General features: G+C 34.7%; 1 protein-coding gene across 1 annotated transcript; it reads left to right on the top strand.

Annotated features, from left to right (window-relative positions):
• The first annotated feature begins 29,243 nt into the window (after window positions 1-29,243).
• Window positions 29,244-49,974, top strand: LOC149546890 (glutamate receptor 3.2-like). The gene is made up of 6 exons (XM_089791406.1): window positions 29,244-29,728; window positions 29,830-31,097; window positions 31,644-31,921; window positions 48,328-48,359; window positions 48,475-48,872; window positions 48,955-49,974. Exons 1-6 carry the CDS (start codon window positions 29,452-29,454, stop codon window positions 49,504-49,506), a joined length of 2,805 nt encoding a protein of 934 aa, XP_089647532.1. The 5' UTR covers window positions 29,244-29,451; the 3' UTR covers window positions 49,507-49,974.
• The last annotated feature ends 22,115 nt before the right edge of the window (window positions 49,975-72,089 follow it).

The raw sequence follows: 72,089 nt of genomic DNA on the forward strand, positions 1-72,089 counted from the left end.
CTAAAATTAGTACTGGGATTATATGACACGTGTTTAATATAACTATCCTCACGTATTCATATATTAATTTCTCTAACTTAAAAAAATACTAATTAAAATTACTTTGTGGTGTGTCTCGCCCCTCTCTCTCCTCCTTTGAAACAGTGAGCATTACTTTGTTTTAGTTTATTTTTATGGGACCAAAATCCATTTGGGGTCCCTGGCCACCACACCATTATTTTATAAAAAGTGGGCAACGGGAGGTAAGTTAGTTTTATTTTTGTATGTAAGTTTTTGTATTGTATTTGCCGATATACTATTGCAATATTAAAATGGATTGTAAGTATTTCTATTTTTAATTATAAGCTTCAAGTTTCCTAATGTTTGTATGTTAGATTTTTCATTTGTAAATTTGTGAAATTTAGTGTATCTCACTTAGGTAATACTGTTGCTTTCATCTCTACTCAATTAATCAATAGTTTTGCACTTATCAACCAATCATAAATAAGCATTTGATCCTCATTTGATTATTTTATAAAGTTTTCATAAATATTTATTAATTAGAAATATTATATAAATGACTTATTGTACTTGTCATAGGCTAATACTATTGCATTCAGTTTCCACAATTATTCAATTAGTTTGAAATCTATCCACCAATCACATGTAATAATTTTTGAATAATTAAAATATTTCTATAGTTTTTTTAATCATTTATAAATTTTATATTTCATGCAAATTATATGATTGGCTGAACTCACTTTGTATTATAGGAGCCCTTTTTTCAAAGATTCTCCATAACACAATATTTTCAACTAGAATCAAGGTACAAGATAGTTGCATAAATTTTAGTTTCTCTTTCCATATGTTTTGACTAATGCAAATTTATACAAAATCAAATCCCACTATAATGAAATCTTAATAAATGTAATAGCACAACCAATTTTAAGGATAGGTTAAATTGTAGTTACACAAGGTATTTTTAATATATGAGAATGTTCTCACAAGATGTATCAAAGTAAAATGTGTTTACAACTACCAATGAGATAATGAGAGTATAATAATTTTCACACTATTTTATTTATTCATTTATATTTATACTTTGAGAACTTATTAATTATAATTCTTTTTTCAGTTTATTAATATAAAAAAATTTAGTTTTCTAATATTTGAATTAGATTAGATTCAATTTGTTAAAAATTTATTTAAAAAACTAAAATTTATATTAGATACTTACAATTACAATTAATAAAAATAAGGCAAGTACGTGCCACTATGTGGCACTTGTTTCAATTATGATTGGCTCAATCAATTTAGTCTTATAGGACTCCTTTTCTTAGAGCCATACTCCATATTCATTTTTCCAATAAGATTTTAAGATTTAAAATTATAATGTTAAAAGAAATATTGACTTGAATGCTTGCCTAGTATTTTATGAACTATTCATATAATTTTTTTAGTGATTTATTTCAATTAATATATACTTTGTTTTAATTTGAGATATTTAATTATCTTGAGACAAATTATCTTATTAATGCCGATAGACATTCTGCAATAAAATGGGCAGAGTGGGATGGTGTGAGCATGTTAATGTTAACTTTTATTCTTATAGGTTAAATTTGACAACCATCTACATGTCAAAAGTTTAAATATTATTATAAATAAAATATACTTTTAAAAATAATTTAATAAACACCACATAAAATATTCGTTTAAATTATAATATTTGGAGATATAAATCATCCTTTTTTTAATAAATAAAAATAAAAAGCATAAGTTAGTTAAAAACTAAATAAATGGAGATAAAAGAAATATAAATAATTTTAGATGTAGTAAATTAAATTATAATTATTTTGTAGTGGATATCTATCAACATGTCTTTAGATAGATTTATTTAAGATATCTATACTAGTACCAATAAAAATTGAAGTGCAAAGTATAAGAGTGTTTAAACCCTCCATTATTGGGGATGAGGGAAAAATAGTATTGATTTTTAAAAATTACTAGGATGTTTTTACATAAGATTAAACTTTATTATTAATTGTTAATTTTCTTTAACAATATAAAACCAGATTCTAAGTACTTAACTTTATTTTATAATATGAATTAAATTTTGTGGTGATAAAATTTGTAATCTTTTTAATTTCAAATTCCAAACTCAACCGGAGCTCTGTTAGGGTTTGTACAGTTTGCGTTTGAGCTCTTTCTATATTACTATCTATCATTCTCCATTTAGTGCGGGAATTTATTTTAACATATAATAGCCTCAGCCCTCTCTGGCCCAGCAGTTACTGTTGGTGCTAGAGTTGCTACTACATGCGAAAATGGCCTCGCCGAGCAAACGCCCACGCAAATTTGTGCCCAAGGTATTTCACGAGGTAATTCCTTTCCCGACTTGGTTTTTAATATTTCTACTTTTGAATTTGTTTGCCAATAGCTAAAAACCCAAACCCTTATTGGGTATTTTGTGGGTCGCACTCCATCTGAAAGCACGCTACGTAAATGGGTATCCAAGGCCTGGTCCCTCCAGGGGATTCACCTTAAAGGGATTCAAAACCTCACCAAGGGTTTCTTTTTGTTTTGTTTTAGTAACCCCTCCCAGGCTGAGAGTATTTTTAGCCATGGGCCATGGACAGTTTGCTTGTCTCTGCTTGTTTTCCAGAGATGGTCTTGAGACTTTTGCATCTCAGATGACCGCAAACCTAGGGTTCCAGTTTGGGTAGAGTTCCCTGGGTTGCCCATCACTTGCTGGTCTTTTCTCACTAAAATTGCCCAAACTGTAGGCAAAGTCATTTGTGTGGAACTAGACAAATTTTTTAATGCCCATCCTTAGCAGAGGGTCTGTGTTGAGGTCGACCTTTCTAGGGACCTTAAAGATGTTGGAAATATAGATAGAGTAACTGAGAGCGGGTGAATCAATTACCACAAAAATATTTCAGATCCCTTTGATGTTAACAATAAAATTGATTTCTATTGTAATTCGAGAAACACACAGAAAATGTTGTAACTCGGTAAAAGTAGTGTGATTTACTTATTACTGATCTTAAACATTCACATTGATTAACTTGCAAGCATAAAAGAAATAACATGAACACATGAGACACTAGGATTTAACATGGAAATCCAATATGGGAAAAACCACCAATGTAACTAGCTACTGATTTTCACTCTTTTGAAGTGAGCTCTGTTAGGAGCCAACCTGGTTAGAGGTTACAAAAACACACTATTAGGTGTGACCTTGTTAGAGGATTTAATCACCCTGTAAGGAGTGGTCTTGCAAGAAGTCTTAAAATAATTCAATAGAACTATCACCTTGTTAGAGGATTTACAACTTAAGCCAACTCTATTAAGAGATTTTGGAATCATTGCTACAATGGTAAGAAAGTAACAATGAAATGACCTGAATGAGATGCAACTGAATTACTAATTACAGATCTCTATTCTACTTCATGCTAGATCCTTCCTGATCAAATATTACTTTGTTGTTCCACAATGATATCTGACCATCTTTCAAGTTCGCTCACACTTGCCTTCTCAATCAATCAAAACACTTGCATATTCTCACATACATGAGAATCTCAATTGACCTTATATTTATATCATTCAAATTATCAAGTCAGCTCAATTACAAATTACAATGACCAATAATCATTACCACAATTGGCTAGAATCAATACTTGAAATAACTAAACTTCGTATCCCAAATCAACAAAATCCTTCACTGGCTAACCCTACTTAGTAAAATGATCCTAAAATGATTTCCTATGTTGACCAATAGAAGATTGGTTAACACTACGAACTCGCAAAATCCTTTGGCAACCGAGTGAACTTGGTTAACACTAACTCTGACCAAATTTCCTTTGTTAACCATGAGAACTCGGTTAACACTACTTTCTGTCATAATATCCTTTGATACCTAAGTGAGATTGGTAGACACTATCTTCGCAAAGTAATCTCTAGGAATGCTCGGTAGATAAGGAGAATTGCTTTGCTAACCAAGTGAGCTCAGTAAGCACTAACTAACAACTGATATGACATTTGTGTAACATCAAAGACAACACACAATTAGACAATTGTATCCAACAATCTCCCTCTTTGGCATTGATGGCAACACAACATCTCATAGCACAATGAAATTTGAAAACAAGACTTTCTTTGACAGAAAGTTTTCTCCCTCTTAGATTTTATACCACAAACTTCTATAATGCATTAATCTCCCTCTATGAAGGAATTACATAGCTTCTTCTCCAAAAATTTTTTTAAAAGATATGATAGTAAACTCTCCCTCTTTGACAACACGTGCCAAAGACAACACATACCAAATGAGTATCAATGTACCTTGAGTACTGATTCATATGCAATGTTCTCTTGACTATGCTAAATCAACTGATAGATCTTCAACTTGGTTTATGTTGATGCATTACTAAAACTTTATTTTAGTGAGCTTTAGATAGGGGAATGACCCCTAACTTACCTCTTAGATACAAGAATGCATCCTTAGGTAATGGCTTGGTAAATATGGCTACAATTTGTTCTTTTGTATGGGCATATTCCAATCTGATTTCTTTGTCCTACACCAATTCTCTAACAAAGTGGTATTTTATAGCAATATGCTTGGTTTTGGAATGCATCACTAGATTCTTTGATATGTTAATTGCACTTGTATTATCACAAAACATGACAACTAGTTCTTTAATCTCAACCTTCATGCCTTCTAACAATTGTTTAAACCAAACAATATTAGAACAATTTATTGTTGCTACAACATATTATACTTTTTCTGTAGATTGGGATGTGCAATTTTTCTTTTTACTTATCCAAGATACCAACCTTTTACCAAGAAAGAATGCTCCACCACTTGTACTTTTTATGTCATCAATATTTCCTGCCCAATCAACATCAGTAAATACTTCTAAGTCCAAATTTCCTTAAAGTTTATACCACAATCCATAATCTTCAGTACCTTTCAAGTATCTCAAGATTCTTTTGATTGCCATCATATGATTTTCTCTGAGTTTTGTCGAGAATCTTACCACTATACCAACTGCAAGAGCAATATCAGGCCTTGTGTGAACTACATATTGTAATTTTTCAATCATTGATTTGTATAAGGTCCGATCTACTTCTTTTGAATCATCATCTTTGGTAAGCTTTAATCTAGTACACATGGGGTTTCTAACTGGTTTTGAATCTTCCATACCAAATTTCTTGAGTATCTCCTTGATATATTTAGACTGAGTGATGTAGATACCATTCATGCTTTGTTGCATTTGAAGACTAACAAAGAACTTGATCTCACCTAACATAGACATTTCAAACTCTTTGTTCATTTTTTCTAAAAATTCTTTGCATAGATCATCATTCCTTGTAAATAAAGTATCATCCACAAATATTTCTGCCAATACAATCTTGTTGTCTGATCCTTCCTTGATGTACAAACTATTGTTATCATTAGTTCTCTAGAAACTAATCTGTATAAGGTAGTTATGCAATCTTTCATACCATGCTCTAGGGGCTTGTTTCAAAAGCATTTTGTTTGGATCAACAAAACCTTCTGGTTGTTCAATGTAGACTTCTTCATCAAGAATACCATTGAGAAATGCATATTTGACATCTATTTGATATACTTTAAATCCTTTATGTGCTACATATGCAAGTAAGGTCTTGACACCTTCCAATCTTGCAAGAGGAGTAAAAGTCTCACCATAATCAATGCTTTCTTCTTAAGAATATCCTTTACACACCAACCTAGCTTTGTTTCTTGATATTTTACCATCTTCATTCAACTTATTCTTGAATACCCATTTTGTTCCAATCACTTTTTTGTCTTTAGGCCTAGGTACAAGAGTCTAAGTTTTGTTCTTCTATATTTTCTCTATCTCTTCATTCATAGCCTTAATCCAACTTTCATTTTTCAATGCATCTTTGACATTTCTAGTTTCAAAATCAGCAAGTAAACATGTACCTTTTAGCTCACTTCTTGTCATAGTACCTTCTAATTTAACTCCAATAATATGATCTGGTGTATGATGCCTTCTGACATACTTGGCCAATACAGGTTCCTTGCCTTTTGAATGAATTGCATTGTCATCCTCTTGAACTTCAACTTCCAGTTCCAGTTGCTCAGACTTAGTAGCTTCAGACTGTAACTTGGTTTGAACTTCTTGCAACTTAGTGACTGATGAAGACTTGAGAGTAGAAGTCTCCTTATTGACAGATGTGTTTGGCAATGTATCAAGTTCCTCTAGTTTCTTTTTGCTTTCTTCTTTATTCTTTTTTGTAAACTCATCAATTCTCACATGTGTACTTTCTATGATTTTATGAGGAGATAAATTCAAACATTTATATGCCTTACTCTTGCAAGAATATCCTAAAAATATACCTTCATCACCTTTCACATCAAATTTTTCTTTTCTAGATTCTTTTACGATATAACATTTTCTTCCAAATACTTTCAAGTAACTTACATTGGGTTTATAGCCATACCATAACTCATAGGGAGTTTTATATGAGTCCTTCTTCATCTGTACTCAATTTAAGGTATGAACTGCAGTGCTGATAGCTTCCTTTCAGTATTTGATAGCAATGTTATTTTCAATTATTAGAGTCCTTGCACAATCCATGATAGATCTATTCCTCCTTTCAGCTATTCCATTCTACTCAAGAGTTCCAGGGATTGATACCTATCTTTTGATTCCTCTTTCAATGCAAAAGTTATTGAATTCATTGGAGATGAATTCACCACCTTTGTCTGGCCTTAAGCATTTCAATATTTTCCCTGTTTCCTTCTCTACTCTTTCCAAATACCATTTGAATTTCTTAAATTTTTCTAACTTCTCTCTTAAATACATAACAATCATCATTCTAGAGTAGTCATCAACAAAAATAATAAAGAATTTTTCTCCACTATAGCTTTCTATTCCAATAGATCCACACAAATCAGTATGCACAATTTCCAAGATATCTTCAGACTAATAGTTTTTGCTTTTAAAACTAGTCTTTCCCATTTTGCCAATCTGTAAATTCTTGCATAGGCCAACATCAGGTTTCTTCAAACTAGGAATGCCTCTTACTTTCTTGAATTTGTTTATTTTCACCATGTTATCATAATTTACATGGCATAACCTTCTGTGCTATAACCAACTTTCTTCAACTTGAGCAATAAAACATAAGCACTCATCAAGATCAAGATAAAACAAGTTACCTTTTGTTTGTTTGCCCGATCCAATCAGTTTTCCTTTGTCATCCAGTAGTCTTGCCTTGCTATGCATGAATTCCACCTTGAATCCAATGTTGATTAACTATTGCACACTCAACAGATTATGTTTTAGTCCTTCAACCCAATAGGCATTGTCACATACAAGTAATTTGGTTAATGAGATTCAACCTCTCCCTTTTATGCAACAAGGTTCATTGTTTCCAAACCTTACACTACCACCATCATAGTCTTCAAAGTGTTAAAACTTTGTTTTATCACTAGTCATATGATGTGAACATCCACTATCTCTGATCCATGTATCATTTTTGCTCACATAAGAGATAAGTGCCATCTTGTCTTCTTCATCATCAGATTCATCTTTTACAGTAATGTAAACTATTTGATCTTCACTGTTATCAGAATCTTTAGCCATAAAACATGCCTTCTTACCTTTTTCCTTGAATGATTTGAATTCTTCTTGTCATTGCACTTGTGACTTTTCTTCTCATCATTTCTTTCTTTGTTTGGGCACCTGGCAGCAATATGACCAATTTCTTCACATGAAAAAAAATTTAGAAAAACTTTACCTTTGTATTTTCCTCTACCTCTAGAATATTTTCTTGCAAGTAGAGCTTCAACAACTTCAAGATCATTGTCAAAACTTTTCTATGATTCTTCTTCACTTTCTAACTAAGTGTCCTTTATCTTCTTACCTTTTTCTTTAAGTGAAAGCTTAGCCTCAAATGCAGATTCAATATTCTTGGAAGCTGGAACATAATTGTCAAAGTTACCTAGCTCAAAGGCTGTCAATCTTCCTACTAAGGTATCCAAAGTTATCTTATGATTTGTCTCATATCTTCTTTATTGAATAGCAGATACTCTAATTGCATAAATAGGAGCAATGTTCTAAGAACTTTACTTACAATAGTTTCTTCTTTGATGTCTCCTCCAAAAGCTTTGATTTCACTGGCACTTACTTTGATCCTTTCAACATATTTGGCAATGTTTTCATCTTCTCTCATTCTCATTTGATCAAATTTTCCTCTAAGGCTTTCTGCTTTGGCTCTCCTGATATTGTCATCACCACCATAGATGTCTTTTAGCTTATTCCACATAGCAAAGGCAGATTTGCAATCTTTGATATCATCAAATTCTTCATAGCTTAGAGCAGATGCAATATCTATCATCATAGTGTTATGGCTTTTTTTCTCAGCAATGTCTCCAACAGATAATGTACCAGCGGGAGTTGTGTATTCTTCATCAAGGTATTTCAATCCTGAATCACCAATGGAAGCCAGATGAAGTCTCATGAGTCCTTGCCATGCTAAAAAGTTATCTCTGTTAAGCCTTGAAATTTCTCTTTAGTAAGACATCCTTATCTTTAGCTTAGGTCCTTGAAACCTTTCCTGCAAGCACCAAAAGCTCTGATACCAATTTTTGGAAATATAGATGGAGTAACTGAGAGGGGGGTGAATCAGTTACCACAAAAATATTTTAGATCCCTTGGATGTTAACAATAAAACTAATTTTTGTTGTAATTCAATAAAGACACAAAAATTGTTGTAACTCGATAAAAATAGTGTGATTTACTTATTATTGATCTTAAACATTCACAACGATTAACTTGCAAGCATAAAATAAATAACATGAACACATGAGACACATGAGACACCAGGATTTAACGTGGAAACCCAATATGGGAAAAACCACCAATGTAACTAGCTACTAATTTTCACTCTTCTGAAGTGAGCCTTGTTAGGAGCCAACCTAGTTAAAGGTTACAAAAACACACTGTTAGGTGTGACATTGTTAGAGGATTTAATTACCTTGTAAGGAGTGGCCTTGCAAGAGGTCTTAAAATAATTCAATAAAACTATCACCTTGTTAGAGGATTTACAAATGGTTGTTAAGCCAACTCTGTTAAGAGATTTTGGAATCACTACTACAATGGTAAGAAAGTAACAATGAAATGACCTAAATGAGATGCAACTGAATTATTGATTATAGATCTTTGTTCTGCTTCATGCTAGATCCTTCTTGATCGAATATTACTTTGCTGCTCCACAATGATATCTGACCATCTTTCAAGTTTGCTCACACTTGCCTTCTCAATCAATCAAAACACTTGCATATTCTCACATACATTAGAATCTCAACTCGACCTTATATTTATATCATTCAGATTATCAAGTTGGCTCAATTACAAATTACAATGACCAATAATCATTACCAGAGTCAGCTAGAATCAAATCTTGAAATAATTAAACTTCATATCCCAAATCAACAAAATCCTTCATTGGTAAACACTAATCTTGAAATGATTTCCTGTGTTGACCACCAGAAGCTTGGTTAACACTGTGAACTTGTAGAATCATTTGGCAACCGAGTGAACTTGGTTAACACTAACTCTAACCAACTTTCTTTTGTTAACCATGAGAACTCAATTAACACTGCTTTCTGCCATAATTTCCTTTGATGCTCGAGTGATCTCGGTAGACACTGTCTTTGCAGAGTAATCTCCAAGAATGCTCAGTAGACAAGGAGAATTGCCTTGCTGACCAAGGAGCTCAGTAAGCACATATTGACAACTGATATGACATTTTTGTAACATCAAAGACAACACACAATTAGACAATTGTATCCAAAAAAAGTGACCATAGAAATTCAGATTGGTGCTACCACCTTTTCTCAAAAGGTGCTTTACTTGATTCTCCCGAATACTTGTTTTCACTATCAATCTACTAGTCACAAGATCAAGGATTGTCCTCTTCTTAAGCACAATCACTCTTAGGTATAGGAACCCAAGCTAGCTCTAGTGGTTAAAAAAGATGAGTGGACAACGGTTGTCAAGAAAGGCAAGGGCACTACTAAGACAAACCCTATTTCTCAAGAACCTAGCCGCCCTAGCTCCAGTGTGGATCCTCTTGTGCCCTCGGCACCAAAGGCTCCTATGGTTGTATTATCACCCATTTCAAACCTTGCATTGCAAGGGACAACTAAGCTAGAGGTACGAGATGCCTAGGTTCGGGCACCTCAAGCAGCTTCTATGATTTCTTCTCCATCTCCCCATCACTCTCGCAACCCTAAAGGCAATAAGAAAAGAGCCATCACTTTGGGTGACTCTTCATTTGAATCCTCCACTTTCTTGCATAATAGTTTTTCCTCACTTGACAATGAGGAGAATATACAAGTTGGTTTATGATGAATTTTCTCTCATAGAATGTGCGGGGGCTAACAAACCTCCCTAGAGAGTATTTTTTTTGTGATACCAATTGTAGGCTTGGCAATATTGATGTTCTATGCTTGCAAGAAGTCAAAGTCTATGGGTTCCTTCTCAACTTAGCTTATCATGTGATATGGCTAGATGGTGTTAGTTTTTCTTCTTAGCATGAAGTTGGTTGAGGTGGTGTAGTCACTCTCCTCTCCCCTCGGCTTTTCCCTTTTGTTATTTTCCATGGTTCTGACCCCATGCAAAGAGTAGTTTGGATTTTGTTGTCTTTTCAAAATCATTCTTTTGGCATTTTCAATATCTATGCCCCTAATGATGCGATTGAGCACTCACATTTATGGAGGTGGCTAGCTGATTCTTTGCCACCAACCACCTAGTTATTCTGTAGGGATTTTAATATGGTTGAGCTGGCTATTGACAAAGTGGGCCTTCTACCTTTCCAATAGTTAGTTGGTGAGTGAAAAGCTTGGTTCTACATGCAGAACAAGTTGCTCTTTTTAATCCCAATGTTCATCGCCATTGGACTGATGGCGTTCGGTACACATGGTCCAACTTATGAGAGGGAGCTGATAAGGTCCTTAAAAGGTTGGACCATGCTATACTTTCTTCTCAGTCCTTTTTTTCTTTTTCTCACACGAGTTTTCTACTTGTCACTCTGCTCCCTAATGTGACACTTTCGGATCATTTTCCCATCCACTTCTCCATTTCCTAGCATTCTACCCCTCCTCATAATTCTAAAACTTAGTTTTACCTTAATACTTCTATGTTATCCCATCCCCCCACCGTCGCTTATATTTTACAAATTTGAAGCCTTGAACCATGCCCCACTCATCCTCTGGGTGGATTTAGTGGTGGAATAACACCATCACCCGTATTGTGAGGTTTCTTCGCATTTATGGGAGGCAATTGGCCACATACTGCAAGAGATCCTGTGAGGTCACTATTAAAGATCTTACCATGAATCCATTTGATACGGATCTCTAGGTTTGGCTTGCCAACCTTCGCCATCATAAATAAATTGTAGACAATTATACTGCCTAATGAGATCAACTCAAAGCCTTCCTTTACTGGCTGGAGGTTGGTGATCAAGCTTCCAAGGAATTGATTAGTAGGAGATAATTTCCATAGCAAGTCAAATTGTGATATTGCTATCAGGATTTAACTGTATAATTTTGAGTCAAACTCATTGACCCATATTTCATGAGTAGTGATTCAACATGAATCCATCTCTCATGAGAATAAATGGAACACTTAGCACTCATTGGATCTAGGTGATTCTCATAGGGGTGAAGCATCGGGACTTCTCGAGAGGTCACTCATCCCAGTACTACTCCAGCCTAAGCGCACTTAACTACAAAGTTTCCTCCATGGTTAAACCCAAAGTTTGCAACCCCATTTGCAAAACCTTCACCAAGTGTTGTGCCTTATGAACCATTCATTAGAAAGCCCCTTAAGCTCATCAATTGATAAGTAGGAGATAATTTCCATAGAAAGTCAAATTGTGATATTGCTATCAGGATTTAAATCTTGATAGCAATATCACAATTCCAAGGAATTCTTTAATGCATTGAGGGCATGCCACTTTGTGGTGGGGATCAAACACATTCAGGAGGGTTAGCATACCCTCTGTGAGCTTCCTAATATTGTTCAAGCCTTTGTTCGCCACTATGAAAAAAAATTCACAACACAAGGTCCCTTGGTGGCCAGGGACCAAGCGTTGCAGGCTTGTTTGGCTCTCACACCTAAAAGACTTGCTCCAGAACAATATGTGTTCTGTGAGTAGAAACTCACTCTAGAGGACCTCAAAATAGTTGTCTTCTCCATGGCGAATGATAAGGCCCCTGGTTGTGATGGCTTCCCTTATGAATTTTACAAAGCATTTTGGGATGAGATTGGTCCAAACCTGCATAAGGTTTATATTGAGGCATACAATTCCCATTCTCTGGGTAATCTTATTAACAAAGGAAATATTAAGTTCATACCTAAGGCAAGCAACCCTAAAGACATCTGCAATTGGAGGCCTATCGCATTGTTGAATGCCTCCTATAAGATCATTGTCAAGGCTCTCTCACTAAAAATCTGTCATCTTCTTCCTCAGATCATTCACCTTGAACAAATGGGTTTTATCAAGTCACGTTATATCTTGGACAATATAATTGTTGTGTGGGAAGGGATGGAATGGGCTCATCATTCCAAGCAATAGGCCATCTTTCTCAAAATTGATTTTTCCAAAGCTTATGACAAGATTGAGTGGCCTTTCATTCTAGCAATGCTTTAGGCTCTTGGGTTTGGCCCTACCTTTTTTCAGTCAATCCAAATACTCTTTGGAGATGCCTTTGCTTGCATCTCCATTAATGGTCGTCAGTCTCAAGTGTTTGTGCTTTATCGATCAATTCACCAAGTCTGTCTGCTGGCGCCCTCTTTATATGTATTGGCAACAGAAGGTTTTGGGCATTTGCTTGCAAATGCCATCTCCCAAAGAAGGGTATCAGGTATTCTCCTAGATTCCCCTGATCAGCTTGTGAATGGTCATTTTGCAGATGACTCTTTCCTCACTCTCATTGAGAATGAAGAGAATATTGCCTCTGCTTTGCAATGTCTCGACACATTCTGTCTTGCTTCAGGGTCTACCATTTAGTGGCACAAACCCTTTGTTATAGGTAGTCTTACCTTCCTCATCTTGCTTGGCTTGAGCAATATCAATGGAAATGGGTTCAACATGGGGAAGTTTTTCATTTTTTGGCTATCCCCTTTGTCTTCCAAGCCTCAGTTGTTGAGCTCTAGAATGTGGTTCTTGCCAGAATAGAGAAGAAGCTGGAGTATTGGATCACCAAACCTCTTTCCTTAGCAAGCAAATTCCAAATTTGTTCCAAAGTTTTGGTTGCCACCCATGTTTATTATTCTTCCTATTGGGTGTACCTCAAACTTGAGCATGTTTTATGTGACTTCCTCTAGGCATCAGATGCTTCTCACCAGGGCTTTCATAGAGTTTCTTGGGATTTCTATTGTCTTCTCGAGGAGTCTATTGGCCTAGGCTTGTTGTCCACCCAGAAGTAAGGTACTTTATGTGCCAAATGGGTGATTCAAGCTCAATCTGACAATGAAGCCTAGAAGATTTTTTTAACACATTGCATTTCCTCAAGTTTTTCAATTCACCAGCTAGCCTAGAATGGGATTGGGTTTCAAACCCTTATGGTTACCCCTAAACCTATCCAAATTTAGGGTACTTTTGTTGCCAAGAGTATTTGGAAAGCCTAGGAAGTAGTTGAGCCCTGGCTTCGCTGGGTTGGCAATGGATTCAGAGATGGGCTCTCCTTGAACCAGCATAATCTCTGGTGGTCACCTTTATTTTCTATTCAAGATGTTCCCTTGGCTAATGTGCACAGGGATAGTGCTCTGCATTTTTTTTAACATGGCATAAGAACCCCTAAAGATATTTTTCTCTAGAGTTACTATGAGCTTGCAGTCATGGGAAGACATGAGAGTGCAATTTCAGCTCACTCGTCCAGATCAACATACTTTTCATCTTCTAATTTCTACGGTGCCTTCACATTTGCTACATAAACTGGGCATTCAGTCTTCTCACCCTTGGTGGAAATATTGGAAGTGGTATCTAGACACTCTAGTAACTAACTATAAACCTAGGCTAGGTTACCGATGGCTAGTTCCTCACTTGCCCATGGTTGATGTGCTCAACCAACGTTGGCATTTGTAATCCTTGCATTGCACTTGGAGTCATAGGTTCTCCACTATGTGGCACGTCATTACTAAACCCAAAATTGCACATTTCACCTAGTGTATTCTTTTCTAGGGCTTACCTTTGGGTTCTCAACTACGGCATCTAGGAGTTCCTGACCCCTGTTGCCCTTTCTATGGTCAACCAAAGTCCTTTTTGCACATTTTTTGGTATGTAGATGGGCTCGGTGTTACTAGCGATGGATTCATGATCTCTTTCGCCCATTCTGTCGAGAACCTTTTTCTTGGCATATGGTTCTTCTAGGTGATAATACTTTGATACCCTTCAAATACGCCTAGATATGGCATGCTTTTAGATTGGAGATCTTATTTACCATTTGGAAAGATTGCAATGCAGTCATTTATGCTCACAACACACTTGACATTAATGTGGCTATGTGTGCTAAAGCATGTATTTATAACAATGTCATGTTGAAGATTCAAGTACAGACGGATAAAGTGGCTTTAGAGGTGGCTCACTTACAGAAGCTTTTGGCTCATTCGAGAAATGCCCCCTGTATGATTGCTCGTGTTCCGCCAAATTTAGCCTCTGATGACCGTACCCCTCCTCATGGTTGTCTTCAAGGATGTAGCAATTCTGCTCACCACTCGTGCACGCCTCGCTCTCAGCAACACCACTCTCCCAGCGGTGGTGCTTTTGGTCGGTGTCGCACTTTTGGAGGTTCTAGTGGTTGACACCGCTCGGCCTTGCCTCCTTAGAGGTCTAGTTCGAGGTGGTCCCAAATGGCTCCTCCTATTGCTCCTACTATCGGTTGGCCCTTTGCTCACTCAGACCCCAAGTGGGTGTTTCCTTGGCTGGACTTAGCCATTTCTCTTCCCAGGCCTGAGGGGGAGAAAGATGAAAATAATGTTGCTACTGTTGATGACGGTTGGGCTCCCCCTGAGCCATCTACTCACCCCACTTTTGGGTGGGGCTCTGATGATAAGGATCCTCCTTCCTTGGTTGGCATTGCGTTGGAAACATGAGGATTTCTTTGTATTCAGATGTTTTCTAAAAGTTTTTTGATGAATAGCTAATTTTTGACAAGTGGCTATATGAACTCATGGGGTGATTCTATTTCCCCCTGCCCTTTTTTTGTGAATATGTAACTTTATTGTATTTTTTTTAATATAAGGAAGGGACTATTCATCAAAAAAAAAAATCAAACTCAATCAATGTTACTTCTCAAACTAATAAGTTATAAAAGTTAGGTTCACTCTTTTATAGGAATTAATAATTCCCATTTGTATATAATAAATGCTCTATTTTCAAACTAGCATTCAATGTTTTAATTATTAAAAATACAAAATAAATATTTAAATTAATTTTAGGTTTAATGTATTACACTAAATTTATTATATATTAGTATAATTTATTTATTTGATTTTTATGATTAAATTTTATATAATTTGTCAAACAATATAATAATTTTAAATATAACAAATATGAATAAATTAATAAAATGAAATGGATTGAGCTTAAAAATAAAACTAATATTTATAGACAATTATATATATATATATATATATATAACACTATTTTTTTTACTTAAAGTATTAACAAAAGTATTTTTTACATTATTTATTCACATAAATTTTAATTTAAACGTATTAATTGTTAAATACAACAATGAAATTATATTATATCCAAACTTATTATTTACTATGAGTATTAATTTTAACTTAAATGTATTAATTTTGTTAAATGCAATAATAAAATTATATTATATCAAAACTTTTTATAATTTACTATGGCAATATGACTATAAGGGCAAGTCCATGCCACTATGTGGCACTTGTTTAACTTGAGTTTGATTGGCTCAAATATTTTTGGTCTTATAAGAATGGATTTTCACGAACCATTACCTTATTGTATGACAATATTTGAGGACAAAATATTTATTAAAATATGAAACTAATAAAACATATTGAATAAAGTTATAATAGTAACATAAGATAAATAAAAAGTTATTATTAATTATAAAGATATTCATATTAGAAAATATTATTTCTCAAATATTTAAATATGTAAGTAATTTGAATGATAAATTTTAAAATTTTATAAAATTACAAATTTATTTTTATTTTATGTAAACTTTCCTCAAAATCAATCTGTCTAATTACCAGTTTTAGTAATCAACTTTATAAGCATAATTATGTAATGACAATAATCACTAATTCTCTCCTAATTTTAAATGAAATATTAAAATATATTAACAACCTATAAATCTAAAACTAGTAAACCTCAAGTAACTAGTTATTATCATTTTTACGAGAATATTTATAAGATGAATTGAATTTTACCAATCCAATTATAATAAATCTTGTATTGATATAATTCTTACCACTTCTAAGCATGATAATTTGAAAAATAATTCTACATAGTTTCTATCCCTTCTTGTACAATAAAATCAAACTATGTGGCACTTGTTAAGTTATGTTTATCTATATGTTTTTAATAGATAATGTAACAAATAAATAATATTAAATAGATTAATTGATAAGTATTATCTAAATGATAATCAAAACAAGTGTTCATGGTTCAATAAAGTGAATTTGAATATTGTTTTATTTACAATTAATTGTATTTAGATGTGTGTGTGTTAACTAATAAGTTTTACAAATGATGAATTAGTAATAATATAGATATTATATAATATGAATATTATATAATATAAATATTATTTAAATTATTAATGCATTTGGATATAAAAAGAAAAACAAGATGATACAATAGAATTATGATGGAATATCTACCATGAGAATGTATTGTGAATAAATAGAAACTAGACCAACATTAGGAAACTATTATTGAATTTTACCAGTACATCAAATTAAAGTTTCTCTTGAATAATGATATTTGAAACATAGAGTAAATGATTCTTTAATTCCCATAAGTGACCTTAGTGAAAGAATGAGATTTTGGAATGATATTAAACTTTGAACTTGAACACTCATCTCGTACAATGCAAACCTACTGTTTGTTTTAACAATGTAGTTACAATTTAACCTTAAAATGTGGATAGTTAACCTAGTAAGTAACTTCTTAACCTAGCTTAACCTAGCTTTAGTTTTGATGTGTTTTGTGTGTATTGAACCTTAAACCAATTGTGTTTCAACTTATGAAAAACATTAAGCTTTATATAGGATGCCAGTTGTTACTCAAGCTAGTTGAGGTGGTTAACAAGGTAAGGCTCATAGAGCTTCTTGTTTGACCAATGTTGAGATAGAGCATGAGTTTGATGTTTCTAGAAGGGATCATGTACCCCCACCTAATCCACCTCCAAACCCAAATAAAGATATTTTGGATGCACTTCATAGCTTGGTTGGAGTTATGCAACATTATTTACCATCTATACTTCCATAGTCAGAGAGAAGGATTTCAAGTAGCCATAGGACAACTATTAGGGAAAGGACTAGGAGTCCTCCACCTAGTTGAGGGGCATGATGATCATGAGGTTGAGTTGGTTCAACATGTATTTCTACATCTTGACCCGGTGGCATGCATAGTTGAGAGAGCTCCTAGAGACATAGGAGATGAGATTAGGGATTTGATTCAACTCCAACCTCCCATATTCAAGGGAGATACCAATGGTGTGGATGTATAGGATTGGTTATAGAGTTTACAATGATGCTTTGGATTGCATCCTTATGGAAGCAATCTGAAGGTGTGACTTATAATACATCTCCTTTGTGAGTCAACTTCTTCCTAGTGACAACAAGAGGAGGTTTTAAGTGAGGTCTATGATGACAATCTCACATGGGAGTCCTTTTAGAGTAGGTTCAAGAATAGGTATGTTTCTAAGCAATTTAGACAGAGACGGTCAGAGGTATTTCATGACTTGCAGTAGAGAGGACTTACTATGGCATAGTATGAGTGTAGGTTTCTTGAGATCCTTCCCTATGTTGAGTATATGAGGGATGACAAGCTGCATACTCATAATTTTATTAAGGAACCTAATGTACCCCTTTAGGATTCAATTCGGTTATCTTTTCCATCTACCTTCAGAGAGGCAATTGAGACAACCCTAGTAGTAGAGGATATTCATAAAAGGAGAAAGAATCAATTTCAGAACTGAAATAACTTAGGTCAATTTTCAAGTCAATAGAGGCCCCCTTAGAAAGGGAATAGGAATCAGTTAGAAGGGTCCTTTAAGCTTCCTCAACCACAACAAGATTATAGACATAGATCACCATAGGGAGATAGGGACTCTAACCCCAATTAGTTGTAGTCCTAGGGTCCTAGATGGGATTAGAAGACACGGACCCCTTATTCATAGCCAGGAAGGACTCAATAGTCCAATAGGGGTGGTTTCAATAGATCTAGTAGGATTGGTGGTACTCAGTAGACTAGGTCACATAGTGTTCAGATTCAGGCTAGAGGACCATGCTACACTTGTGGTGGTACGGGTCACATTGCTAGAGATTTCCCACAAGGTCCAACATCAAGTTTTTAGAGAGGGGTTGCTTCTGAGCCCATAATAGGTGATATGGGTAGATCTCACAGGGTTTTTACAATGATAGATAACCGCAAGGTAGAACACTAGGCCAAGGTCTTTGAGGCCGCTAGTGGAGTTGGACGAGCATATAGCACTGGAGGCCATTCACTTTTTCGGGCAACAAACCCTTTATTTTCAAGACACAAAGATGGACTAGGTTAAAGTCTAGTGGGATTGTTATGATAAGGTAATAGTTTCGTGGGAGGATGCAACATAGATGGGATCATAGTACCCATACCTCTTTGATGAACTCCAAGAGGATGTTCATGCCTAGGGGGGAGGATGTTAGACCTCGCCTTAGCCCATCATAGAATAACATAGTAGTTTATTTACCTTTCAGATACTTTATAATTTGAGACCTTGTTATATGTTGGACTTATTTTGGACTTTTTCAAACTATTTGATACTATGGGACGCTTTATTTTTATGGTGATTATTTATGATGTCAGAACTTATTGATGATGCCTGATGATTATTTATATTCATGTACTTGGTTGGTTATTTTATTTAGGAGTATGAAATTGTGTTTGAATGAAAATGTTAGATGGATTATATATTTGAAAATCATGAAATGTTGCAAATGGTCATATCATGCTTAGTTTGATTATGCTAGCATTATATATGCATGATGGCTTAAAAATGGGAAAATGCTATTTGAAAACACCTGCATGCAAACACCTATCACAGAATGAGAGAAGTGAAAGCTATGGGGGTTGGAATTCCTAGATCCATAGTTGAGACATTCTTGCTGAGAAAAAGGAGAAATTGATATTATCAAAAGTGAATGAAAATATTACAAAGAGAGATCATCCATATAAAGGAGATAAAAACCTAAAAGGTACAACCTTGTTTGCATGATAATAATTAATAAAAGAATTAATTATTAGATGTCTAAAGTTGAGCTTAAGTAAACAAGAGATAATAAGTGACTTAATAATTAAATCAATATGATTTAATTAATAACATAAAACTTTATTACTCTAACAATATCAATATTCAAAAGAGGCAAATCGTCCTTCAAAGAAGCTTTGTTCAAATCACAAAAATCAATACACATCCTAATCTTAGTCTCACCCTTCTAAGATACAATCATAATGTTTGAAATCCAAGGAGAATAATCTAAGTTCAAATAAATTGGCACCAAGAAAATATTCTATCTCAATCTTAACTAAGAGAGCAATACTGGGATTCATTTTTTGTGTCTTTTTTAATAGGTCTAATTAACATTAGGAGCCAAACTATATTGTGAGTGACAATCTTAGGATTAATACCTCACATATTAGAATAAGTCCAAGAAAAGATATCAGTGATTTAAAAGAAAACAAGCGAGTTGAGCATTTTCTTCCTCATTTAAGCATTTACCAATCTTGATGACTTTTTTAGGGTCAACGTTAGGATCCCTTTTGTTGTGATGTGGAGCCTAATTAGACTCAAAGGTTTATTCGACACAGTCTCCCCCCAGATTATTTCTACAGGGGTTTGAAGGTAGCACCTCCAAGACAAGGTCAAGGGGCAAAGCCCCAAGTGTGCACCCTGTCACAGTATAGGTTGGGGTCAAGGGGAAACACCCCCAAAGAAAAAATTGACTCTACTATTGTAAGAGGTGTCGACTGCTATTTTCTTATTGGATTACTTATTCTAGCCCTAATTTTGTAAGTAGCAAAAAGCTTGTATAAAATGGCTTCGTATTAGGGATTTCATAATGTATGATGAGATTGTATCTTCTTGTAGTGGTGTTGAGTTGTAAGGGACTATAGATTGTAATCACTAGTTAATAATATTAGTGGACTTGTTGTTGGTGGACATAGCCCAAGGATTGGGTGAACCATGTTAAATCTTTATGTCTTGTGTTCTCTTCTGTGTGATTTATTATTTTCTAATATTGGTTGTATTTGCATGCAATTGTTATTTCTATCCATGGTTAATCCTAACAAGTGGTATCAGAGCAAGCTATCATCATTTTTTTATAGTTATCTCTACAATAAGGTCTTAGAGTTGAATGGGAGTCTCACAGTTGAGTGGAAGCAATGACAATTGAGGGTAAGTTGAAGGTTGAGAAGTTTAATGGGCAGAACTTTTAGTTATGGAAGATGCAAATGGAGGACTATTTTGATTAGAAGAATATATGGTGGCCATTGCAAGGAAAAGCTAAGGAAAAAGACTGTTATGACATATGAGGACTATGAGATTCTAGACAAAAAGGCACTTGGAAGTATTTCTTTATGCCTAGCACAATTGATGGCATTTAATATTATAAAAGAAAAGATGACCAAAGTGTTGATAAAAACCCTAGCAAAACTATATGGAAAGCCCTCCACTTCAAACAAGGTATTTCTCATGAAGCATTTATTTAATATGAAGATGGCAGAAGGTGGATTTGTTGCAAATCATTTAAATGAGTTTAATATGGTTACTAGTCAGTTATCTTCTGTGAATGTTAATTTTGATGAAAAGATTAGGGCTCTCTTGATTTTTTTGTTCTTTGCTTGAAAGTTGGAATGACTTGGTCATGGTTGTGAGTATAATTTTGTTTCTAAGTCTAATACCCTAAAATTTGATGATATGATTGGTGTTATTCTGAGTGAGAAAACTCGTAGAAATAGATTAGGTGGATCTACATCAAGAAGTGTTTTGAATTCACAAAGTAGAGGCAGAATGATTGAGAGAGGAAACAATTCTCAAAATTATGAGAAATCAAGAGGAAAATCAAACTGGAAGAGGTCTTAATCAAGAGGACCAAAAATTGCTAGAACTGTGGAAAACTAGGGCACGAGAAGAAAGATTGTTGGACTCAAAAGAACAATGAAGGATATAAACAAAAAGGGAACAAGGAGGTAAATGTGGTAAGTAATAAATTCGAAGAGGATGCTTTTCTTCTTTCTTTAGAAGTGTTGATGATTCATGGGTTTTAGATTCAGGGGCTTCATTTCATGCTACTCCTCATAGAGATTATTTCCTAGATTATGTCCAAGGGGATTTTGGGCTTTTTTATTTGGGGGATAATGAAACCTATTAGATTGTTGGAAAGGGGAAAACTAAGATTAAGTTGTAGAATGGGAATCACTTGCTATAGAAAGATGTAAGACATGTTCTAAGGCTGAGCAGGAATTTAATTCTAGTAGGGAAACAAGGTAATGAGGATTGTGTAGTTACTCTTAATGACAAAAAATGGAAGGTTTCAAAAGGTTCCCTTGTAGTAGAAAAAGGTGTGAAAGTAGGCATCTTATATCTTTGTACAGGTCATACTGTTCTTTCTACTTTAATTGTTTTAGAGAAAAATGAATGTTTAGAAATAGTAGTTGCAATTGAGCATGGAGAATAAATAGTTAATGTAGATTTGGATACAACGCTATGGCACAATAGACTTGGGCATAGGAGTGAGAAAGGTATGAAATTACTTCATTCAAAGAAAGTTTTACTAGGTCCGAAATGCGTTGATATGAATTTTGGTGAAAATTGTGTATATGGAAAATAAAAGGGAGTGAGTTTTGTGAAGAGTAGGAAGAAAAAGAAAATTGAGAGATTAGAGCTTGTACATATAGATGTATGGAGACGAACTCAGTATTCTTCTCGTAGTGGCTCTCATTATTATGTTACATTCATTGATGATGCAATTAGAAAAGTATGGGTTTATTTCCTTAGACAAAAATCTTATGTATTTCAATTTTTTTAAGAAATGGAAATGCTTGGTTGAAAATGAGACTGGTAAAAGATTAAAATGTCTTAGAGCTCATAATGGTGGTGAATATTGCAGTTATGAATTTGAATATTATTGCTCCACTAATAATATTCGTACACAGAAAATTGTTCCAAGGAATCCACAAAAAAATAGATTGGTTAAACGCATAAACAAGACAATGTGCAAGGATTATGAGGTTGCATGCTGGGTTGCCCTTAAACATGGGAGTAGAGGCTATCGATGCTATTATATATTTGATTAATAGAGGTCCCTCTACTCCTTTGGGTTGAGGTATTTTAGAGGAAGCATAAACTAGTAAGAAGGTGAGTTAATTCTTTTCTCAAAACCTTTGGTTGTGAAGCATTTACACATTTATATTCTGAAAATAGAACCAAGCTGGGAGCTAAGTCAAAGAAATGTATATTTTTTAGATATGGCATTGATGAATTTGGTTATAGGCTTTGGGATTTTGAAAATCATAAAATTGTAAGAAGTGGGTATGTCATATTCAATGAAAAAGTGTTGTACAAAGATCTATTGTAGCAACATGAGAAGAAGAAAAATGATTATGTAGTGTTGGATGATACTCAAAAGGATGATGTGCTAGTAGTTCTCCATGCCCCACAACAATTGCAACAACAAACACCACACACCCAAGTGAATGTTGGACAGTCAACAAGGCTAAGTAGACCTCCAGATAGATTTTCTCTCTCTTTGTATTCTATTTTATTAACAAATACTAGTGAACCTAAATGTCATGATGAAGTTGTGTAGATGAATACAAAGATTTAGTGGGAGTCAGCAATGATAAAAGAAATGGACTCCTTGCTAAAAAATAAGACTTGGGATTTATGCAAGTTTTTTGCAGGTAAAAGGGCTTTACATAATAAACAAGTTGAAAGAAGAGGATGGAAGTAAGAAAGGATTTAAGGCCGTGTTAGTGGTAAAATAATTTGCATAGAAAAAGGGCATTGATTTTGATGAGATATTTTCTCCTATTGTTAAAATGACTTCTATCCATACTATTTTAAATATTGTGCCTACTAAAGATTTGCATTTGGAGTAGCTTGATGTTAAAACAATATTTCTTCATCGTAATTTAGATGAAGAGATATATGGCACATCCATAGGGATTTGAGGTCAAAGGTAAGGAGAACTTAGTGTGCAAATTGAAGAAAAGTTTATATGGCTTGAAGAAAACACCTCATCAATGGTATCTTAAATTTGTAGTTTCATGCATGAGCATAGTTACACTCGGTGTCATTCCAATCATTGTGTTTTTTTTAACAAGTTAAATGATGACAACTAAATTATTTTATGTTTATATGTTGATGATATGCTTGTAACTAGGTCTAACATAAATCACATTAAGGGGTTAAAAGAACAATTAGCACATTCATTTGTTATGAAGGATTTGGGGGCATCAAAACAAATTCTTGGTATTAAAATTTGCAGAGATAGGAAGCACAAACAATTGACATTATCTCAGGCTGATTATATTAAGAAGGTGTTCCAAAGTTCTCTATGGAGAATGCTAAAGCTATCAGCACACCTTTACCTAGTCATTTAAAATTGACTAAGGAGATGTGTCCAAAGACACTAGAAGAGAAGGCTAAGATGTCCAAGGTACCTTATGCTTTAGCTATAGGAAGTTTAAAGTATGTTATGGTATGTACTAGGCTAGATATTGCATATGCAGTGGGAGTTGTTAGTAGGTATATAAGTCATCTAGGGATTTAGCATTGGAATGCAGTTAAATGGGTTCTTAGATATTTAAGAGGAACATCTAGTAAGTGTTTACATTTTGGGGGCTCTACTACTGATTTACAAGGCTATGTTGACTTAGATTTAGCAAAAGATATTGATACCATGCATAGTACTATATGTTGTGCATTTACTGTTTTAGGACAACAATGAGTTGGATTTCTCGGTTATATAAGGTTAATGCTTTATCCACTACATAGGCAGAGTATGTTGCTACTACAAAGGTAGCCAAGGAGATGATATGGCTTCATTTCTTTATGGACAAATTGGGACACTCACAGAGGGATAAAGATAGAGTGTCATTCATCTTGGAAAGAATTATGTTCTACATTCAAATACAAAACACATATAGTTGTGACGCCATTTCATTCGGTTAGTTTTGGAGAAGATACATACAAATGATAATCCAGTAAATATATTTACAAAGGTAGTCACAAGGGAGAAGTTGAACTCCTCTTCAATTTTTTTTGGTCTTCTAGACTGAACAAAATATTAAAAAGTAGAGTCCAAGTGGTTTGATATTCCAGTGGGAGCTACAAGTTTAGTAGTGCTATGATTAGTCTCCAAGTGGGAGGTTATTGTTCTGGAGTTTGATCAATCTCCAAGGGTGACATTGTTGTGATGTGGAGCCTAATCAAATTCAAAGGTTTATTTGATGTAGTTTCCCCCCAGATTATTTCTATGAGGGTTTGAGGGCAACACCCCCAAGATAAGGTCACGGGTCAATGCCCTGAGTAGGGTGGGGTCGAGGGGCAATACCCTCATGAGAGTTTTCAAGGGCAATGCCTGTGAAACCAAAAATGACTCTACTATTGTAAAAGGCATTGACTTCTATTTTCTTATTGGACAACTTATTCTAGCCCTAACTTTGTAAGTGGAAAAAAACTTGTATAGAAAGGCTTAGAGTTAGGGAGTTCATAATGTATGATGAGATTGTAGCTTATTGCAACAGTATTAAGTTGTAAGGATTGTGGATAGTAATCACTGGATAATAATAATAATAGTGGACTTTCTATTGGTGGACGTAGCCGAGGGATTGAGTGAACCACATTAAATCTTTGTGTCTTGTGTTATCTTTTGTGTGATTTATTATTTTTTGATATTGGTTATATTTGCATGTAATTGTTATTTATGTCTGTGGTTAATCTTAACACCTTTTCCTATCAGTGGTGCCTATAATCAAGAGATCGGATTTTGGAGAGACATCCATAGGAAAAGGGGTTTTAGAATATTTTTAAATATCAACCATATTTGCAAAGTATGTTTCAATGTTCAAGAAATAAGAATTTCTTTTATTATGGTGAAATGGACGAAGGTTGTCATATGTCCCCAAGAAATTAGCTTAAGCATCATCAGTAGTAAAGGTATCAAGGGAAGACTTCTGATTAAAATAAATGAGAATAGTGTTCATAAGTTGTAAGAATCCAATACAAATGTGATTAAAATTCAAAGTAAATTGTTTATATTGATTATAAGGATTAAATCCAATCCATAAGTATGTTCACGATCATTGTTTCTAATGGAACTTGAATCCCTTGTTCAAATTTACCCCATCAATTGTCATTAAAGCTACATTTTGTGAGCATGTGATAACTAGGACCATAATGAGAATCAATATTTGAAAGAGTTAATGGGGCTTCATAGGTCACTATGTCATAACAACTAGGCTTAATAGTTTATACAGTCTTTGTAGATGAAGGGACAACATAGTTATTACTTAATTCACTAGATAGAGGAGTATGAATGATTGGTTCATCTATATTTTCATTTTGAGGCTTCATGAATGAAAGATATGACACTTTATATTCTCTAGTGAATGTTGGTGTAAAGTCCAAATATCCCTAGTAATGATCCTGTATGGAGGAAGAAGAAGATGAAGGATCTTTTGTGGATTTCTCTGTTGATTTAGATTCAATTTCTTTATTTTCCTTAATAGATTCATAATCCTTATTTGACTCAATGTTTAAGAAACTTTTAAGTCTATCATCCTCCTGAAGACTATACAACACATTTTTATAGATGAAGTTGACTTTGCAATGGAGAGTTCAGGGCATACTGTGCGTTTTATGCAACCATGGTCTACCCAAAAGAAGTTTGTAATCAAGAGGTCCATGTGTCATGAATAGGAGCATCTATAATAATAAAACAAACCTTAATGGGAAACGTTATGATTTCCCAATGTCTTTTTAGTGATGTTACCAAAGCCACAAATAGAAATGTTATTAGGTTGAAGAGTTGTCATATCAACTTTGTTTTCTTTTAACATGTCAAGGATGAAACCATTTAAGTCATATAAATTATAAATTAAGGTTCCACAAATATGATTTTCACTAATAAGAATGACACCCATAAGAGAAGCAAATTGATTTTGAAATTCTTTAGAAGGGAAGCCACCTTGAGTAAAGAAAATCTCAGGAGTAGGAGGCATAGTATGCATGCATTCCAAAAAAGAATTGACATTATCTTGATTAGGCAAGAGAGTTAAAAGAGTAGTTAAATATTTTTGCAAGGCTTCATAATATGTGGGAGAAGTTTTGAAGAAGTTCCCATAAGGAAATCTTATCAAGAGTAAAATGTAGTTGTTCAAACAAATCATAACCTTTTCCAAGATTGGAAGGCAAACGAGGTGTTGAATGAAGCATTGGCTGAGAAGGTGATAAAGAGTAGAAGGACCCATATTAGAAGGTTGAGGATTATTATAGGTACGGTAGGTATGATCCATTATACTAGTGTAATTGAAAAACACCAAAGGAGTCATAGGCCCTCCTTTGATGAATACTTGAGGACAATCCTTAATGGGGATGCGAGGTGTATTAGGTTATTGAGAAGGGCATCATTTTATAATGATTAATGGTTTAACATCATCAACCACTTTAGGTGTTTCAATATTACATATATAATCATTTAAATGAATCCAAGAAAGAAACTTGTGATGAAAGTTTGGTTGAAGATATGTAGAGGAGAATGAAGTAGAGATGGGATCATGAGGGATCTCATTCGAAAGAACAACATCTTCACTACTAGACATCTCATTAAGGTTCTTATTATCATGCACAAGAAAAGAGCTATCAAACTACTCATAAAAGGAATCATACATATCAAAAACAAACTAAGTAACCAATGGAATGCAATTTTTTTTTTTTGAAATGTAAAAGAAAAATAATAATTTTTTTAGTGTTTTCCTTTTTGAAACAAAAATAAGTAAATAAAAGCATGCAAAGAAAACTAAAACTAAATAAGAAATATAGATCTAACTAAATGCAATATTTTTATTGTTTTTAATAGAAGTGAAATGAATCCAAAATCCAACTAGCCATTCAAAAGGCATCAAATGCATGAAATGTATGTATGGGTTAACTAGAATATAAAGGTGAAAATGGTGAGAATTTCATCTTTAAATATGGGATCAAGGGGAGAAATCCTCTCTCGCAAGATAAATCCAACAAATACCACTAAAAAATAGGGAAAAAGTACAAGACCTCAACCTTGCATGTTTGGAGACCTCTTTGTGTTGATCCTATATGCAAGATAAACAAGACAAGATATATGTAAATCTAATCTAGAAAAAAGAAATGCAAGTAGTAGAGATAGGAATGTGTACACTGTTGAGATCAATGGAGGAAAGTAACCAAATCTAATCTACATTTGCACTTTGGACTATTAGATTTGTAAAATAATTGTCACTAAAACTATAGGGTCAAGGACAACCTTGACCTAAACACTAGAATGCTAGAACTCATAATAAAATACAGATATGAAAAGTGCTTCAAAAGTAGTCCTCATAATCATACTCAAAATTCTGCTTTCAATCTTGCATATATGAGTACAGGCGCGCGCGCGCGCGTGTGTGTGCGCGCATGTGTGTGTGTGTGTGTGTGTGTGTGTGTGTGAGAGAGAGAGAGAGAGAGAGAGAGAGAGAGAGAGAGAGAGAGAGAGAGAGAGAGAGAGAGAGAGAGAGAGAGAGAGGGGGGGGGGGGGGGGTGTGTGTGTGTGTGTGGTTATATAAGGGTTTGTCTCAATCAATCCCTAATTTTGTTGATTCTCACCTACAGAAATAGTCATTACGAGTAATGTAGTGCATGTAGTACTTGTAAATCTAGACTATGGATCTAGAATGCAAGTAGATATGTAATGCAATGTAAAAATGTCAAGATCTACACATAGAGAGTGAAACCCTAGGATGTAAATGTAGTCAATATGTGTTTGAGTACATGTTAGTGTGTAAATATGAAGAAACAAAGCATAGATATGAAAACAACATAAAAACCATATCAAGTCCCCAAGGACTAAAGTACTCTAATTATTTTCACAATTTATTTGAAACTCCATGATGTCTTAAATGCTTGTTTGAAGGTTGCCTGCAATGCTTGAACTCTTCTTTGCTTCGATGGATGAATCACAAAACCTTTGGTCCTCACCCTGCAATTGCTCTTATGTCAAGTTGGGATGTACACTAAAGTGTACTCTCTTCCTTGTGCAATGTCATTCATGCTTAGATTGCCTAATGAAGCCAAAGGGGGTGTTTTATAGTGATTCAAAGATGAAGCTCACAAGAGCTAATTAAATTGAGCACAAAAAAACCCAAACTAGAAATAGGTCTATGGTTTATCATTTTGAGACCTAGGGTAAGGGATGAGATTAGGTAGATGATGATGTCATCCTCCATCCTAGGAGGTTCTAAGCATGTGAGATCATCAAGATCTCAAATGTACAATTTTCATTGGGTTTCATACATATAAGTGGGAAAACATTGATTTAAGTGTGAAAATAGATTTAGAGTTAGAAAATGAGAGTATGACCTATAGTGGTTAGATCCTACCTCAATTTGTGCACAAGAAAGAAAGAACAAATTCCCATAAGAAAGAGAAGAAATTGGAACAAATATGTGCAATATACAAGTGTACAATACAAACACACTAAAGAAGATTTAAACAACTAAATCAAAGTGCTTTTAATTTAGAATGTTATAATTATTAATTTAAAATTTTAATATAAATTATTTGTAAATACATTTTTAAACAAAAGACATAACCGTCATAAAAACTCATATGATAGGTAAGGTGACCGTCAAATTCTGGCATCATTATAAGAGGGGTTGACTTCCAATATGGCAAGTTGTTTTTATGAGTTATAAATTCTACCAGATAAGTCTTCATCTATGGGCTGTTTGTTTTTAGTCGCAGAAATGACTCCGCAAGCAACTCGCTTAGATCCGGTGTTATCAACAAGACTTGGTGTATGTGTAGCAGCGTAGTAATGGAGAACACCTTAACACCAAATGATTTATATGGACATTCATTTTTTCATCAGGCTTGTCTGAGTTCACTATTTATGTCCGAAGATACCAGCGATTCTCGTGTCCGCTACAATGTTTCCTGCTTGGAGTAGTTGTGATGTCTGGAGAAATGCTATGAGACCCTCGATTTTATTCCTCCTCCTCTTTGTGGAATTGTATGATGCAAGGCCTCCAGAGGTGAGGATTGGGGGAGTCTTTGATTTGGGAAGCTATCAAGGTCAACAATCAAATGTAGCCATACAGTTGGCTATTCAAGATGTCAATAACAATCCCAACATTCTTAATGGGACCATTCTTCAGTTTGAAACTACAGAGATAGGAAGCTCTGCTCTCATAGATGCGGAGAATGGTAAAAAAAATTCGTTCCTTTTCATTTTGCTTTTCTTTTGTGATGGGTTTGCACTCCCAGACTTAAGCATGCTCTAAACCTAAATGAAATGGGTTTTACAGTGCTGAAAATGTTCAGACGCAACGTGGTATCTGTTGCAGCACCAATGACACCACAAGTCTCCAACTTTGTATCCTTGCTAGCTGATTCTGCGCAAGTGCCACTCATTACATTTGCTGGCAATGATGCATCCGTGTCCATCAAACAATCGGCATATGCAATCCAGATGATTGGCAGGGATGCGGTGCAAATGAAGGCAATAGCTTCTCTGCTCAGCAAGTTTTATTGGAGAGAAGTAGTGGTCATATTCCAAGATGATGAATTGGGCCTCAGCGGAATGCTGGCTTTACACAATGCACTCAAAGGAACTTCTGCCACTGTAGTCCAAAAGTTTTCTTTTACGGTCAAGTCTTTCAATAACTCCTCATGGGAAGAAATTCAGAAGAGACTAGAAGACGATAAAACTAGGAGTCGCGTGTTTATTTTACATACCAGTTTTGAATTGGCCCAGAAAATATTTTTTGAGTCAAAACGATCAATTAACTTGAAGAAACAGGGTGTTACCTGGATTGTAACAGAGTGGGTAGCGAGTTCTCTGGATATTGCAGATTATAGAACTATGGATTCAATGCAAGGAGTAATTGGGGTTCGTACAAACATTGCACGCACTCCACACTTTGAGAATATCAGCAGGAGATGGAAGGGGGAATTCATTAGATTGTATCCAAATGTAACTAACTCTGAAAACATTGGCACAGTTGGAGCCTATGCTTATGATTCTATCTGGGTAACTGCTAAAGCTGTTGATGATCTGTTCAGAGACAACAATATTACTGAATTGGAATTTAAGCCTTCTGGGATATCTTCAACAGATGCCTATGTATTTCAGGAAGGGAATGCCCTGTTTCAGAAAGCAGTTAACAGCAATTTCGAAGGAATCAGTGGGAACATAACATTCAGCAAAAGTGGGCTTCTTGAAATTCATTCATATGACATCGTTAATGTTGTCAACAGGGAAATCAGAGTCGTAGGATCGTGGATGAAGGAAGAGATCAAATTGAAAGAAGGGGTGGGGATCACGTGGCCAGATGGATCTGCAACATCACCTTCTGGTTTCAGAAAGTTTATAGTGGGAGTGCCCCCAAATGTTGTGTTTCCTGGATTTATAAACATTACAAACGACAACAAAACGTTTGAAGGGTTCTGCATAGATGTATTTAAAAGAGCTGTGGAAAAGCTTCATTTCCCTTTTGACTATGAATTTCAGATTTCTGAGTACAGCGATAAAAATCCAGACTATGATGACCTCGTCGACCAGGTTGCAAATAAGGTACCCCACCGTTTTCTTTCTGGTTTATTTTAAGTCATTTATTTTAACTTTAGGAGGAATACCTCTTTTCAATTCCCACTTTTGTTTACATAAAAAATGGAATATGCTTGTGCTTTCTCATACGACCTTTTATCAGAAGGTTTACAGACCCCTTCTGGAAGTAGAGCCTTCTTTATTGATTAATCTTGCTTATTCAACTAGTTGCATTGTCATAATTTTTGAAATTATAAATTCAACTTTGTTTTGTTATAATCAAGTCATTTTAGTTTTCTTCAAATATTTTCCTTGGCCGCCATCAGAGTTTTCTTCTTTGTGACTAGAGAAGAATAAATGTTGCGTCTCCTTTGCATATTTTGCAAGAAGTCTGATAAGTTGTTTTGACATTTTCAATAGGTCTGATAAGTTGTAATTTGAACTGCTACTGATAACATTTTTATGTGACCTATTTCAAATCAATCTTAGATTAACATGATCCCTATAGAATATATGTTTAGAGAGAATTATGTACAAACTCGTGTCCTCATTCAATGACATGTTGGTGGCCAGACATTTGATGCAGTTGTTGCTGATATAACAGTTCTCTCAAGGCGCAGTGCAAAGGTTGATTTTACTCAACCGTACACTGATACGGGGCTGGTAATTATGGTGCATATTAATAATACAAAGTCTTCTGGCTGGGCCTTCTTGAAACCATTTACATTATCCATGTGGTTGACTGCAGTAACATTTGTTGTTATTACTGCTTTTCTTGTTTGGCTATTGGAACGTGATGTGAATGATGCTTTCACAGGAGAACCTGCTAAGCAAATGGAAAAATCTCTCTGGTAAGTGCTTCTCTTGTGCTTTAAATATCTTATTTGTTATATTGTCATGTTTATAGGCTATAAGCTGATGATGAAAGACAGAATAAACAAAAACGGTAGATGAAGCTATGTCAGCTGTCCATGTTAAAGAACCGCCAGCAATCTTTGTGTTAACAAGAAAACGTATGCATGCTAGCATGTAACATCTCAGTCTATTAACCAAATTGCCAAACAGGATTCATTATTTGATCACCTTATTTCTTTTCCTTTTGTCTTTCATTAGTTTTCTGCCGAGAAAGATCTTTACGGTATGGTGCTTATCTACTTGCAGTGAAAAACAATTTTAAGTTTTAGTTGGTTTATATGCAGTGTTCACCATTCCTGCATATGATGTTTCCTAGATGCATTATTCTCATACTGCGTCGGTTTAGAAGAATGCCAAAAGTGCAAGGGTAATCTTATGTTCACTAGAACAACCAATGACCACTGGCCAAACAACCTGCAAAAAGAATACTTGTCACTTTACCATCTGCATCTGAATTGCATACATAATCCTCATCATTATTATATCCTGAGGTACATGTCAGTCCTGGATCTTTAACTTTCCTTCATTGCTTATTTGGTCTACTACATTAATGCATCAAAATTGTAATAATGGCCAAACAACCTCATATGACATACAACCACACTATGGCTCTCTCTCTCTCTCTCTCTCTCTCTCTCTCTCTCTCTCTCTATATATATATATATATATATATATATATATATATATATATATATATATATATATATATATATATATATATATATATATATTCCTTCTTCTCGGCAACAAGGCAGGCTCACATGTTTTGGGAATTTAGGGGCGCCTGGAAACATTGTTGCAAAACTTGCTGAGCACTCGCAAGACAAATTGCCAAGCAAGCTACCCACTCAAAAACTTACCAACATGTTCTTGTAATCTTTTTGGCAATTTTTCCCTCTAAACCATAGTAACGAGACTCACCGCTAGTTTCATGAGTCACCCAGGTCAGCAAGTCAGGTTACCCCTGCCGGGTCAAAATGACCTGTGACCCTGACCTGCCAAGTCATCAAATATCTTATATTTCTATAAGCTATTCCTATTAATATACCCTGGCTCCCCGAATCATGACCAAGTCCAAGTCGGGTCATGAGTCAAATTGTATGAGTCTCATTACTTTGCTCTAAACCCATGAGTCAATGGATAAAATTGTGAGTTTTTGGTAAATAACTTTTCAAAAATGTGTTTTTTCCTTCCTTTTTACATGCGATTGATGACTTGGGGCATGCGGCAATGCGAGGATTGGGGATGAATGTTTTTATGGTTTCAAAGGCCTTAACTTGGGCATGGCAATGAGAGCTCCATCACTATTGACCCCGTTAGGTGTGTTGCCCCAAAAATCCAACCGAGGGTGTTTCACCTTGACCCCCATGATAGGCATTGCCCTCACCCCTATTGGAGTTTCCACTCCTAATTGCTCATTAGTCATTGGGATATCTTATTAGATAAAATATCTTTAGATGAGGCACCTTCTACATATATTTGGTCATTTAGAGATTGAATAATTTCTTTCTATGATATGTATTAAACTCCATTTTTTATTTATATGAGATGGAAATCAGTAATATACTCTACACATTTAGAAGCATGTGTGCCTTTGAAGAATATTTGTTGGAGTAAATTAATATTTACTCCTAGTTTAACTTAGGCATTGTTATTATAATATTATTCATTATTAGTTTTTGATTAGTCATTTGTCAATTATTCACCAGCTCTTCCACCTTGCCTTTATAAGAAAGGTTATTGTAGATTGTAAATTATCTCAATTTAATACATCATTCATTGGTCACGTATCTATTCTTCTCATGAAGGTTTTTGCAAGTCCTGATCCTTGCTAAGGAGCATTTCTCTAAGAATTTTTTTTATAATTTATTTATGTTCAATAACAGTGTTAAGTCTTAGACCCGTTAATGGGTCTAGGGGGGCTAATCCTCTCAAATCTACAAAGGACATATCAGAGTGGAGGCTGCCAGACAAAGGGTGGATTAAGATCAATTTCGATGGTGCCTAATCCGGGCCCCTCTAGTGTTGGTGCGGTGGCAAGGGATGCTATGAGAAGCATCTTAGCAATTGTAGCAAGGAGGATAGAAGATGGCACAAATAACCAGGCAGAGTGCTTAGCAACAGTAGAAGTGGTTCTCCTAGGTTTGAAATTGGGAGCTAGGAGGATTCATTGGAAGGAGATTCGCAAGTGATAGTGAATGGCAATGTGAAAGGTGAAATGGAGACATGGTACTTGAATAAGTTTATCAGACAAATTAGAGGCCTGTTGGAAGAGTTGGATGATTTCAAAATCTCTCATGTTTTAAGGGACACAAATGAGGTGGCAGACACCTTGTCAAAGTTGGGGGGCAGCAAGGAGAACTTTGTATTTTTTTGAAGACTTTCAAGATTTGGAATTGTGAGTTAATGCCCTTAGTACATCGAATCCAGGAAAGTAACAAACCTATATAGGAGTGGAGGCAGATATGACAGCAGCCACCAAGGAATCCGTACTCACAACATGTGTTAAAATAGGAGCAAGTTTGTTCATGATGACAGTAATAATGAGACTTGAAGTCTTAGACCCGTTAATGGGTCTAGGGGGGCTAATCCTCTCAAATCTACAAAGGACATATCAGAGTGAGGCCGCCAGACAAAGGGTGGATTAAGATCAATTTCTATGGTGCCTAATCCGGGCCCCTCTAGTGTTGGTGTGGTGGCAAGGGACGCTACGAGAAGCATCTTAGCAATTGTAGCAATGAGGATAGAAGATGGCACAAATAACCAGGCAGAGTGCTTAGCAACAGTAGAAATGGTTCTCATAGGTTTGAAATTGGGAGCTAGGAGGATTCATTGGAAGGAGATTCGCAAGTGATAGTGAATGGCAATGTGAAAGGTGAAATGGAGACATGGTACTTGAATAAGTTTATCAGACAAATTAGAGGCCTGTTGGAAGAGTTGGATGATTTCAAAATCTCTTATGTTTAAAGGGACGCAAATGAGGTGGCAGACACCTTGTCAAAGTTGGGGGGCAGCAAGGAGAACTTTGTACTTTTTCAAGACTTTCGAGATTTGGAATTGTGAATTGATGCCCTTAGTACATCAAATCCAGGAAAGTACCAAACCTATATAGGAGTGGAGGCAGATATGACAGCAACCACGTAGGATTCTGTACTCACAACATGTTTTAAAATATGAGCAGGTTTGTTCATGATAGTAATAATGAGACTTGAAGTTCTCGAGGCTTCGTTTGGCTTCAAATAGGTGCCCTCAAGAGGTGTTTTCACATCACGGAGTAGAAGTTGCAGGTGTCCAAGTTGTAGTAATAATGACATGGAGGCAAATTTTGCTTTGTCCACGGTGATCAGATTCCATCGTTTAAGGGGTCAATATCAACTACTCGGATGCAGCATGTTATTAAGTTTGATGGGGAGCGGTTTTGGGAGGCAATGAACTTGATATTTGGGGAGGAATACCTAGTAACTGTGTGGCTTCCCAGATCAAATCTAGACATTTCATCATTATTCTTGGCCCTTGCACTAATGGTGGCTGACTCAAAGGCGGAAGCTTTGTACGTGGCTTGGAAATGTTTTTTGGAGCAGTGAGGTGGAGGTATCGAAGACATTGTGCAAAGGGCCAAGCTCGGCATTGGCATCCGTATGGAAAGGCATTCGTGGAGACTAATTGGGGGAGGTGTGGGAGATCTCCAACCACTTCTTATGTGGGCATCTAGTGCACCTCCAGAGGAGCACCTCTTGGTTGCCATATGTAGATGGGTCAAATTGTTGCTTGTACTCTGCTCAATGGATTTGGAGCATGTTTTGGTAGGTGACTCTGCAGAGACCCAATGCACCTATGGGTGATGATAGAAGACTCAAAATCCAAAGGAAGCTCTTGGTGCGTTAGAGCAAAAGAAGCCTCACAGTGGGTAGTGTGCATGTGCGGGTGGTTGGAGTATCGGATAGCGACTTCTGATAATGCGATGGTGGTGTCACAACAAGGTGGTGGAGAGGACCCAAGTCCCTCTAGGCAGTTTGGGAGTACATTTGTGGCGGGTATTGATATCTCTCTTCTTCCAAACTATGGTATTGTGTGTGGTGGCAAGCGTGACCGAGTTCGAGGTCATGTCCGTGTGACTGGGGAAGGATTTCCAAAAAAATTCCAAGGAAAATGCAACCAAATGGTTCCAGTAGTCTGGGCTTAGACGTTTCTTTTGGTGCATTTCTATTTTAGGATGGGGTTGTAATGTTCGACCACATTTTAGCAAATTGGTGGTCATTCTGTAAAAGCATTGCTAATATTATGTATGTATGGGTAGATGTTGATGTTTGGGTTTGACTAGGTTTGGTTTGTCGGGGGATGTTTACAATGATGGTATGACTGCTTGGTGGCATCGGATATATGTAAATCTTTTTTCATTTATCAATATATAGCATTATTAGCAATTAAATTTTTTTTGTTAAGTCCTAAGTTTTTAAGTTTTTTGAGACTCCCGAGTTATTCTTGAGTCCGAGTTTCCAAGTACTTGTGGAAATAAGAAAATAGTGGTAGATGTCTTGTGCAGGAAATTTAAGCATTTGAGAATATTGGGAGCATACAAGCGTCTTATAGTGTTACGTTCAACATTTTTGTTACATCGTTTCTAGTAGAGTGGACGATTGCAATGGGACTACTGAATAAAGGAGTAGGCAGCACATTAGAGATATAAGATAGGATACATAATTTTCCTTTTTCACTTAACTTGTTATCAGGCACTAAAGGGTCAATCTGTATCTTCAACGAGCTAAGCCAAGGCCTAAGTATGGTTTGCAGTCATCCCCTAGATACCTGCTAATATGTTAGAAGTGGCAAAGGTATCAAAAATTATAATTGTGGGATGTGGTATGTTCTGGTCTTACCCCTAAGTGGTTGCCAGTTGTTGGATGTTCAATATCTTGGCATGCATTTTTGTCCAAGCCTAACTTCTTAATTCTTGTTGGGCATTTTGACTTTACCATACTAGCATGCCTTTCCACCCAACTTTGGTTCTACTAATATGTGATAGCATCGGTTAGAATCCAAGGATATGCCAATCCAAGGATATACCAACATTGGCAACTGTATGCAGCTGTGTGTGCATGTATGTATACCAGTTCACCATGTGAACTGATATACATGCATACACACACATATGCATAGACATTAAAATTTACTTGCCATATAATTCTGTGAGAGAATCCTTGCATTAGACTGATATTATCCATATCACTCTAAGTATGAAAATCTGAGCGATCAGATTTATCTATCTCTTGGATCAGGCTGTAAATCCCTGATTAATATCGATCATGTGTGCTACAGAATGGATCGAGTAACTGATCCATCACTCATTTCAGATCAAAGGCTGTGAGTGATATTTGTTTAGCATATAATCAGGCCCAATGAGCATTGGGTGCATTTCAAAAAGGTTAAATAATTAATCATACCCAATTGGGTTTGTTTAACATATTAGACTTCGCCTTCGTGTCTCTTCGAAGAGACATATGCTTGAGCAGTCACAACTGTTCCTCCTTATGCCTTTTGGAGATATTAGTTGACCAATCACAAAGAGAAAATCATCGAAATACATAAATGCATTATTCTTTACAGATCGGCAATATCAGAGTTAAAGTTTTATACAACTAGATTTGTTATAGAGTATGCAATATAATTGCAATTCAGCTCCACACTTATCTGATTATCATCTGCAAAACAAAACTAAGTATTAGTATACCTCAAATCTGCAAATAGCATTCATTGCATCAGACTAATCATAGGTTTGATTCACATTCACAGGTTCTTCTCTATTACATTTGGAGTATTGGACATATCTTGTACTATGTGATATTTATTGATGATTTTTCAAGGAAGACATGGATATACTTCCTTAAGTGCAAAGAATCTGAAGAGATTTTTTTTAAATTTAAAGAATTCAAAACTATCACTGAAAACTCCTCAGAAAAGAAAATTAAAATTCTAAGAACAGATAATGGGAAAGAATACACTTCTGAAATATTTAAAGAATTCTGCGAACTTGTTGGGATTAAGAGGGAGTTTACAGTTCCCTACAACCCTCAACAGAATGGAGTCGCTGAAAGGAAAAATAGAACCATTGTAGAAGCTACTAGGGCTATGATATTGGAATTATTAATAGAACCATTATAGTATTGGAGAACAATTTTCCAATAGGTTTGTTGCAACCATTTCTTACTCCATCAAATTGGAACATGTTCATAAGATTCATCTTAAGTCTTTTCAAGGTGATGGAATTAATTCTCAGAAAAGTAATTGGGCTACTTAAGTCACCTAAAAATATTGTCCACATAAGGTAGTAGGATGTTCAAATACTCTTGTTAATAGTTGTTTTATATGACAAATGTAATACTCACTTATAGTATAAAATAGAAACTGCTAGTAGTTAGACAAACAAAAAACAGTGAAAAGTGGCTTCATGGACTTTGGCATGAAGATGTTTAAAAAATTTAAACTATAACCAGCAGGGGTAAATATGCATTTATTTGAAGTACTGTGGTCACATTCCCTAGCATCAACATTTTGGCATGTCTTCACTCATGGCATTGTGTGTTTATGTAACACTAAGGGCCTGTTTGGTAGCTGGAATTGACCTAGAATAGGAATCTACAAATTCTTAAAAACTTTAATTCTTCGTTTGGGTGAATTAAATCAGAATTGGGAATGGGAATTCGTATTCCCATTTGACCAAACATAAGCATTTGTTGATTCCACCAAAATGCATGTTATTGGAATAGCAATTCCTATTCCCATTTTCCTTTTTGATATTTGATTAAAATTTGAAGTTTGTGGGTTGCTGATCTCTTCATATTACGCCAAAATTTTGATCAAATCGAAAGTTTTTTAAGGTTACCATGTTCACCATTGTTGTGGGTGAAGAAATAGGGGAGAATGGAACTGGATATGGCTATGGGATGGGTATGGGGGGTTTATCAGAGAAGAATAGTAGCGGAGAAAGGGAGAGAGAGAGAGAGAGGAAGATTTAGCATTGGCTGTAAAGAGTATTGACTGCAACGATCTTCCCAATCTGATCCGAAATTGCCCAAATGAGAGATTTCCCAAAAATTATGCCATTCCCAAATCACAGTTTGAGCTCCGAGCAGTGGCGAGCACATTCGAGACCTGGGCTGCAGTGGTTAATCTTTGGTGGAATTGTTACTGTCTACACACAAACAACAGCCATGAACAAATAATTGGCATTCATCAAAATAATAGGTAGAGAGGCAGCATTTAATCCCTTGTTAAGCTATCAGCCCCAATCTTGTTCCCACTGTTCTACATTTCGTCTTGTTTTGATATTTCTTTGGTTGTGATATTTTCAAGCAATTCCCATTCTATTTTGTCTATCCAAACAGAGGGATCAAATTTCTATTCTAGAATACCGATTCTAGAATAATTATTCTAGAATAGCAATTCTCAATTCTTAATACCTATCCCTGCAACCAAACAGGCCCTAATTGAATTATTGAATATGGCTATAAGAGTGCTACTCTTGGATATTAAGTTCCATCATCATCACAAGAATGGAAAGATCAAGAAAGATAAAAAAAATCTAGTTTATTGGTGGAAGCTACTTAGAAAAGCTTTAATGAATAAAGAATCAAGTGGCTCAGAACATCTTGAAGTTGAATTTCTTGAGAATAACCAATTTTGGGAAGGAATGACTTGTAACATCCCCTTTTCAATCAATTTGTCTTTGTGGAACAAAGGGCCAATTCATATTTTTCAACGACCTAAGCCAAAGCTTAAGTATTGTTTGTCATTATCCCCCAAATGTTTACCAATTTGTTAGGAGCAACAAAGGTCCCAAAACTTCTAGTGTTTTTGGTCACATCTCTTGTAAAAACATTTAAGTGCTTTTGGTCGTATCTCTTCTCAAAAATTATATCTCAGAGTGTTTCTAGGCTGTCAAACTTTCAAAATTCATCATCCTAGCATGCCTTTACATTTAAATTCCAACTTTCCTTTTTTCCCACCATACTTTTGGACTTTTCCATACCAACATGCTTTTCCACCCCACTCCACTTCTCCTTTATTCTTGTCAGATTATTAGACGTATCCATCCTAGTATCCCTTTCCCGTGATCCACAACTCTTTGCCTTGTTAGAGAGTCAGATTTCCTCACTCTTGTATGCCTTATCTTTGATCCCCCAACAAGTGGCAAGAGTCACACGGTACCCCAGACTTGAACTTCACATTCCTACCTTTTTGCACTCTTCACCCTAATGAGCCCCCGCATGATTGAGAGGACCATTAATGGACAATTTGACCACACAATTTCTCCAAAAGTGATTCCCCTACCCAAAACATATATTCAATTAAGGGAGCAAATTTGTGTGTACTTTCAGTTTGATGAATGTTATTGGCCATATTTCATTAATGCAATGGTTAGGTTTGGTTGCCATTTCAAAGGTTTGTGGGCTCCGCATTTCCCTGCACACATAAATAAAAGGATGCCATTAATGCTGATGACATCAAGGGCCAATAATGGCCCTTTTCCCCAAGCCATTTGAATACACCAAAGTTAATATATTTCTAGGCTTCCATTGTTCAAGTATCGAAGACTTTTCTCCAAACTGAAACCTCGGCAAACATTTTTATGAGCATCATTGTTTGAATAGTCAAATCTAAGTGTTAAAGTTTGTAGCTTCGGTTAGACAATATCTTTAATCGATATTAGAATTTATACATATGGATATTCCCATTCACAATCACAATCAAACCCTTTCGTGATGTATATAATACATCTGCCCGATTTTGCTAAGCATCGAAATCTATTAATGCAAGCATATCAAAGGAACGTAAGCATCACAAGTACAAGATCATCTCTATTATTTTTGTAGAAATATATACAGATTCTGAAGCAAATCAAATTCATTGGCATCAGTGTTTAAACCTACAAACAAAATTGTGCATCAATCAGCCTTATATTGAAATCTGGTAAGAATCTTCACATGGTATCAGAGCCTTGTTAAGGAGAGATCTCATTAAGTTATGAGAGATCAGATTTCACATTAAGTTGCAGCCTCTCATTATTCTTCAAGATGACAAAACATGTTAAGATTCAAACACCACCTTATAAGTGCTGACAATTTTGAATCCTAGAAACTTCGTATAATGATGCTATTAAAAGAGAACAAATTAGAATCCTTTGTAAAAGAAGAAAAGGAAGAACCTAAAGATGATCCAGAGAAAACTCTATGGATCAAGAAAAATGAGAAGGCCATGAAAATAATAGTGGATGTTGTTCAAGATCACTTAGTGCCTATTGTGGAAAAACATGCAACAACATATCACATGTTTAAAGCTCTTGAAAATGCATTCATAGAAAATGACATTGGTAGAAAACTTGCTCTTAAAAGACAAATGAATAATATTAGCATGAATAAAGGAGAAACAATAATGCCTTCTTCATGAGAATCACAGAATTGAGAGATCAATTATCTTCAATCAGTTATGAGATTGACAACCAAGAGTTATCCCTAATAGCATTATGACGACTACCAAATTCTTGGGAGTCATTTGTACAAGGTATAAGTGCAAGATCTAAAATTCCAAAACTAGATAGATTAAGATTTGATTGTCTTCAAGAAGAGTTGAGATTAATGACTAAAGGAAAACATAAAACCTTAGATGAAGACATTCATGTTCTTAACACCAACTCTCATAAGAAGGGTAAGAAGAAGAACATCAAGAGGAAAAGAAACTTTCATGGAAAAGGACAGTCAAAACAGAAGAAAGACTTCTTTCATGTTCTTAACACCAACTCTCATAAGAAGGGTAAGAAGAAGAACATCAAGAGGAAAAGAAACTTTGATGGAAAAGGACAGTCAAAACAGAAGAAAGAATTGTCTAAAATTCAATGTTTCAGATGTGATTAATATGGACATTATGCACTAAATTGTCTTGAACAATTAAAACTTCAAACATCATTTGCCAAAACTGATAAAACAATCCAAGGTCGAGATTCTGAGAAATATGCCTTCTACTCAGCCTTGTCTAGTCAAATATCAACCAAGTTCAACACTTGGATAATTGACAATGGATCTTCAAGACACATCACTGGATATCAAGATAACCTAGAAAGCATGCAAATAGAAACAAATGAAGAAGCTACAATTGGGGATGATTCTGCACATTCTGTAAAAGGAATTGGGACCTAGGCCATCAAATTAAAATCTGGTAAAACTATTCAGCATTTTGGAGTTCTATATGTACCAGGTATTAAAAGGAATTTAATATCTATATCAGCACTTGACGATGATGGTTATAGAATTACATTCATGGAAGGCAAAGTACTAGCAAGGGCAAAGAATTCAACCATAAAGAAGGCTCAAACAATAGGAGTAAGACAAGGACTATTATATGAGCTTTGCACTAAGACAAATCTTGCACTTGTTCATGAGACTTCAGATTCAAATGAAATCTAGCACAGAAGATTAGCTCATATCAACTTTCGTGCTCTATGGGGAAGTTGGTAACTTGAATGCCCAAATTAAGTCAAATTCATAATGAATCTTGCAAAGGTTGTGCCTTGGGGAAAAAACAAAAAGTCATTTCCTCATAGTTTGAGTAAAACTAAAGATGTGTTAGAACTAGTGCGCTTTGACCTATGTGGACCCATGTTTACACCATCCATAGGAGGTTTCTTATAATATGTGATAATTGGTGGTGATTTTTCAAGGAAGACATGGATATACTTTCTTAAGTGCAAAGAATCTGAAGAGATTCTTTCTATATTTAAAGAATTCAAAACTATCATTGAAAACTCCTGAGAAAAGAAAATTAAAATTCTAAGAATAGATAATGGGAAAGAATACACTTATGAAATATTTAAAGAATTCTGCAAACTTGCTGTGATTAAGAGGGAGTTCACAATTCTCTACAACCCTCAACAGAATGGAGTCCCTGAAAGGAAAAATAGAACCATTATAGAAGCTGCTAAGGCTATGATATTTGATCAAAACTTGAGCATGTCATTTTGGGCTGAAGCATCTAATACAACAATCTATATTCAAAATAGATGTCCTCACTTGCAACTAGACAAAAAAACTCTTGAAGAAGCATTTTCAGATACGAAACCTGACATTAGCCATTTAAGGATATTTGGATGTCCTGTGTATGTTCATGTACCTAAGGAGAAAAGGACAAAGTTAGAACCTACTGGAAGGAAAGGAATTCTTATTGGTTTTAGTGAAACAATAAAGGGTTACAAAATTTACATACCTTGACAGAAACAAATAGAACTCAACAGAGATGTCATCCTTGAAGAAGATGTTGCTTTCAAGAGAGCCAAAATTTCAGATCAACTAGATACGGATGAGTTATATTGTTCTCTAAAAGAGGCTCCTGCTCCTGAGATTTAGAGGGAGTACCCTAAAGAGACTTCAAATGAAAATGAGATACTTCCTGAGACTCAAGAAGAGAGTCTTGACAATAATTCTAAAAGACCACTTTGGGCAAGAAAAATTAACATACAATACATTCATGTGTGAGATTCCAAACTCTAAACCTTCTAATGCTTGTGAAGCTCTTAAACATCAAGTTTGGAAAGCTGCAATGGTAGAAGAATATCAGTCTATACTAAAAAATGATGTTTGGGATATAGTTCCTAGACTTAAAGGAAAATCTGTTGTTTCATTCAAATGGCTCTTCAAAGTTAAGTATGCTATAGATGGTACTATTGAAAAACATAAAGTTTGTTTTGTGGCTAGAGGATTCTCTCAAAAAGAAGGAATCGACTTTGAAGAAACTTTTGCACCAGTTGTCAGGTATACCTTAGTTAGAACTGTAATAGCAATTGCAGTAGCTAAAGGTTGGAAAATTCATCAAATGGATGTAAAAACTGTTTTTCTAAATGGAACAATTGAGGAAGAAGTATACTTGGAACAACCAAAAAGATTTGTGACTCATGATGCTCCCTCTTATGTATGTAAATTGAAAAAGGCTCTATATGGACTCAAATAGGGTCCTCGAGCCTAGTATGAAAGGATTGATAAATATCTTCTAAGTCTTGGATTCACCAAGAATGATGCTGATCCAAATCTTTACTTTAAAGTAACTAAAGGTGATATGTTAATTCTAATCCTTTATGTTGATGACCTTCTGATTACAGGAGAAGACCATCTCATTAGTCAGTGTAAGAAAGAATTGACTTCTGAATTTGACATTGAGGACTTAGGGATTCTTCATTACTTCCTTGGATTGGAAGTTCGTCAGAAGTCTTGGAATATCTTCCTACATCAAAAGAAATATATTGTTGATATTCTGAAAAGATTTGGAATGTGGAACTGTCAACCTATGTCAACACCTATGGAAACCAACTTACACAAGCTAAAGGAAGCAAGTGCTGAATCCAAACTTATTGATCCCACTTTATACAAGTAGATAATTGGGTCTCTGATGTATCTTGTGAATACTTGGTCAGATATTTGCCATGCTATGAATGCATTAAGTTAGTTCATGTGTGAACCTTGAGAAATACATCTTGTTGCTTTGAAGCATATATCAAGGTACCTTCGAGGCACTATTGGCTATGAACTTAAATATGAGAATACCAGCTTGGAGTTACATGGAGATACTGATTCTGATTGGGCAAGAAGTGTAAAAGACTGAAAAAGCACATTAGGATGTTGTTTCAGTTTAGGATCAACTATGATCTCATGGATCTACAGGAAGCAAGCTTCAGTCGCTTAGAGTTCTACCGAGGCAGAGTATATTGTAGAAGCAATGGGAGCAAGAGAAGCAGCGTGGCTTCGAAAATTGCTTTCTAGTTTATTTTGTGAGCCTTTGAAACCTACCACTTCACTATGATAACCAAAGTTGTATCAAGTTGTCTGTGAATCCGGTATTTCATGATAGATCCAAGCATATAGAAATCCCTTACCACTACGTAAGAGACATGGTGGAAAGAAGAGCTATTCAATTGGAATATATTAATACAGGTGATCAAACAACTAACATTTTCACCAAGCCTCTTCCTAAAGTGAAGGTCAATCATTTTAGCAAGAAACTTGGTATGGTTGAAATGTGAGTTTATGAGATTGATTCTCAACTTTGTAAATTTGTATTATTTTTAATAAAGATGTTTAAAGTGTAAACTCTTTTGCCATATGTGTGACTCTATGACTTATGGGCCTACCCTATGTACATTATTAAAAGGTGACAATCTTTTATAATGAAATGTTGACTCTAACATTATAAGGTGACGACTTTATAATGATTAGATTACTATCATGATGAACATCATGTGAATTGATATCCATGGACAAGTCATGATAGTTAAAAGGACATATTGATAGATATCATGTGACGTGATACCAGTAGAAGATCATTATGTTCTATTATCATGGTGGATATTATGAGACATAATATCTATGGATGTACCATGGTCTCTTATGGTAGGCATCATGAGACTTGATGTCTGTGCACACACCATAAACGAAGAAGAATATCATACACCATAAACTAAGAAGAATATCATGAGACTTGATGTTCTTAAGCATATCACAAGTTAGGTGATATCACTTTTCAAAATAAGGAGAGCTTATTGAAATATATATATGTACTTTGTCTTCCCTAGCTAAGAGGGAGTGTTAAAATTTGTAGCTTCGATTAGACAATATATGTAATCGATATCAGAATCTATATATATGGATATATACATCAATATGATTGCATACTAGTATATATACACACATAGAAAAGGGGGCCCAGCAATCACAGGATGAAAGTCTTAGATCGCTCGTTTGGGGAGAACTTTACATTGCCCCCATTGGTTCATTCTCTGCCTCTCCTCACAGTGTTCATAGTTGGAGCCCCAAGAAAGGTGCGTAAGTTCCCGTATCTAACAGTAGTATTATTGAGTGATGCCCATGTAGAATGTGATATATATATATATATTCTGAATTCTATCGATTCTGTATTTCTTGATCTCTGTATCATAACTGATATCATATATTGTATCACAGTAATATCTCATACTAATCGATCCTTGTTTTGAATCAATACTGTTTTAAATACTTCAAATCGGGCTGCAATCTCACTATATTGGTTATCGCTATCATTATTGATGGTAAACATCTAATTGTTGATTGCTTGTTAACTCCAATTGGGTATGATCGTGAATGGTCATGTCTCCATTTGGAGACATGCCCATTCACAATCACACCCTTTCGTGATGTATATATAATACATCTGCCCGATTTTGCTAAGCATCGAAATCAATTAATGCAAGCATATCAAAGGAATGTAAGCATCACAAGTACAAGATCATCTCTGTTATTTCTGTAGTAATATATACAGATTCTGAAGCAAATCAAATTCATTGGCATCAGTTTATAAACCTGTGAACAAAATCGTGCATCAGTCAGCCTTATATTGAATTCTGGTAAGAAACTCCACACTAAGGATGAAAAGAAAAATAATAGAGAACCTTTTATTTGCATCAGTCAGCCTTATATTGAATTCTGGTAAGAAACTTCACACTAAGGATGAAAAGAAAAATAATAGAGAACCTTTGGAGAGTAAAAGGAATTCTTGAGGAACATTAAGTAGAACAAATATTAGCTGAAGTAGGAGAGATTAATAATCTGAAGAAACTTGCATTGGAAAACATGGATTCTCCTAAAGCTTACTGAAGAAAACATATTTTGAACAAGACTCGAGCACAAATGCAAGTCATAAATGGTGATCACAAATGAAGATTCTATCAGAAATCTTTAAGTAGAAAAAAGTACAAACAGTACATCAAATATATATTTCAAAGATGGATCCCTATGAATTCCCTTGTGAAAAATGAAGAGTAGCATGCCTGGAAATAGTTCTTCTCTCATTGCTTTTAAAATTTTTCCAAATGAGGATTACATGCCATTTGACATGATATCTTTGGGAGGCTAAAAATTGCTTGATAGGGATGACAAAGAAGATAACGGAGAAAGATGAGGCAGAAGAGAGAGAGTGAGAGAGGAGTGGGAGAGCATGAGGAAAAGCAGGGGAAGATGAAGGGAGGGAAGGGACTGCAGAGAGTAGGATTGTTGGGGAGCTGGGAGTACTCTGTTTGAAGGGGAAATATTACTTTGTTTGTGCATTTTTTATATCACAAAATGCATTGGAATCGAAGTAACACCTCTTTTATGTGTATTTCCAATTTTTCCATTTATAAAAGAACAGTTTTTGTTCTAGTCTTTTATTAGCTTTCTCGCCAGATTTTTGTTTGTGGTGAATCTTCTGTTGCAGATTGAGAAATTCCTAATGTTTTATTTCGAATTTCTGTCCATACCTACAAAAGTTTGAGTGTGTTTGTGATTGCATGTTGAATATGAACCCTGACAGTGTGCAAAATAATGATTTAAGTAAAGAGAAAGTAGCAGAGAAACAGTGGATTATATGTATTTCTTTGCAGCAACAAGCCTGAGTTTGATTTTCTTTGTTCTTTCAAATGTTTTGTGCACCTGTGGGTCAAGTTCTATCCCCATTTTCAAAAACTAGTTAGATGTACATCTTTTATACGAAATGCTAAATACATTTGCAGATACCATTAATATTTACAGCAATTCTTAGGTCTGTCACTTATGGAAACAAAACAAATGATAATTGATCCAAACATCGTGAGATCTTCTGTTTGCATTTATATTACTTACTGTTTTATACGAAATGCTAAATACATTTGCAGATACCATTAATATTTACAGCAATTTTTCTATTCTTAGGTCTGTCACTTATGGAAACAAAACAAATGATAATTGATCCAAACATCGTGAGATCTTCTGTTTGCATTTATATTACTTACTGATCTGTTACAGAAAATAAGATAAGTAGTGATCATATTCGAAGAATTGTGTGCTCAATTTTCTAATTCATAACTGCTCAGAATCCAAGCAAAAATCAAAATACATTGTTTGCAAAAAGATGAATATACCCAAGCTAGAGAAACCCATCATATCTATAGTAATTCAAGCTAGCACAAAGATGATTATACCCTGGAATTAAAATACATTACCATAAGGCCCAGATTATTTTAATTTTTGAATGCAATAGAAAATGGTGAAGGAAGGATGGGCTTTCAAAAGGTTGTAAAAAAAAGAATGGAAACACAGTGAAAATTGTTAAGATTTCATGTCTTCCTATTTATAACATCTATCTAGATACTACAAATTCAGCATGTTTTAAAGTCTACTAAGATGTCTCTATGGCATGCCAAGTATTTGGTTTTTGGTTGGATTTTCTGATATCACTGTAAACATTTAGAGGATGCAAAAATGACCCAGTAATCACTGCATAATTTAATAAAATAATATTTTGTGTTTGATTACAGGTTTTCATATTCAACAATTGTATTTATTCAGGGTGAGTGAGCTGCTCATGGATTTTCTATTGCATTGAATCTTTACTTTTGACTAAACTTTGAATATCTCAAGATTGCAACTGATCATTATCAATATTTCAAATGCGATACGTGCAGGAGAGAAGGTTATGACATCTCTTGGCAAATTAATTTTGATAGTCTGGCTGTTTGTAGTGTTGATCTTAAATTCAAGCTATACGGCTAGCCTTGCATCCTATCTCACTAGTCAGCAACTGTCCTCGACAATACAAGATATAGACTCTCTGCGAGCAAGCAATACCCCCATAGGCCATCTGGATGGCTCATTTGTTAGACATTACCTCATCTCTGAGCTAAAAATTGATGAGAGCAGATTGGTATCTCTTTCAAAGGCAGAAAACTATGTTGATTTTCTCAGGAATGGAACAATTGGTGCTGTTGTCGATGAGACGCCATATATTTACATGCTCATGTCAGAGCATTGCGGTGAATTTGAGATTGTGAGCCGGCAATTCTACAGGGGAGGATTTGGATTTGTAAGTATTTATTTGAAGATATTCTGTATTTTATTTCTTTTGGGTTGAAGAACATTTTAACCTTCTCTATGCTGTGCTGTAGTTATTTGCCAAAGGGTCTCCAGTGGTACCGGAAATGACATCTGCAGTGCTAAATATTACTCAGAACAAAACAGAGTTAGACACAATTCGCAGCCGATGGTTTGGTCCATATCCTCCTTCATCACATGCCTGTAACGTTGAAGGCAGTGATGTTTCTCAAGTACAGGGTGGCAATGGCAATAGCAATGGGCAATTGAGTCCAAGGAGTTTTTGGGGTTTGTTTGTAGTCTCAACAGCTATGTATTGTGCATTAGTATCGGCCTATTTTGGAAATAAGTTCTGTAAAGGCAGACTAATCAGGCCGAAGGTTGGGGATGTTCAACTCACGTCTGAGAGGGGACCTTTGCCTACAATTCAACTAATAGCTCTAAATATAAATCTATCCAGTTCACAACGTCCTACTGATACTAACGCATCTCCATCTTCACATAGTCTGAACCATCAACAAATGCCTACCACAACTTCAGCTTCGCATGGTGTGCAGTGGAGTTACACAGCTTCAGATTCCCACAGAGTGCATCACCAACAAAGGAGAAGATTTAACTCAGCTTAATTTTATGAAGCTCCAGATCAAACAAGTTTTGACAGTGGAGTTCATTTCACAGAGTGATTAAAATTGGTTTACCGAATTATAGAAGTACAATGATTGATATAACGAATATTTCATGCCAATGACTGAGCTTAGGTTTGAATCTTTATGTGGAAGTGATGTAGAAATTGTTGACCATATCTTCGAAGATGGCAAAGGTGGCAGGCAAAAAACATAACATGAGGCATGGCAAAGGTAAAGATGACATGGCAATTGTGGTCATTTCGAAAAAGTGGCAAATAAAAATATTTTTTTGTTGCGTAAAAGACAAGGGAATATGTGGCAAACATATTTGTGTGTATTAACAGAAAGCACAATTATACTGTATGTAGCATTTAATAGAGACTACTGCATGAAAAAGGGAACTTGCCAAGTGTAAGGATCTGAAGGCGGATTTGAAATAAAAGTTAAAACAAATTTTGGTCGTGGGCATTTTGATAGACCATTTTAAACTCTGCGGATGTTATTTTGAAGGGTTTCCTTGTCTTCTCTGCAAGCTTGTAAAATTTTTGTTGTCTTCCATTAGCATGAAAGAAACTCTCTTGGTTTTTTGTGTGGTTTTTGGCCGCGTAAAAGATTTGCTTCTGGAAAAATGAAGAGGTTTGTTCTCTGCAAAATGGGGTTAATTGTGAAAGTGTTTTGAATAGTTTCTTCTTGAACAGTGAATGGCATAAGGTTTCTTCTTTGAATAAATACTTATCCTTTTATCTTTTTTCTCCTGAGATTGCATGATTGAGGGTTTTCAGAGGCACAATGAAAAGCTACAAAACTGTGATAAGGGTTTTCGGAGGCATAATGAAAGTTTCTCAAAACTGTGATAAGGGTTTTTGAAAACAGAGAATGATGGAGGTAAGAAAGAAAAAGCGACTTCAAGTCAGTTGTTTTTGTTTGAAAAAATCCTTTTTGCCCAGCTACAGGTATGTGTTGATGCGAGTTTTATATCACTTACATAACATATTAGTAATTGGATATCCAATACGGAGTATCAAACATACAATTCCCCTCTTGAAAAGTTATTGCTCATGGGATATGAGAATAACTCCAATGTTCCTTACACTTGTGGATACTCGCTCAGTTTTATCGATGTGATTTGTTTGTAATCACGCAGGTGACCTTACGCTATTCGTTCGAGGATGACTTGGGCTTTTGGTGAGATGGTGATAATTTTGTATGAGTGCTAGGTGATGTTGATGGTGACAATGATGGTGGAGGATGTAGCGCTAGATAATGTTGATTGCGCAAGGAGGAGGTGATAATGGTTATAATGACTTCTACCTTCCTAACTTTCCTAGAGTGAACTTCGACTACCCAACTACTCGCTATTATACTCCTACTCCTTCAACTTCTCACTATTCTACTCCTACTCTTATGAATGGAAAAGTTAGCAAATGGATGGGGATTGAATCTAATGAAAGCTAACCAATGGCCCCACCTTCACAGATGCAATGATTCAAAAGAAAAATAAACTAGTTTGCCACACAAGGCTTCCCAACTAGCCGCTAGGATGCTAGTGGTCTAGTATCGATCCCTATCAAACATTCACTAACATCACCATACAATTAGCCATCTACTTCTACTCTAACAACATGAAATGAAATCCTACTTTAATTTGAGAGATGAGAAGAACCATGCAATACACCAAAATGATCATGTATATCCACCATGCAAGTCACAACAATGAATAGAGAAGAATTTTGATAGTATCTTGGCAACAATCCTCAAACATAACTGCCTCACAAATGTTACCCTAACTATTTGGAAGTAGAAACCATGCAATAATACCAAAGGCTCTTAATCAACATGCAAGTCACAACAATGAGAAAGAAAGCGATTTTGGCATTATCTTATGCAACAATTTTCTCCCACCTTTACAAATGAAAGAAAATGGCCTTTTATAGTTGCCAAAATTACATCCGATGGCAGAGATCAAAAGAAAAATCGATGATCCAAATTGAATCCCAGAAATCCTAATTAAGGCTGCCACCCCATCAACCAATGAGAAGACGCCACCTTGTCAATGGACCAATGAAAAAAGTGTAAAAGTGGCAACCAATGAGAAGGGACCAAAATGACAACCAATTAGAAATAAACACTTGTCCTATTCTAGAAGAAAGAGAAATTGCCACTTGGGCTTACATTAAATGATCTTCTAATATAACTCTACCTTTTTCTTTCATTCTTTTAGCTAAGGCAATGAACTTAGCTAGGCTTTCATTGACTTCCTCCATGGGAGGACAAGCTGTATACTTCATGTTGAATTCAACTGATTTCACCATGTTGCTTGCTGCTTGTAGTGTCTTCTCATGATCTTTCTCATATTCCTTTGTGAATCCAATGAAAGCATTTAGGGAGGAAAGGGTGTTCAAATGTTTCTTCTTGATGGCAACCTATCCTAGCTCATCCAATCTTGATCCAAGTCTTGTCTCATTGATATCCTCTTCTTTGATGTCTTCAAAGTCAAGCGCCATCCCAATGTCGCTCATCATGGTTGAAATGGAAGTGTCGATGCTTGAGCTGTGATGTGCAACTGCCTTCTGTATATCTTCTTTGCCAAAGGGAATTGTCCTTCTTTTAGTCTGTTCTTTACTTGTATTATGTCTACTGTACCAATATTGGTGTTGGTTATTAGCTTCATTTTCGAGAAGAAAGTCGTTTTGGGCATCATATCCTCTTTGTCTTTCTTAGTGTTTGTTCCCTTAGGATTCTTACTTGCACTACCATCCTTCATCTCGTTGCCCTAAAGGTATTGAAAACTTAAATTCTCAAAAAAATTGAATCAATTTTTTTTTGGACAACTCAAAAATTTGCTAAGGTGATTAAAAAAAGGGGTCTCCAAAGTTTTGGGGCGATGGTGTGAAAACCTCACAACATCTAGCATCAACCCAAAGAAATGTTCCTAAACATCTCAAGAAATAAGTAACTTAGAACAAAAATCTCAGGATGGCCTATCCGCAAATCTACTTAAGGACGAGCACTCAACAAGGAAAAGAACTCTCAAGTTGAACGTAAGCACCCTGACCATAAGTTACTCATGTGTGTGCAAATGATTTTTTCTTCGCTCGACAAGAACTTGTTAATCTCTTAGATCCATTAAACTTAGCTATTGTAATATCCTTACTTCAAAAGCAACCTAGATAGAACTCCGCTGCCAGTCAAGCGTCTATAGCTCCGACGGAGTTATTGTTGTGGCACCAAAATCATGATTCTACCTTTAGTGATTATTTTTTATAGCACCGGTAGAGATGATTGCACACCCTTGAACAAAAACTCATCTTTATTTTCACCTTCATAATGCTTTTTACTCTTTTCTCATGACAAATTCTTTTCTTTTCTTTTCTTTTCAATCTTTTGTTTGGTTTGTAGGCAATGAAGCTTGCGGAGGGTTTGGAAGACCACAGTGGCGCTGAAGCAAGTGTATAATTTTTACTAAGTCCAATTTCACTTCAAAACATCAAGAACTCAGAGCAGTTAAGTGTGAGTAGAATGTTGTAACCATGCCAGAGATAACTCAAGAACCTCTATCGAGTCTAACCCAAATTTAGTACAAGTCCTACCATAGACCAATGACTAAACACATCCTTAAATATTTGAACCTTGTTAAATCTATTCGAGAAATGAACAAGATAGACTCTATTTTGTCACCAAAAATGTAAAATCTACACACCTCACCCACAAGTGATAACATGGACCCCCCTTATGCACTTGCAAAGGCCCAAAACCAAAATTGCCTTCTAATTGAGGGAAGCCTAAAAAAAAATATTCAAGTCAAATGACTTGATGCAAATCAAATTCAAACTCCCTCACAACACTTAAACTAAACAACTAAAGTAAATCTACTCTAACCAACTGAAAGGGAAACTTTAATCTACCCAACTGAAAGGAAACTTAATCTAAGCCACACATGAAAGCAAACTAAACTCTCTCTTAAACCAAATGGTCCAAGAAAAACCTACCCTAACCATGTACAAGACTCTAAAGGGACAACACTAACCGATCTAATATATACACTGGATCTAACATGGTTTCTCAGGATGTTCAAAAGTAACAAGGTTTGGGCGATAGTTCTCAATCTCACAAACTCATCCTTATATTCTAAAAAAAATTTGGTCACCTCAAACTCAAACTCTAGAATATTATCATGCAAGATCAACAATTAGGCAACTCATAGGGTCCATGATTAATCCAAATACAAGTTGTTTCTCCAAAATTTCCATAATCAAAATAAAAACTTTCAAACATTTTATCTTTAAGAGCAGGGAAAGAAACAACCTGGCATGACTCAAATTCAAATGGAACCTGCAAATTCTCCACGGCCTTAAGAAGTTGAAGTTGGTGGTGAATCTTCCCTATAACATCTACATCGAACTCATTAGTAGTCCAAGTAGGAGCAATCTTGGAATCAAGCTCATGAAATATTGCCTTTGGGGGCTTGTCCTTGTGAACAGTGAACCATGAATCCTTGTGAATCTCTTCAAGTGGATCCTTAAAAATCAAAGATTCCTTGATATTATCCCCATCAAACACCTCTCCAAGTTGCTCAAGCACAATATCCAACTGTAGCATCAACCCAAATTGTTCTTTATTTTCCTTTTCCATGGGAGCAACTTGATCACCACTCAACAATCCTTGCATATCCTCATTAATAGAAGATTCATCATCTAGCATGTAATTTCCCTTTGAACTCTCCTCATGAACATCTTGTCATTCTTTATATAGACTCTCACCAAACATAGCACCTTCAAGACTGGTAGGAGAACCATCATACGTCTTTGTGAGTCACCCATCCGCTTCCATTTCAAGTGGCAAAATTTCTATAGGTCGGAGTTGATTGTGAATCATGTCACTTGCAACAACTTGATCACCTTGAAATGCTTTGGGCAATGACTCCTTTTGTATTTCTTCTATAGGATCTTCAAGCATCCCCCCAAAGAATGTAGTGGAGATAGCGCCTTGTATTGGATTGTCAATATTTTCCTTATATTTGAACTCTCTTGTGATATCTTGTATTTCACTGTTCAACTCATCCACTTGATTATCTTCCTCTTTAAGGATATTTGAAACTTCTTGCAACCCATTTTTAAGAGTCACCCCTTGAATTATGCATGGAGGCTCACCAAAGATTTCCTCTTTCTCCACCTTTTGATGTTCCATTTGTAGTTCTTCGTGTGTCTTCATATGTTGACCTTTCCCTACCATCTTTTCTCTCTCTTGGATAAATTCAATTATTTTCTCAATTTTCCTATCAACCTCTCCACCTTGTGATATAATGTGTGAAGGTTCATCCACTCAGTTATCTTGAACATTAGAATCAACCATATCATCTTGATAAATCTCACCCTCTGCATTCTTTGGTGTCCAACTTAATAGCTGAAAGAAATTCTTACCACCCTCCACTGATATTTCCTCATACCAACCCAATTGAAACTTGACCAAGTCAATGGTGTCTTAGCAAGATGGGCAAGTAGACTCTGAATGTGAGTAACTGTGTATCCTGCACCAAGAACTTCTTCCGTATGTGTTTTTTGGTTCCCTATTGATATCTTTTTTGAAAACAACAAAATCTTCCTTTGAATTGACAAAGACCGTAGGCTCATGTATTTGTGAAAAAGAAAATTTTCCTCTTAATGCCAAGTCCACTCTTAAGAGAAACACCAAACAATCTAGCTCCTTATGATTCATAGTACCATGTATCCTACATTTCCTTGATGCCGCAAGTTGGGACAAATTCAATGGAGGTAACCTTTTGTTCAAATCAAACCAAATGGGAAGAATGTCCACTTGCCTATCCATTGAGAAACCTTTCCCTCTTTTGAATTTTTTGAATTTTTAGATTTTTAGATTTTTACTTTAAAAGAGATCTCTCATCTCAAATATTTAAAAGCTCATTCCTCCCCAATTTCTGCTCTGAATTTTCAAGTTGATCCAAGAATGAAAAGCATTCAACCCTCCTAGTGCCAAATAATGTTGATGCAAGTTTTGTATCACTTACATAACATATCAGTAATTGGATATCCGATATAGAGTATCAAACATACAATTCCCCTCTTGAAAAGTTATTGCTCATGGGATATGAGAATAACTCCAATGTTCCTTACACTTGTGGATACTCACTCAGTTTTATCAATGTGATTTGATGGTAATCACGTAGGCAGCCTTACGCTATTCATTCGAGGATGACTTGGGCTTTTGGTGAGATGGTGATGATTTTGTATGAGTTCCAGGTGATGTTGATGGTGACGGTGATGGTGGAGGCTGTAGCGCCAGATAATGTTGATTGCGCGAGGAGGAGGCAATAATGGTTCTAATGACTTCTACCTTCCTAACTTTCTTAGAGTGAAATTTGACTACCCAACTACTCGCTATTCTACTCCTACTCCTTCAACTACTCACTATTCTACTCCTACTCTTATGAATGGAAAGGTTAGCAAATGGATGGGGATTGAATCTAATGAAAGCTAACCAGCGTCTCCACCTTCACAGATGCAATGATTCAAAGGCTTCCCAACCAACTTCCCAAAAAATAAATTAGTTTGCCACACAAGGCTTCCCAACCAGCCGCTAGGATGCTAGTGGTCTAGTATTGATCCCTATCAAACATTGACTAACATCACGATACAATTAGCCATCTACTTCTACTCTAACAACATGAAATGAAATCCTACTTTAAGTTGAGGGATGATAAGAACCATGCAATACACCAAAATGATCATGTATATCCACCATGCAAGTCACAACAATGAATAGAGAAGAATTTTGATAGTATCTTGGCAACAATCCTCCAACATAACTCCCTCACAAATGTTACCCTAACTATTTGGAAGTAGAAACTATGCAATAATACCAAAGGCTCTTAATCACCATGCAAGTCACAACAATGAGAAAAAATGATTTTGGCATTATTTTATGCAACAATTTTCTCCCACCCTTACAAATGAGAGCAAATGGCCTTTTGTAGATGCCAATATTACAACCGACAGTAAAGATCAAAAGCAAAATTGACGATCCAGATTGAATCCCAGAAACCCTAATTAGGGTTGCCACCCCATCGGCCTATAAGAAGATGCCACCTCGTCAATGGACCAATGAAAAAAGTGTAAAAGTGGTAACCAATGAGAAGGCACCAAAATGGCGGCCAATAAAAAATAGACACTTGTCCTATTCTAGAAGAAAGAGAAATTGCCACTTGGGCTTACATTAAATGATCTTCTAATATAACTCTCCCTTTTTCTTTCATTCTTTTAGCTAAGGCAATGAACTTAGCTAGGCTTTCATTGACTTCTTCCATGGGAGGACAAGGTGTATACTTCATCTTGAATTCAGTTGATTTCACCATGCTACTTGCTGCTTTTAGTGTCTTCTCATATTCCTTTGCGAATCCAATGAAAACATTTAGAGAGGAAAGGGTGTTCAAATGTTTCTTCTTGATGGCAACCTTTCTTAGCTCATCCAATCTTGATCCAAGTCTTGTCTCATTGATATCCTCTTCTCTGATGTCTTCAAAGTCAAGCGCCATCTCGACATCGCTCATCATGGTTGAAATGGAAGTGTCTATGCTTGGGTTGTGATGTGCAACCGCCTTCTGTATATCTTTTTTGCCAAAGGGGATTGTCCTTCCTTTAGTCTTTCCTTTGTCCGTATCATGTATACTATACCGATATTGGTGTCGATTATTAGCTTCATTTTCGAGAAGAAAGGTGTTTTGGGCATCATATCCTCTTTGTCTTTTTTAGTGTTTGTCCCCTTAGGATTCTTGCTTGTATCAACATCCTCCATCTCGTCGGCCTATTACGAGATGGTAAAGTGGTGGACAATTAGACAAGCAAAACCAAGGGAGGCAATCCTTAGACTAGAACAAAAGAAGAAAGTCAGCTTAAAGACCTCTTTCAACTCTAAATGATTAAAAGTCACCTCTACCAATAGTTGGATCTATTATTCGCCTCATTTTCGAGAAGAAAGTTGTTTTGGGCATCATATCCTCTTTGTCTTTCTTAGTGTTTGTTCCCTTAAGATTCTTCCTTGCACTACCATCCTCTATCTCATCGCCCTAAAGGTGTCCAAGACTTAAAATTTTCAAAAAAATTGAATCAAATTTTTTTGGACAACTCAAAAATTTGCCAAGGCGATTAAAAAAAGGGGGTCCCCAAAGTTTTGGGGCAATGGTTTAAGAACCTCACAACTCACCATTTATTCAAAGTTTTTAAAAAGGATTAAAGTGAATAAAAGACATGAAAACTTGAAATGTTTTCAAACTATTGAAATGTTTTGAAATGTTTTTGAAAAGGAATATAAAATTCAAATGCTTTCCAATTAGTTATTCTTTAATAAAAAGCCAGAGATATTGTTTGGTCAGTCAGATTTATTCTTTGAAAAAGGAAATAAAAATTACAGTCAGTTTTTGAAAAGACGAAATGAAAGGGAAATAAGGGCTTTGAAGACAAAAAAAATTTGTTGTGGAAAATATGGAAGTTTTTTCAAATCTGGTTTCAAAAATAAAGGTTTTGGTTAATCTTCAAAGGCAAATGTTTAATACTACAGAAGTTTGTTCAAATCGTAATGGTTTGAATGAAGTTTCAATAAAGTGAAAGGTCACTGCTCGAACCTTAAAATGACACTCTTTCCTTGAAGATTTTTCATTTGTTTAAAAGGCATTTTTTTAAGGCTTCAAGTTTGAAGTCCTACTTGCACAACTTGAAGTTTATATGGCTAGTATTTCAAAAGACATGAACAAAACTGAGGCATAACTGATAAAAGTTGGTTTTCAAAACAACATTTCATAAGGGCATTTTTGTTGAACGACCCTAACTAGTTTAGTTTGTTTTGTATAATTCATTCATTTCAAATTCTATTTCTATTTAAAGAGATCATTGTAAAATCTGAAATGTATGTGTGTGAAAAGGTCATTGAAAAGAAGACACAAACACATTTGAGAAAACTTGTGAAGAGTTGTAATCTAAAAACTTGTGAAGAGTTGTAATCGAAGCTTGGTAACCAAACCTATGGTTGCATCTAGAGTTAATCCCCTCTACTTATTTCTCATACAAGCTTACCTACATGTATAAGTGTAGCATATACATTTGTATGTGTATGTGAGATTGTAAAAACATAGCAAAGGACATAAAGGGTTGAATACCCTGAGCAATTGTTGTTGTTGATTGTAAGGAGTTGAAGCTCAATAAAGATTACAGATTTATGGAGCGGTTTTTCTCCTTATGATGAAACCATAAGGATTTTCGAGTGTTTCTCACTCAGCACAAATTTGTGTCTCTATTTTGTGAGTTGATATTTCTTTTTGTTCATGGTGAATGTTTATCAATTTTTAGCACAGTTTGAATACATTCAGTTATAAATTGTTAAATGCAAAGATTTCTAATCAATTTTTATATTAAATTAATATAGTTCTAATTCACCCCCTCCCTTCTTAGAATTCTAATACTTCCAACAAGTGGTATCAGAGCGTAGGATTCTTTTTAGGAATTGTTTCAAGGATTTTTTTTTAGAAGTTATGGCACAAGTTGAAGGGGCTTCCCTTGACCGGGCTCCACTATTTGATGGTAATGACTATGTTTTTGGAAAGTTATGATGGAAGCATTTATACATTCTTTAGATGTGAGAATGTGGGATGTTGTTATTACAAAGTATACTATCCCACCAATAGTACCTACTGATGCTAATGATTAACTAACTTATGAATTGGACAAAATGGCAAGATATGCTCTGCTATGTGGTCTTACTAAAGATGTGTTTGCTAAAGTAGTCTACTATAAATCAGCAAATGATATTTGGGAAAAGTTAGAAACTATTTATCAAGGAGATGAAAAGGTTAAAGAGTCAAAATTGTTAACTGTCAAAACACAGTTTGATAATTTGAAAATGAATGAAGATGAAAGTTTTTCAGCATATTTCTTAAAAATTGATGAAGTAGTCAATGCTAGAAAAGGTCTTGGTGAAAAAAATTGAAGAACATGATGTACTTTCAAAAGTCCTTAGGTCAGTTCTACCTAAATTTGAAACTAAAATTTCTACTTTAGAAGAAAAGAAAAGTTTTTCTAAAATGACTCTACATCAATTACAAGGAACTCTAACTGCATATAAAATGAGAATTAGTAACCAAGCTAGTTCTTCATTAAAAGAGACAACTTTTACGGTTGAAAAACATGATGAGAGTGATTCAGATCTAACAGATGCTATAGAAGCATTACTAGTCAGGAGAATGTGAAAGTAGTATAAAGGAAAACCTAAATGTTTCAATTGTGGTCAGTTAGGACATTTTGCTGCAAAATGTCCAAATGTTGAACTAAAAGATTGTGATGAGAAAATTGAAAAGTTTTCTAAAAAGAAACCTTGGAATCAAAACAAAAGATTCAAGGATTTCAAAAATAAAAATTTTCTGTCAAAAAAAAATTCAAATGAAGAATCTAGTGATGCTGATGAAGAAGGGGAAAGACTATTCATGGCTGAAATAGTCCACACCCCTAAACCTAAATCTAGTGAATTTGAATCTTCATCTGATTCAAATAAAGAAATAGATCTTGAAAAAGAACTTCTAAAATCTTTGCAAGAACTTAAAAGATTAAAGAAGTTAATTTCAAATCATGAAATTGAAAATTAAAAACTTCAAGAAGAGTTAAAAGAAACAAATTTGATTATAGAAAATTAAAAAAAACCTTACTTGAAGAAAAGGATAAAAAAATTAAATACTTTGCAAAGCTCATCTGAAGAGTTTTTTAATCAGAAAACCAAATTCTTCTTCAATGGTTATTGTTTCAACTGTAATGTCTTTGGGCACAAGGCTATTTTCTGTGAAAACAACACCAGTCAAGGTAAGAGAAGAATTATCAGATGTTTTCACTATGGTCTTTATGTGAATCAATGCAAACTATATTTGAGACCTAAACAGATCTGGAAGCAAGTAAAGACAGCTAAAAAGTCTTTAGTTGTTGAAACAACCCTATTTGCTCAAAAACCTACAACATGGGTTTTGGATAGTGGCTACTCACATCATATGACTGGGTGTAAAAGAAAATTCAAAACTCTAGAAGATTTTGATGGAGGGTTTGTACGCTTTGGTGATAACTCTAGAGCCTATATAACAGGAAGAGGCTCAATATTTTAAACAAGGATACACCAATTCATGATGTATACTTTGTTGAAGGTCTGAAACATAATCTTTTGAGTGTCAGTTAGATTTGTGACAGTGGGTACTCTATTTCTTTTAATGCTAAAGGATGCTTTATCAAAATGGAAGTGATAGAGTCATTGCTAGTGGATTAAGGACAAGTGGAAATCTTTATAACTTAATTGATTCTACTGTTCAAGAAACTTCATTGGTTAATACTTGTCTTATAAGTCAAGTAGAAGAGAATTGGTTGTGGCACAAGAGACTGAGACATCTTAACTTTGATAATCTTGCTAGAATTAGTAAGAATAAAAAGGTCAGAGGATTACCACAAATTACCAAACCAGTGAATATTTGTGAAGAATGTGTAAAAGGTAAACAAATGAGAGTATCTTTTAAAAAAAAGAATACTTATCAAATAGACCACTTGAACTTGTGCATACTGATTTATGTGGTCCAACTAAAACTACATCATTAACTGGTGAGAAATATTTCATGTTGTTCATAGATGACTATTCAAGGATGGTTTGGGTAATGTTTCTGAAACACAAATCAGAAGCCTTTGACCATTTCAAAATTTTCAGAGAAATGGTAGAAAGGGAAACTGACTTAAAATTAAAATGTTTAAGATCAGATAGGGGAGGATAATTTACCTCTCAAAAATTTATTGAGTATTGTAAAAAACATGGCATAAAAAGACAATACTCCACAGCTAGGACACCACAACAAAATAGTGTTGTAGAAAGAAAAAATAGATCTGTCAAAGAAATGGCCAAGACCATGCTTAATGAAACAAAACTACCCAACAAATTCTAGAAAGAAGTTGTTCATACAACTGTCTACATTCTAAACAGAGCACAAATTAGAGTTAGAACAACTCATACTCCATATGAATTATGGAATGGCAAAACAACAAATGTTAAAAATTTCAAAATTTTTGGTTGTAAATGTTTCATAAAAAAGAATGATGATTCCTTGGAGAACTTTAATTCAAGGTTTGATGAAGGGATTTTCTTTTGATACTCTACACATAGCAAAGCCTATAAATGCTATAATAAAAGGCTGAATAAAATTGTAGAAGCCATAAATGTTGTATTTGATGAAAATTTTGTGTGCTGCAATAATAAAGAGGATCGTGAAGATACATCATTCAAAAAATTAGAAACTTTGCATGATGAACATCCTGAAAATGTTGAAACTGAACTTGCTAATGAAACTGAACCAGAAAACTGTTCAAGTCCCAAAGTAACAAGTACTGGTTTAAAAATAAAAACTTCTTCTAGAATAATTGCTAAGAGACATCTTGAGTCTCAAGTTATTGGGAATGTAGAAAAAGGGATCTTAACTAGAAGAAAAGCCAAAACAAATGAACAAGCAAACATTGCTAAACATTTTTGCTTGATATAAGATTTCAAACCAAAAAAGTGTTCTTGAAGCTTTATCAAACTCCTGTTGGCAAAGTGCTATGCAGGAAGAAATAAATCAAATTGAGAAAAAAAAGACTTGGGAACTTGTTCCTAGACCTAATGACAAAAATGTCATAAGTGGAAAATGGGTAGTTCATAACAAGTTGAACGAAGATGGCAAAGTGATTAGGAATAAAGCTAGATTTTTCTGCAAAGGATATGCTCAATAGGAAGGAATTGATTTTGGTGAAACATTTGCACCAGTTGCAAGGATGGAATCAATCAGAATCTTTCTTGCATATGCGAATTATAAAAAGTTTACTGTTTACCAAATGGATGTTAAAACTGCATTCTTGAATGGGTATCTCGAAGAGGAAGTCCATATGGAATAGCCAGAAGGTTTTGAATCTTCTGACAAACCTGATTATGTTTACTGACTCAAAAAGGCTCTATATGGCTTAAAACAAGCTCCTAGAGCTTGGTATTCCAGGTTGGATAAACATCTAATTACAAATGGATTTTCTTGAGGAAAAGCATATAGCACTTTATATATCAAAGTTATAAATGATGAAATTTTGGCAGTAAAAATCTATGTGGATGATATTATTTTCGAGTCTACTAATGATGAATCAGCAAAACATTTTTCAAAAATTATGGAATTTGAGTTTGAAATGTCACTGTTGGGTGTGCTCACATTTTTCTTTGGTTTGCAAGTCTCACAACTTGAACATGGAATGTTTCTTTCTCAAAAAAAATATGCAAAAGAAATGTCGAAAAAGTTTAATATGGCTGACTATAAACCAGTAAGTACTCCTATGGAGACATGCTGCAAACTAATAAAAAATGATGACTCACCTTTTGTAAATCAAACTCTATATAGATCCATGGTTGGAAGTTTGTTATATCTTACAACATCTAGACCTGATATAATGCAAGCAGTATGTATGGTTTCAAGATTTCAATTTGATCCAAAACAATCTCATCTTAATGCAGCAAATATAATACTAAAATGCATCCAAGGGACACTTGATTTTGGATTATGGTATCCTTACAACAATGATTTTACACTTTCTGGTTATATTGATATAGATTAGGGAGAATCTAATGATAAAAAGAGCACCAGTGGTGCAACTTTCTTTCTTGGTGATTGTTTAGTTGCCTGGCATAGTAAGAAACAAGATTGTGTTACTTTGTCTACTTGTGAATCTGAATATGTTGCTGCTACAACATGTTGTACTCAGTTAATTTAGATGGACTATCAACTATCTGATTTAGGTATTCAGGTTTCAAAACTCATTTCTATCATGTGTGACAATATGAGTGCTATTCAATTAAGAAAAAATTTAGTAATGCACTCACGCACAAAACATGTGGTTGTTAAACTTCACTTTCTGTGTGACAAGTTCTTAGTAATGAATTTAAGTTGATCTATGTGCCCACTCGAGGATAGGTAGCAGACATTTTTACTAAAGCTCTACCTAGAGAATTATTTGAACAGTTAAGAACTCAATCGAGAGTTTTCTCTCAATCAATGCTGATATAAGTTCTTTGCAAATGATTGTTTTTGTGTTAGGTTTCTGCTCCTATTCACAAATTTTTTTATAAAAAGCAGATGGTCAAATTTTTTGACGCAAAAATTTTGGGGGAGAAATCAGAGTTGTGTAATTGGAGCTGTACATGTGTGGTTCACAGCATTGTATTCTATGTGGTTCTCAGCATTTTTGTAAATCAACACTCACATTTGTGTGATCAACATATGTTATCAGTATTCTTTGATCATGGAAACAACATTTTTGTAAATCAGCACTCACATTTGTGTGATCAACATCTATTATTATTATTTTTTGATCATGGAAAAATCAGCGTTTGTGTTATTTGCATTCTTTGTTCATTATCTTGTATATATGAGAAGAAATTTGTATAAATATTCAAATTTTTATGTTTCTTCTTGTATATATGAGATGGTGAAAAATTTTGCCTCAAAAAATGAGGGAGATTATTGACCATATCTTCGAAAATGGCAAAGGTGGTAGGAAAGTTTGAAAAACATAACATTCGACATGGCAAAGGTAAAGATGACATGGCAATTGTGGTCATTTCAAAAAAGTGGCAAATAAATTTTTTTTTTTTGTTGTTGTGTAAAAGACAAGGGAATACGTAGCAAACATATTTGTGTGTATTAACAACAAGCATGATTATACTGTATGTAGCATTTAATAAAGACTACTACATGAAAAAGGGAACTCGCTAAGTGTAAGGATTTGATGGCAGATTTGAAATAAAAGTTAAAACAAATTTTGGTTGTGGGCATTTTGATAGACCATTTAAAACTCTAAGATGTTATTTTGAAGGGTTTCCTTATCTTCTCTGCAAGCTTGTAAATTTTTTGTTGTCTTCCATTAGCATGAAAGAAATTCTCTTGGTTTTCTGTGTGGTTTTTGGCTGCGTAAAAGATTTGCTTCTGGAAAAATCAAGAGGTTTGTTATTTGCAAAATGGGGTTAATTGTGAAAGTGTTTTGAACAGTTTCTTCTTGAACAATGAATGTCACAAGGTTTCTTCTTTGAATAAATACTTATCCTTCTATTTTTTCTCTCCTGTGATTGCATGATTGAGGGTTTTTGGAGGCACAATGAAAAGCTACAAAACTGTGATAAGGGTTTTGGGAGGCATAATGAAAGTTTCTCAAAACTGTGATAAGGGTTTTTGAAAACAAAGAATGATGGAGGTAAGAAAGAAAAAGCAACTTCAGGTTAGTTGTTTTTATTTGAAAAAATCCTTTCTACCCAGCTATAGGTATGTTGTCACGATTTATTCAAAGTTTTTAAAAAGGATTAAGGTGAATAAAAGACATGAAAACTTGGAATGTTTTCAGATAGTTGAAATTTTTTGAAATGTTTTTGAAGAGGAATATAAAATTCAAATGCTTTCTAGTCAGTTATTTTTTAATAAAAAGCCATAGATATTGTTTGGTTAGTTGGATTTATTCTTTGAAAAAAGAAATAAAAATTATAGTCAGTTTTTGAAAATATGAGATGAAAGGGAAATAAGGGTTTTGAAGACAAAATTTTTTCATTGTGGAAAATATAGAAGTTTTTTCAAATCTGGTTTAAAAAATAAATGTTTTGACAAATCTTTAGAGGCAAATGCTTAATACTACAGAAGTATGTTCAAATCGTAATGGTTTGAATGAAGTTTCAATAAAGTGAAGGGTCAATATTGTTCGAACCTTAAAATGGCACTCTTTCCTTGAAGATTTTTCATTTGTTTAAAAGGCATTTTTTGAAGGCTTCAAGTTTGAAGTCCTACTTGCACAGCTTGGTATTTCAAAAGACATGAACAAAACCGAGGCATAACTGATAAAAGTTGGTTTTCAAAACAACATTTCATAAGGGCATTTTGTTGAATGACCTAACTGGTTTAGTTTGTTCTAAATAATTGATTCATTTTGAATTCTATCTCTATTTAAAGAGATCATCATAAAATTTGAAATGTATGTGTGTGAATAGGTCATTGAAAAGAAGACACAAACACATTTGAGAAAACTTGTAAAGAGTTGTAATCTGAAAGCTATATTATAAGCTTACTTGCATGTATAAGTGTAGCATATACATTTGTATGTGTATGTGAGATTGTAAACAAATAGCAAATGACATAAAGGGTTAAATACCTTGAGCAGTTGTTGTTGTTGATTGTAAGGAGTTGAAGCTCAATAAAGATTACAGATTCATGGAGTGGCTTTTCTCCTTATAATGAAACTGAAAGGATTTTTGAGGGTTTCCCACTTGGCACAAATTCGTGTCTCTATTTTGTGAGTTGATATTTCTTTTAGTTCATGGTGAATGTTTATCAATTTTTCAGCATAGTTTGAATACATTCAATTATAAATTGTTTTTTTTTTTTAAACAGGGGTAAACGCTTTGACCTGGAGCTATGAACCAGTGAGGCCACAAACGGGGCACCTCATCCCCATGAGATTTGAACCTTAATGGCAAGGATAACAACACAACAACTTAACCATCACAACATGCCACTATTGGCATTCAATTATAAATTGTTACATGCAAAGACTGTAATCAGTTTTTGTATTAAATTCATATAGTTCTGATTCACAACGATCATATTTAATTAAAGGCACCTACAGTATTGTAACTACTTTTCTGCGCAAGCTCTTTTAAGGCTTTCGACTGAAATGACTATATGCAACTGTCTCCAAAGATTGTGTTAAAGAAAAGAATTTGACCTCTAATCTGGGTTCCACAATCAGATCAAAGAAAAATAGAGGATGGAGGCACAGATAAAGCTCATTTCAGAGATCCAGTGAAAACTGTGAAATTGCCCTGCCCCTCCAAGCCTTTCTGAAGCATGTGCGTCAAGTGGCAAAAGCTCCCAAATCTTGTGATGCTGGTGGCATTGAGAGAAATGTTTAAACCCCTGATTTGTTCCAAGACATTCCTTAGCCTGATCTTTGGGAAGGAGTCTTTAGAAGGAGAAGATCATTTTTTCGAAGTTGATTTGATTTGTTGATTCAATCATTTGTGGCCAACTAATTCAGATCGATACAAGTGGCTGTTAAGTAACTGGCTGTATTATAAATGAAAATTGGTGTGGAAATATATGGTGCAGATGCCATGGACGGATTTCTGAATTACTAGCAGTTAGAGTATTTGCATTCTGAAGAATCACATTAACAATGGGGTTAGATTTGGAGACATAAACGTCATTCCCTTCCACGGTGTTGAGATTTGTGGGAGGAATAGTGATGTTGTAGTCCTGAGGAATGTACCATAAGTACTCTTCATTTTGTCCTGAGGAATAGTGATGTTGTAGTCAAGAGGTGGAGTGGTACCATAAGTACTCTTCATTTTGTATTTCAAGGCAGCCAAGTAGGGAGTCAGAGGAGGAACTAGCCAAATGTTGTTAATCACCCACTTTGTGTATATGTTGATCTTCTTCTACATGTCTAGAAGCATCAGCTACCCTTGTATCTATTGATCTTGTTAAAGTGCCACAATTTTCTTAGCTAGAGCTTTGCTGCACTCACTGCTGTTACAAATGGTTGCCAAGCAATCGTTCATAGTACAATGACAAGACAAATGGATAATGGATGGTTATAACAGGTAGGCCTAACACTTAATTGAAAACATTGACTAATAATTCTAATGTACAATAAACAAGAGATGCAATGCGTCAAAGTTCCTGCCAATAATTAGAAAAGAAGGAAAATAGAGATTAATAAGTAGAAAGGATGGTTATGAAGAGAGCTAAAAAAGAGAATGCTATGTTATTATAAGGACAAGTAAAGGTAGAATGATGGAGAGAGTTGAAGGGAATTTTAAAAATATTAATAATTATATTATTTTAAGAAATATATAAATAACAATAGAAATTATGTTATATGAATGAAGTAGTCATTTCTACCAAAGTTATAAGTTGAAATATTTGATTTAAAAAAATAAATTGTTGACTTAAGTCAAACTAGCAAAATATCTAATTAGTTTGAGGGGTAGTATTAATTTTACAATTTGTAAAATGACATTAAAAAAATTAGAGTATGACTGTAAAATAGTAGCTAGTAAAATATAGTGTAATCTTAAAGAAATAACATTTTACAAATGACGAAAATAAACATCAATGTAAAACTAATAATAAATATATTTAAAATAAGAAATATAAAACATTTAATTCTATATTTGAACTTGGTAAGAAATATATATAATGATAATTAATATTGATTAGACATTCATTTGTGAGGTGAAAGATAAAAATGATTATTTTTTTGAAAAGTTAATCCACTTGTCACAAATGTAGAAAAGATAAAGTTGTAATTAATGTATTTATTAATGCATGATAGACTTGTTAGAAAGTGTTTGTATTTTTGTTGGACAAAATTGAATTTTCTACCTACCGAAAATAATATGGTCCAATAGAATGAATAAAAAATGTGATTTATAAAATAATGAAAAATTAGTAAAAGATATAAACATTTGAAATTTATTTTAATCTTTTAAATTCTATGAGTTGATTGGTCAATTGAATTGAATGATTGCCAAATGCATGAACTCATAAATATCATCTTTACTTTGCAAAACTTTGAATGATGAAGACTTTATCACTTCAACATTTTTTATTTTATTTGAGAAATAGAAGATTGGGATCATTTTTGAAAAATTAATTTCTTACCACACACCACTCATGCAACTGCTAATTTTAATTTTCTTTTTAAAATTTTTAACCTTGTGGTAGACAACATATAGAGCTTTGAAGTTATATATGTATTAAACAATATAAATTTAGATATTTTTTATGCTAATTGTATTTATCTATTGTTGGATTGTAGCCATTGATTTTCACAATTCGTAGTCCAAGAAAATATTTTGAGCTACTTTGAGATTTTATGGGGCTTTTGTTTGTTAATTCAAGTAGCTATAATTCCTTGGTTATTTATTAGTTTGAATCTCTCCCAAATATTTCTAGTAGGTTCGAAGAATGAATTGATCCAAAATTATAGAAAGCTTCAGATGCCTAATTCAAAGTAGCACTACATTGAAAACCTCAGAAGTGTTAGTAAGCAATGATACTATGCAGATAGATCAGACCAATGTTACCATTAACATTGATGACACTAATCCATTTGAAGGTTCCAAACTTAATGAACCTAATACTAAGGATATTGAAGACAAACTGAGGCAAATTGAAGAGGAGAAGAGATTACTTGAAGAAGAAAAGAAGAAAGTAGGAGAGGCCAAGCAAAAATTGCTTGAGGATGAGAAGGAAAAAAAGGAAGATGAAGAAAAGAAAATAATAGCAAAAGAAGAAATAAGAAAGAAAACAGAGGAAGGCAAGAAGAAGAGATTGGAAGAGGAAGAGAAGACAGAAAATGAAAGACAGGAAAGAGAAAAAGAAGAAGAAGAAGAGGTAGCCAAGAAGAAAAGGGAGGATGCCACTAAACCTTCTAGTTCATCTTCTTCACTTTCACTTGTCAGCCTAGCAACTAATGATGATGATCAAACTAATTTGATCTCATCCTTATCAAAACTTATTTAGAACATAACAGTGAAGAGTCTGCAAAAAACCTTGATGGAGGTTACTGACAGACTACATAGTACTTTGGCACTACAACACATAGAAGAAGATCCAAAATAGAGGAGACAAGTAGTGCTAACATCATTTGATGAAAAATTCACCAATTTGTTAAATGTTGTAGAAGCAAAGACACAAATTTCACATGATGCTAACCTATTTAACACCATTTGCCAAAATATTAAGAATGATTTGATAAGTCTTGATACTTGTATCAAGGAACTTAGAAAGTGTCAATAGGATGGGAAGATACTATACATAAGTGTACTCTATCATATAAACTAACTAAAGACATTGATGCTAACCTATTTAACACCATTTGCCAAAATATTAAGAATGATTTGATAAGTCTTGATACTTGTATCAAGGAACTTAGAAAGTGTCAATAGGATGGGAAGATACTGTACATAAGTGTACTCTATCATATAAACTAACTAAAGACATTGACAGTCAGATTGGAGTAAAGATGAGTGAGCTAGAGGCTCTATCCAACCATATACAACATCCATCTTGTAAGATTGATGATTTTGAAGGACAAGTGGCTAGTATTCACAATGACATTAGGAAACTAGAACTTTGAAAGGAATAGATTTTGAAGAGAATATCGGATTTCAAAGAGTCTCTTGCTCTGAAAGTATCTTTTGTTGAGAAATAGTTGGATGAATGTGTCAAGGCCAAGGACACTTATTCTAATTTTTTGTATTCGTCGAGATTGCATCATATGCCTTATGTGCAATACTCACCTCTACTGAATCCACCAAAGATACATGGACTAAAGATATGGATAGTCTAAAAGAAAATTTTGATGATTGCATGAAGATACTATCAGTTTAAGGCAGATGTTTATAGGAATTTTGACAACAAATGGACAGTTTTTGACATTTTGATCTTTGTAATTAATGTCAAAGGGGGAAAGATACAATAGAAAATTGCAAATCAGGTAAAGAGCAAAAAATAATATTGTAAAGTATATTGTAAGCGGGGGGCATATATAAATATGGACAAATTGTAATAGATGTAATGTGAATGTGTTGTTTATTTTAAGTTTTTGATACTTAACCAATTTTTCCTATTTTGTTACTATCAATGCCAAAGGGGGAGATTATTGACAATTGGCTTATGGAGATATGTAATTTTTTTCATTTATGGCAACACATGATGTACATGCTCATAGGGAACCTTAGAAATAAAGATACTTAGCTTTTAGTACTTAGAAATTATCTAAGTATGAATTTGATATACAATAGTTTATTGTTTTGTTTATAACTTGTTGCTAATGTCATATTATGACTAGTGAAGTTAGTTGGAGATTGTATACATGTTGATGATGACATGTATAACCTCGAAAGTCAGTACGGACTGTATGGAACAAAGATATTCAAGTTGTAAGTGAAATATGACAGCGAAATTGAAGGAAAGGATTATTTTGTTTACAAAATAATCACTTGTCCAATTAGGGCCAACATCTTAGATGTTTACTCAAAGTTGGACAAGTGGATTGTGGTCTTATCCGACTTAGCAGCAATTTGTGTGAAGGCATGGTATTTATGCAAAGGCCATCTTGAGAATTAAAGTGTGCTATCTTGTAATTGTTATGTTGAGCAATTAGATGTGAACTTTTGTGAAAGCGATATATGTGAATTTTTGTATAAGCTATTTTGTGATATGAGATCGAGCTAAAGATCAGAGGTCAATCGAGGAAAAAGTTACAGTACTTATATTCCAAAAGTTCGATTACTTGTTTGGGCAGTGAGCTCTTCTTGTAATTGGAAGTGCATGTTTGGGTAGTGGGCTCATCTTGCATCTACTATAATACAATTTCTAACAGGGTTGGAATCTCCTAACAGGGATTTAAAGTCTCTTAATAGGGACTCCTTGTATTGAATTTTCTCATTGACTCCTAACATGGTCCATCCTCTAACAAGGAACTTATATATCAGTATATTATCTAGTGGGTATCATCCCCATCGGGGTTTTCCCTTGGCCAGGGTTTCCCGAGTTAACAAAATATGGTGTTATGAGTTATCTTTGTGCATGATTATTGTTACTGTTCAACATTACTTTATTACTTTGTTATGTATGGTTTAAAGTATGGTTTAAAGTCAGTAATCCCTATTTCTAACACTTCCATGGTTCATCTTTTTTGGTTATTAGTGGCATTTGGAGATCCATTAGTGTTTGGATGTTTGCTTAGTCTTCCATTGTGATCTTTGTGATCCTTGTATGTCATATGTTGTGTGCATCCATACTTGTTTTAAAAAAATGATCTTCACCTATAGTTATCCTTGTTCCAAGGATCTTCGGACGGGGCATTACATAATGCATAGGAAATTTTTAAATCCCTTTTTGGAACATAGAATATTTTCTATAAATACTCTCTTATTTTACCATATACAAGACTTTATTTTAAAAAAAAATGGTTCAAACATCCACCTAATAAACTGTCTTAAACTCTACCCTCTAAGATTCTTACTAATGGGGTACTTTAACAATTTCAAACCTTTGTAAATGAAGCATGTAGGAGGGAGATGGGACACCCTGTGGGCCCCACCTCCAACTCACATTTCTCGTCACTTAAGATGGACGCAGGCCTGTACAAAGGAAGGGGCAAAGTCAACAAAAACTACTAATGTAAACAAAAAGATAACTTTATAACTTACCTTCCACCTTCCTTGTCTCCCCCACCACACTCCACATCTACCATGTGTGCACTTTGGGGCCACCATAGGACTGAGCTTGGAGTAATGGCACATCCCCCATGTCAATCCTGGCATATCAAGTGGGGTGGAGGCATATCCATGTCGAGTTTGACTTGTAAATGGAGAATGAGTTTTTAAAAGTTTCAAACTTTGTTTACTTGTTACCTGCTCCACTCCTTTACGCCTCCCCTCCATGTCCAAGCATACCCACTTGGAAAGTATGTTTCTTGGGCACTTATACTCTT

Source organism: Cupressus sempervirens, chromosome 7 (assembly GCF_028749045.1).
Source record: "Cupressus sempervirens isolate cs-2001-9-10 chromosome 7, ASM2874904v1, whole genome shotgun sequence".
NCBI lineage: Eukaryota > Viridiplantae > Streptophyta > Pinopsida > Cupressales > Cupressaceae > Cupressus > Cupressus sempervirens.

Coding starts and splice junctions, on each gene's coding strand:
- LOC149546890 (XM_089791406.1), top strand. CDS start 29,452: ATGTTTCCTGCTTGGAGTAGTTGTGATGTCTGGAGAAATGCTATGAGA. Junction 29,729..29,829: donor TCTCATAGATGCGGAGAATG/GTAAAAAAAATT, acceptor TGGGTTTTACAG/TGCTGAAAATGTTCAGACGC. Junction 31,098..31,643: donor TCGACCAGGTTGCAAATAAG/GTACCCCACCGT, acceptor GTTGGTGGCCAG/ACATTTGATGCAGTTGTTGC.